This window comes from Heterocephalus glaber, unplaced genomic scaffold, assembly GCF_053883595.1.
Source record: "Heterocephalus glaber isolate CG9 unplaced genomic scaffold, H.glaber_assembly_v1.0 deba00001428, whole genome shotgun sequence".
Classification (NCBI taxonomy): domain Eukaryota; kingdom Metazoa; phylum Chordata; class Mammalia; order Rodentia; family Bathyergidae; genus Heterocephalus; species Heterocephalus glaber.
The window spans coordinates 25,676,693-25,736,632 of NW_028258293.1; the positions used below are offsets into that span (position 1 = coordinate 25,676,693).

A 59,940-nucleotide genomic window follows, 5' to 3' on the forward strand; every position below is an offset into this window, starting at 1 on the left:
GCCACTGCTGAATCTACTTGTAAAGTAGTGTGGTTGACTTGGGAATTAATTTCCACATAGTCTGGCTATCACTGTGAGTTTTGGGATGGTGGCAAAGTGAATTGATGAAGAAACAGAGAGCTTACCCCTAGATAACACATTTGGTTTGGGGACAATATTTCCTCTAAGGAAATGAATGAGGAGGGAGGAAGAAGTTGGAAGAGAGAAGCAAAAGGTCACTAACTTTCTATGGCATTCATTACACTGAGAGTTAATACGCCAAAGTTGATGAAACAATGGGTAAATAATATTAATCTGCAATCTGAGATAAAACCAAATTTCCAGTAACAGTTTCACCCAATCCACAATATAATGGAAACTTGTTTATCTCCTATAAAGCTAAACTTCCTAAAACAACTGTATTTATGATTTTGTTATTTGAAAATATACCAGTTCCTTGGTGAACATGATGATGACAATGTACCATATGCTTATTAATGTAAACTGGATAACCTTGGTTGTTTTTGTGGGGGTTTTTCCTAAAACAATTTAGTATTCTGGTTTGAGTCAAGGAATACCTCAGAAGTTTTTAGAAATGACAACAGCAAGATTTTCATTGAAATTCTTTTCCCCTTTCTAGATAATCACACCCTCAGAAATAACTGTGCTTGGAACCATAATGTACTGGAAGCAGTACACAATGCAGCACCAATAGATTGTCAACACTCTCAGTAAGCATAAATTATATGTATATACACACTGATATGTATACACAATGATATACCATCTCACATTATCAGATATATAGCTGTGCATGTGCCTTCACAAAGCAGTACCACACATTCACACAATAATATCACTAATTATGCATACTTAAAATTCATAATTATTCCTTAAGCTATACATAGGCTTATATACACACAGTCACATCCAAGTCCAATCATTTGCACATGTATTTATTGATGTACCACTCAAATAAACAGATTAAAACATTAAATATCAGTTGGGCATGGTGGTACATGCCTGTAATCCCAGCACTGGGGAGGCTGAGGTAGGAGGATCACTGTGAGTTCGAGGCCAGCCTGGGCTACATAGAGAGAACCTGTGTGAAATTAAAAAGACATGAAATATCATCATCAAAATGTCTTCAAACTGCTCAAAAAATCTTTTCATATATATATATATATAGAGAGAGAGAGAGAGAGAGAGAGGCAGACAGACAGACAGACAGACAGAGCACACATCTGACTAAAAAAAATACAAATGTACAGGCAAGCTCATATATAATCCCAACAGCACATTATCTCATACATGCATTCAAATCTCCTTCCTTGGCATTCAGGTATGCAGAGGAAAGAGGCACATTAGGGGTTAATGCTTCCAGCTATAGCCTCTACTCTCAGATAAAGCCAGTGTGAATACAAGGCAGTGGGAATAAGAGGGAAAGAGCCAATACTTGGAAGCACGGATAGGCCAGGTTTTTCCTTTAAATAGACTCTGCTCCAGGATCTTTACCAATGGCTGAAGTCCAGAGGTTTGTTAACACTGTTTGCAGTCATGCTTGGCTTGGTCAAATAGCAAAGCTTAAGGTGAGTAATTCCTATACTTCAGGCACCTCTGTCTTTTCCAGAAAGCAGTAGGACTCACAGAATCTCCAGGAAGCTGAAACCCAAGCAATGCGGTATGAAGAAAAGTGAGACCCCCTGGGAATCCCAGGTAGAGAGATTCATGTCAGCTCATCTCGGAGATGAGCTGAAGAATGATGGCTTTCACTCTGTCCTCCCGGAAGACACAGAAAGGTAGGCATATTGCCTCCACACACACTCTCCCTGGCAGGGGTTAAATAGGAACCCTACCTGCTCTAAACTTTAGTTTCAGATACCCCACTCTAAGAAAATGGTCAAAATTTCTCTAAAACTATTCTTTAACAAGATCTCAACCTATTTCACCTTTTTATTCCTTCGCTGCCTTCAGCAATCCAGAAGAATAATGGAAATAACCATTTTTGCATAAGAGGTGGGAAAAAAAAGGTCCAACAGAGCCCAGGGTACCATGGCTGGATTCAAACCCATACTCACAGATGAAAGCAGAGCTCTGCTCAGGATGAGAACATAATTCCTGTAACCAAGCGATCTCAATCAAAAGCTTCATGGAGGGAGATTTTACAAGTAAGACTTTATTTTGAGGAAAAGAAAAAATTGAAACAGAACAAATTTTGATTAATGTACTACCATAATTTGAAAAGCATATGAATTAATTTTAGCTTTCAATATACACCATGCTCATAAGAGTTCTGCTTTTGCAAAAGAGAAATGAATGTATTTAATAATAAGATGGAATACGTAGAGAAAGTAGGTATGTTGGGTTTTCTGTTTTGTGAAGGATATTTTTGAAGTCTGGCTACTCTGGATTTTAAGAATTAAACTTTTTCTTCCTTTTTTACCAGTTTGGGGGAAAAGCGAAATTATGTTGCTCTCCTTTCTTAATGTTTAGTGGGAAAGTGAATACACAGTTTCATCTCTCAACCCAAAAGCAAGCTTAAAAATGTGATTCTCATGTTGAAAATTCACACACCAGCCAGAAATAGCCAAAGGTTTGTTGAATCTTGGTGTACTAAGCGTTATATTTAGCCTTAAATCTGCCTGTGTTCAATTCCCAGTCAATGGACGGAAAAGACAAGGGAATTTCAGACAGTGACAACACAAGATTCCAGAGGGCAGCAGGGAAAGTTCAAGGGACCCTTGAATATTATGACATTATTCATCATGATTGTTTTCCCTGAACAGAATCTACTTTCAGGAAAGTTATTGATTCTTTAAGAAACAGGTACACAGGGCCAGGGGTTTAGCTCAGTGGTTCTGCCGCCTGCCTTGCAAGTGCAAGGTCCTGAGTTCAATCCCCGGTACAAAAAAAAAAACAAACAGGTACACTTGCAGGTACTATGTTTTAAAGCCAGTGCACATGTCATTGATATGAAAAAGAATGATGAATACCATTATTTTAATATAAAAAATAATTTATTATAGCTGTTGAAATTATTCTAGTTTCTGAGCAAGACTAACTGCCTTGTTATGCAGTTATGAAATCCAAAAGATCTATAAATGATAACTGTTCTTTGTTATAATCTACAGAAAGTAGATTACCTTGACAACAGAGAATATATTATCCATGCACTGCTTTTGGTTTCAGGGAACAATTCTTCTCATCCTGTGTCTTTCATCCTACTTGGAATCCCAGGCCTAGAGAATGCCCAGTTTTGGATTGCCTTTCTGTTCTGTGTCATGTATGTTGTGGCTGTGGTTGGCAATATCACCATCCTACATATAATCCGAATGGATCACACACTGCATCAGCCCATGTACCTCTTTCTGTCCATGCTAGCAATCACTGACCTGGTCCTGACCTCCTCTACCCAGCCTAAAATGCTGGCCATCCTCTGGTTTCATGCTCACGAGACTGGATATCATGCCTGTCTCATCCAGGTGTTTTTCATCCACGCCTTTGCTTCTGTGGAGTCTGGGGTGCTCATGGCTATGGCCTTGGACCGCTATGTGGCCATCTGCTTCCCACTGCGACACTCTAGTATCCTGACTTCATCTGTGGTGGTTAAACTCGGAGCTGTTGTGATGGTGAGGGGGCTGCTGTTGGTGAGTCCCTTCTGCTTCATGATCTCCAGGATGCCCTTCTGCCCCAACAGGATCATTCCCCAGTCATACTGTGAGCACATGGCGGTGCTGAAGTTGCTGTGTGCTGACACCAGAGTCAACCGTGGATATGGGCTCTTTGTGGCCTTCTCTGTGGTTGGCTTTGATATTCTCATCATCAGTATATCGTATGTGATGATTCTGAGAGCTGTGTTGCAGTTACCCTCAGGAGAAGCCCTCTTCAAGGCTTTTGGCACATGTGTTTCTCATATCTGTGTTATCTTGGCTTTCTATATCCCAGCCCTTTTTACCTTCCTCACCCATCGCTTTGGCCATCATGTGCCCCGAGTGGTACACATCATGTTTGCTAATGTCTATCTCCTGGTGCCTCCCATGCTCAACCCCATCATCTATGGGGTTAGAACCAACCAGATCAGGGACAGGGTTATCCGAGTGTGTTGTGGAAAAGACACATGAGCCTGGAGTCACAGCCTCAGTGCCTTTCCAATTGCCTTACGGATCCAGTGACATGATGAAGACCATTTGCCAGGATCTCACGTATCATCACAAGGTCATTTCTTTAACAAGTATCCCAGAGGCCAGCAACCTGCCAGAAAAAAAGAGGAAAAATTTTCCAGATACACCAAGCAAGTGGTCTGAGTGATTTGCTGGGTAATAAAAATTTAGATTAAAACTGGGATCTATGTCCACCATCATGAGTAAACAATATTTTCCCATGTACTGAACCAGTGAATATTTTAATCCTAATGTTGTCTTCTAAATTATTGTGAAAACATTATTTTCACACTATTGATCAAAGTATAAGTTAGTGCACTGCTTAAAAGACAAAAAGGTTTCCATCAAACAAATAAAATACATATTTTCCCATCTGGAATACCTTTTTAGAAACAGAATTTTACTAACAGAGCTATATATAAAAACATGTCTAAAAATAGAACACAAGGCATTCAAATATTTTCTTATAGGAAACCAAATGAGGAAATGTGCAATTTTATTTGCAACAAAGATATGAGACATTATCAAGATATGATATTAAAGTTTTAAAAAGAAGAAAATTCTGTTCTGAAGACAATATATCTTATAATTCAAGATAGTAGGAAAGTCTGTAGAAATTTTAATAGTATACCATAATATTAAGATCCCTATGAATTAATATTTTAAGCTGCTTTTAAAAACATGTTTTCTTTTGGAATTTTGTGATAGAATTATTAAATTTTTCACCATTTTTTCCTACCAAAGCCAATAGTGAAGAAGACCTTAGAACTCACAATCTTCCCTAAAGAAAATCAACATCAGGTGAAGGGGTTTTTTTGCTTTGTTTTGTTTTGGGTTTTTTTTTTTTTTTTTTTTTTTTTTGAGAGAACTCAGGAGCACATTTGCTTCTTTTCAGGAAAAATAGACTTTTAGAACTTGAAAATTCCCCAAGAAAAGGAGGAGCATTCTTAGACACCCCGATTTCAATGTGCAGAGGACCATGATCACCCTACCAGAAAATTAGTTAGTTTATGTGGAACCTTCCTCTTTTAAAACTAGCTTTCACCCAATACAACTCACAGCAGTAAAATGGAAAGGTATGGTACCCAAGTTTGGTGATTTTTTTTTTTTTTTTTTTTTTTTTTTTGGTACTGGGGATCAAACTTGGGACCTTGAGCTTGAGAGGCAGGCGGTAGAACCACTGAGCTAAATCCCCAGCCCTGGTGATTTTTAATACTATGTAGTCACCATCTCCTCAGTCAAGATCATCTTTCAGTTACTTCTTAAAGATTTCTCCTGCCCCTTTATAATCAGTCAGCACCTCTCCACGCCAACCAGGAAAACTCCAATGGGATTTTTTTTTACTATAGATTAATATCAATGACTCTAAAACGTCATACAAATAAAAGAATTAAAATATCTTATTTTGATTGTGAAATCTTTTACTCAATGTAATGTTTTACCCATGCTATTTTGTGTGTTAATAGTACATTTCCTATTTTTATTCCATTGTAAGTGTATTTCCATTGACATATTGAAATCTCTCCTCATTGCTGCAGCTCTTTTGCTTTCTTTTACCTCTGAACATGTCAGTCTCTTGTCTATCTTCTGCCTTTGCTTTTGCTCTACCCACTTCCAGAGTTGCTTTTTGATAAGGCATTCTGGCTCCTTCTTACCTTCCAGGTCTCATCTAAAGACACCTTTTCAGAGAGATGTTCCTTAACTCAGCGACTTAACCAGATAATTACTCAATTTCCCATTTATGAAATGGGCAGAGTCATTCCAATGCCTCTCTTCCCTCAAGTAACACAAATTTTGTAATTGTAGTGACAGAGAGACCAGCAGCCTTCATAAGTCAGCTTAACAACAGCAGCCCTAGTAAGTCAGCTCACTCAGAGTCAAGCTGTGATCTCAGGGCTCAGCTCTATGAATACTTTAAAAGTGGATGTTTATCAACACTGTCTACTCTCACAGAGCCAAACAATCTTATATTATCAAGCGTTTTGACCAATGAATATGTACCAGTACTATGCCTGGTGCCTGGGACTTAAAGATATGAAGTTCATAACTACCCCTTAAAACCACACCTCTGTGCTCCCATAGTAACTTCTACATTTTGCTTACATCAAACTAACTGCTTTATATTCCCTTTACCTGGTTTGTGTCATCCCCCACCCTCAACTTATCCCTCATGAGCAAAATTGTGCTTTAGTTACCTTAAATCTCAGCAAATGCTAGGAAAGAGCAAGCACCAGTAAGTATGTAGCAACCAGTATCTTTCTATTCAGTACACATAATTAGTAGGCTAATAAGTAACTAAGATATATATTTACAGTTATCAGTGTTTTGGGTATTATGATTATTTATGCTGTGTGGGCAAACCCACAATCCAGACCTCCTTGAGAAAATGATCAGGCTGAAGTTTACAGATGTGCCAGATTTGTTGTCCCTTTTCATCTTGTCAAATCAAATTTTAACGTTTAATTTTAGTCTGCTGATGCTGAAGTCATTGGCAAACCCTAGAGTGTCTGAGGCCAGAGAAGGAAGGAAACAAATGTATAAGCAGAGCAATGCTCTTCAGAGCATGGACCTTCCTTGCACCCCACCCCAAGCCAGATGAAGTTAGTCTCAACCTTTGGTTTCCAGTTTTTAATGTGTCTAGTATGAGTGCCCACTATCACAGAAGAGCTTTGGAACACTCTGGTTTCTGGAAGTCTTCTAGGTGCCACCCTTAATTTTTTCTGCAGGTCTTTTTTTTCTTAATTTTTTGTCTCATTGCATATAGGTATGTGAAAGGAAATGTCATCATCCAAGTACACTTTGAAGATGGGGAAAGAGCAACCACAGAATCTAAGAAATGCCCTTGGGTTTATATCTAGGATGGAAAGCAGAGTAGAGTTAGAAAGTGGGGAAAATATACAAAGAAAAGCAGAGCTCATTGACTATACGGAGTCAGCCAGAAGTCTTAGAGAAATTTACAAACAAATGTCTATAGATTGCATAACTCTAAGGAAAAATTCATATTAGTGATACTCCTGAAGTTCTCTAAAACCATGCATCAGGGAGAGATTTAAAATTATATTTTACTCATGTCAATATCTGCTGCCTGAATGTATCAGGACTATTTTGAACCTCATGCTTTTATAAAAGCATCAAAGTCTTTGAGAGAAGCATGGGGTCAAGATATCTCCTCAAAACATCTCCCATTTTAACTGTCTCCCTGAGTGAAGCAGAAAGGGCTCAGCAGGTGTTGTAAATCATAATTTCAGCAGCAATTCTCTTACTACCAGAAACATAATAACAACAGTGCATGGTCCCTGGAGTAGAAAGGCATGGGTGGGCAAAATGGTAGTGTCTGCTGAGGGAAGACTTTTCCTCTGGAAATAATATAGAAAAGTCTTACATAAGGTGATATACACTTTAGACCATTTGGGATGGTGGCTTAAATTGCCAACAGAACTTGCTTATTCAGGTGGTTTTACTAAATTTACATGAGAAGGCAACCATTCTTTCTTTCATTAAACAGTTCTTTCAGTTAACATTTCTATCTGTCTTTTGTCTAAGTATCAACAGTCATTATTTGTTTGTTTGTTTGTTTGTTTGTTTCTCAAATGACTGTGACCTTTTTTTGAGGGAAAACACCAAATCATTCTTATTGGTGCATGCTCAGTACTTTAGTAGTGCCCTAGAATAGGGTCAGTGTGTACATAGGTTAAATTCATATGATAAATAACAAATACTTGACTGATGAATACTGGGCTCTACAGAAGTCTTGTGTAGAAGTGTTTTAGAATGAATTAATCATGTTATAGGTTCTTTGGGAGATCTCACTTTCACAAGCCTACAAGTTCATAGACCTAAACTGCATTCTTGATTTATTGACTCACTAGCCATGGTGTGTTTCAGGCAGCAACTACTGAGGAAACTAAACCTCGGCAATCATCCTTTTATTCCAAGTGCCCAGAAAGTAGGCCCATATTGCCCTAGATGCAGCAAAAGAGCAAGTAGAGCACAACAGAATCAGGTGATCTGTAGTATGGCCCTAGCTCTGGCCTTTCCTCCTTGTGTGATTGCAGAAGCTTTTCCTCTTCCCTGCTCCAACAATTTTGTCATCATTTCCTTATCTCTTTAAGTAAAACAACAATCACTGATCAGACCTGTCTACTTCCCCCAAACAGAGAAAGTCTGCTTTGGTTTGAATCATGAATGTCTCCCAAAACGCACCTGTTAAAGGCTTTATCCTCATCCCAGGGTGCAACTGGGAGATGGTGGGACACTTACGAGCTAAGGATTAATGCAAGGAATCTAAATCACTGGGAATATGCCCTTGAAAGAGTTACTGGGACCTCCATCTATTCCTCAGTCTCTCTTTGATTCCTGGCTTCCATGAGGTGAGCTAGCCTCCTTTGCCACACATTCCCACCACAGTTACCACGATATACTGTGATGACAAAGGCCTAAAGCAAGAGAACTAAGTGATCATGGACTGAAGTCTCTGAATCCTTGAGCCAAAATAGACTTTTCACCCTTTTAAGTTTATTACCTTGTGTTATTTTTGTCAAAGCAGTAGAATGCTGACTAGAACAAAGTATTTATATGTACATAAGTCCATATACTCATGAGTTCCTCCATTACACAAGAACACATAAGAGCAGGGATTTATGGATAAGTGGCCTGAAATACCTAGAATTTTTTTTTTTTTTGAAATCAGGAACATTGTACTGACCAAGAAGAATGTATGGAGTACCCATGTAGGGCATTGGGTAGGATGAGAAGGCAGGGCCTACCATTAAATTTAGTCCTCACAAGCTAGAAAAAAAAAAAGCAATGCAAGACACATGGACCAAGTATCATGATGACTATGAAATTGGGTAAAAATGAGTAAAAATGACTATCTGAGAATCAGGAAAGATATGGCTGAAGAGGTGGTGATTATTCTCTGGGATTTTTTATTTTAATTTTTCTTGGTATGTATGCAGCACATAATGATTATATTCCTTGTGAGGAGAGTTGTTTTAATTCATCAGAAGGATAAAAAGGAGAAAGAAGTTTAAAGCAAAGGAATAAGCATTTGAAAATGCACAAACATGAAAGCTCTAGAAGAAGCAGCACAGTGGTTAGAGGCAAATGATGCTGCAGAAAAAAATACACACTCTCTCTCTCTGAAAAGCTTAGGTTTTACCTTATAAGACATAGAGATCTCCCGTTGTGTGTTTTGCACAACAAATCCTAGGAAAATTTAGACTGGGGATTTGTCCTGGTGTAACTCTTCGGAAATAATTGTAAAAGGATAAAGAAAATCCTGAAATCCCTGACCCCAAACCAAGGAGGCAAAATCACAGCAACTGTTTTTAGGATCGTATAACAAATGTTAAAAAAAGGAAAAGCTAAGAAGAATAGGCAAGATTCTGATTTCTCCTCCTCTTTTCCTCTTCCTCCTCCTGTTCCTCCTACCTTTCCTCATCTTCCTGATTTTTCCGATTTCTTTTAATTGCATATGTATAAAAGACAAGGATGTTAACACCTGCCCACATGCATGCCGAAAAAGCAATTTCTTCTGTAAATATAATTGAATTCTATGGGAAAGAAAAAGGAAGAAGATTAAAGCAGCATTTACTGTGACTCATTTCCATTTGGAGATTTAATATTAGGCTTACTCTTCACTTGTAAATCTGGGACTGTGGTTTATAAATACTGCCAGTAGATGATGCCAGGACATAGCCCAATTTTGTTAGATATATCTAGGAAAAACATGTGTTTGTTGACATATAAAAAGTAGTTTCCTGTTCAGACAATATTGTCCAAAGAATAACAAGGAAAAACATGTGCTATACATGTTTAAAACAAATTTAACTATTTTCCTAATATTTGCAATTGGTTGACTCCACTGATAGAACACATGGATAGGGAGGACCAATTCTGTATATATGATTTGCTTTTCTTTTTTTTTTTTTTCTTTTGCATTTTAAGTATCGCTGGGGACAATGGACACATGAGATAGTAGATAAAACCCTTTCGAGATTTTATAGCCTCAACCTATATTTGAAGATTGAGAGAGAAAGTTGTTTTGGTTTTTCTTTGTCTGCAACCTCAGAGAGATCCACATCTTCCTGATTAGCTCCCTGCTCAATTCCAATTTATTATAAAGTTCATGGCTCCAGAACTGTGGTCTGTACTCTCCCTGCTAGCAAAGACAGAGAAGACTCTTATCTCCACATGAAACTGGTAAGAAGATAGAGAGAGAGATGGTTTCATTGTGTTGACTTTGTGCTTTCATTGTTAGCTATTCACAGATATTCAAACAGGCCTAGAGAAAATCAGGTAACATTAGAGTCTATACTACACTTGAGAATCCATATACTATTATCTAAAAATTCATGGTTAAATATGTCAATAGTTTTTTCTCAGATAAAATTGAAATCCAGGGGGCCAGGGATTTGAAATAAACTACAGAAAACTAGCATTAGTAAGGTGTGTACTTATTACAGGGTATTCACTCCCAAAAAATAAACTTCACACCTAGTATTTTTTTTTTTTTTTTGGTTACGGGGATCAAACCCAGGTCCTTGCACTTAAGAGGCAGGCAGCAGAACCACTGAGCTAAATGCCCAGCCCCACACCTAATATTTTAAAAGCTTGATTGAAAAATACCAGGATTATAATGAGTACTATTGCTATTATTTAACTTTGTCTTCCTAGAATTTATTTTAACAATGAAAATTACTGCATACAAAGATTTTTAGAAATTAATTAAGATTCTATCATATTTTTGTATATCCAGTCACCTACTAATCTCATTTTTTGTGTAGTGAAAACCTCTACTATATCCTCAGGCCCATCCAATGTTTTATACTTCTTCAGTAGTAGTATATTACTTTTTAGTGACTCACAGACATTGGTTGACAATTCCCTCACAAAACTCTCTATCAAACTAACCATTTGCCACTAACTCTACCGTCAATGGAAACGTTGAACCTTGTCTATTTGAGGTTAATTACTACCATGATCTATGTTCAATAACTTACTATGTTTTCAAGGAATCTTATATAGCAATTAATCCCTCACATTCTGTATATTCAATCTCTCACCATCTATTTTATCTTTACTTCTGTTGATAAATTTAACTATTTCTCTGATATTTTTATATTTCAAAAATCTTTCCTATATCTCACAACCTCTGTAGTCATGCTTTATTTGTCACCTTGCCTTCATTACCAATTTCCTAGAAATAAAATACACCATACCTCCATTACTGCATTTCCATCCATTAGCCAAGCCACTACAGCAGGTTGCAACTTTCCTCCCTCAAATTCAACTGCTTTTCTCGGGGTCATTAATATACTCTAAATTAAATTTGAATTTTTTAATCCTTATTAGCCTCTCCTGCTCAAGAAATTTGATACTGTTGTTCAGGTTAAGCCTAGTCATGACATCACATTCTCTGATGTCTATGGTTTCCATAAAGTTGTCTAGTCTAATAAATTTTGGTGAATATAGCTTTTTCCAAAATCTCCTACAGAGTAAAGTCTTCATTGATTTCTCTTATAAGTCTACTCTTTGAGTTAGTTCACCATCCTCTTGGATTAAAATGAAACCCATGCAATGACAATTTTCAAATCTATATTACTAGAAAAATGGGAACATCTATGCCTGGAAATGTACACACAAAGGGCCATTGCTGTCTTATGTATGTTTCTGAATGAATTTCTCTTATTCATTTCTAAACACATGTATTCAAAATTGAATACACTGATTTTTAAAATTAATTTTATTGGTACACTTCCGACTTACATAGTGATCATATTCATCATAAGGAATTTGTACCTGCACATAATATATCTTGAATTTTCTTTTTTCCCTATTCCCTTCTCTTCAACCATTCTTATCCTCCTCCTTTACAAATCTTGGTTTCTATTTTTTCTTCTATTCTCTTTTATTGTAGTTTTCCCTTCTTTCCCTTCCCCCATCCACTCCCTTATTCCCCTTCGCATTTGACCATTTTCTTCCTATTCCCCAATATAAATTTTTATGCATACTGTCTGATGGAGATTAAAAGCTTATTAGTACAAAAATAATTATCATCAAAATACAAAAATAAAAACACAATGTTTTCCATAGCTTAAGGATAAAGCTTTTATATCTTCAGTAAATGTTCCTAACTATGAATGATAAATAGATACATAATTTAATTTACAGAGTTGTTTCAATGATAGGGATGTCACATATTACATTAGATAACTATCCTATCAAAACAACTAAATATTTCTGTATAGTATTATTGTTTTTCTACGGAATGTGAACATGGTGAGACAAATGCTACAGATCGAGAGCAATATGAAAATTCTAAGCAACTTGACAGCTAAATCTCCAAACTTCTTGTTGACTGGCATTCCTGGCTTGGAGTCTGCCCAGGCCTGGATCTCCATTCCCTTTTGTTGCCTTTATGCCATTGCCCTCTCTGGGAACAGCGTGATCCTCTTTGTCATCATCACCCAGCAGAGCCTCCACAAGCCCATGTACTATTTCCTCTCCATGCTGTCAGCCATGGTTCTGGGCTTGACTGTTTCTACAATGTCAACAACTTTGGGTATCCTGTGGTTTGATGCAAGAGAAATCAGTCTAGATGCTTGCATCATCCAGATGTTTTTTCCTCATGGATTCACTGCAATGGAATCTGAGGTGCTAGTGGCTATGGCTTTTGACCGCTATGTGGCAATCTGTAACCCTCTCAGGTACACTACAATTCTCATTAATTCCAGAATCATTCAGATGGGACTCCTAGTGATTTTATGTACTGCGGTTGTAATACTGCCACTGCTTTTGCTCCTTAAGCCTCTTTCTTTCTGCAGAATGGATGTCTTTTCACATTCCTACTGTCCTACTGTTATTATCCAGATGTGATTAAATTAGCATGTTCAGACACCTGGGAAAATAACATCTATTGATTAGTTGGTCTCATCCTAAACACAGGGATAGACACCCCATGCATCATCTTGTCTTATATCTTGATTATTCACTCTGTCCTCAATATCGCCTCCCCACAAGAAAGGAACATGTTGTTCAGCACATGTGTCTCCCACGTTGGAGCAGTTGCTGTATTCTGCACCCCCATGATAAGCCTGTCTTTGGTTCAATTCTATGTAGGTCAGTTCCCAAAGTGGTCCATTCTATGACTGCCAATATATACCTGCTTTTGCCCCCTGTGCTCAATCCCATCATCTATAGTGTAAAAACAAAACAGCTCTGCAAGACTGCACTTAGTCTCCTTCTTACAAAATAAACAGAGGTTAGAAAAATGAAGGAAATCTGATATAGGTTATTTTCACTGTAAAAAAGCAATCAAATAAGTTACTGGCAATTGAACTTTTTTAGGTATTTAATATTTAATAAACATTATTTTGTTTTCTGTTGTAAGAGTAGGATATGTTGCCCTAAGAATTTTAAAATCTAATAAAGGGAATTGGAATATTATAGTAACAAAATATTTAAAATAATATAGCAACTTAACATTTTCTGACTGCTCTTTAGTGAATTTTATATATTTAAGGCATATTCCACTTATAATTCAAAGTAGCATAATGAAATATATTTATTTTAGTAATGGTTGAAATATATAATGAAGAAATTGAGTTCTGGGGGCATGTAGCCCACATAATTTAGAAGAATCATGGTTGAGATTTTAATTTCAGTTTCCTTTATTTCAGATGGCATCCTTCTCACAACCATATTACACGCTGCCAAAAGCATCAAAAATAAGACCTGAATCTCCAGGAATCTGTGTCAGTTCCTAAAATGTGTGGTAGCCTTCATAGAGTATATTTTGCTTAATTTTTGGATAACCCGTACTACAAAAAGTAGAAATAGAGTTCATGCCATGTAAACATAAGTCACTACCCAGTGCCGCTCAGTCAATTTCCTTATGTAATATAAGGAATTGTAACTTTAGAAAATTATAAACTATAATGAAATAGAATGAAAGGAAATTTGGAAAAGAGGTTCTTACACTTTTTGAGCAAAAACTTCCTTAACGAATTTTTAAATAAATCTGTTTGTCAGAAAAATCATAATTCAAAGATAGACACACAGATGATTTTACATAAAGTTACAGGCTTCAAAAATGCCATGAAGGACTACCTGGTTCCCTTTCCCTTCCAAAAAACTAAAATAAAGAATTGATGCTTTTCAGCCTATAGGCAATAACACAGAATTAGATCCCAAATATGTGTTTCCTAAAAAGGGGCTCATGGTAACCATATTGGTTTCACAGAAAGGCAAATTCTTAAAGATCAGTTGCATAAAATAGTAGAAAAAGTTCAGAGGAAAATGGAGATGGAAACCTGATGGGAGTCACATGGGGAGTGATGATAAACAAAAGAGATGCTCCAGGAATCCCACAAGCACTGGAGGAAGCAGTGTGCTCAACTCAGTATGTACCAGCTTGCGAAGACCAGGTTGCATGCATCCACTTCCCATTATTGTGTTCAGTGAAGTCAAACAAGTGCTTTAAAACCACCATAAGGAGAATATTTACCACAAGAATTAGTAAGCATTGCAAGTGAGAATATTCTTCTCCAATAGATTCATTTTATCAGCACAGCTGTGAATATACTTGTATTTTAGGTTTGGCCTTGCAGGAAATACAAATTAAATGATCAAAAAAGTTACTTTGTAGCACTCCAAAAGTTTAAAATCCAACGTACGAAACATCAACATGGGAAAAAATTATAGAATAATTTATTTAGTGCTGTGATAGTTGATAATTCAGGAGTTATATTTTACTATGTTATGTTGCCATTTAAAGTGAAAAGATTTCCAAACGTGGAGTAAGGAAAGTACTTTGGAAGTGTTTTTGTGTCCAAATTCCCAGTTACATCAGGACTCCAGTCATGTTGAACATGGAATTCCCTGTACTCTAGTTTGACCTTATATTAACACATTTTGTCTCCCATGATCCTATGCCTAAATAAAGTCACAATATGATATACTGGGGTTAGGACTTCAACATATAAATTTTGGGAAGACACAAATCATCAAAACTGTTGTTCAGTATGCCACACAAATTTCTTGGCTTCTTTTTGCTGTGTCTACAGTCTTCCCAATGATGTTGCCACCAGTAAGATTCTCCCAGAAATTAAAAGAAAGCAGAGTATGGATTTAGATACTCCCCTATAACTACACTTGATTGTATTGTAATCTGGCTAAAAGCACTAGATGGTAGAGAAAATAATGAGGAAACCACCATGTTTAGATGTGTAAAAGGAAATGAAGCAGGCAAAGTCTGTTACATTTTTGCATGGCAAAAAAAGAGGAGGTTGCTCTTTAACATCAGGCCTAGAAGTCCTTTCTCAACAAAAGAAAAGACAAAACAATATTATCACAGATTAGGGGAAAAATGAACAATTATTTGGCTGGGGGATTCAGTGTGTTATTACTATCATTTTCTAACATCATGCCTTTGCACAATTAAACAGACAGAAGGTAATATATGTTGAGGTAATTATGTGTAAACTGCAGATAAGTCTGATCACCATTAATGTCTAAAAGCAATGAACTTATCATTTGTGTTGTTGTTTCTAGAAATTGCCCAGTCATGCTGGAGTAGCTGGAGATATTCATGTTTTAATGCTACCTGTGATGGGAATATAGTAGCACAGATTATTTATAAGAGAAAGGCTAAAATAAAAGACTATTACAAGTCAATTTTATACATTGATTTTCTTTAAAAGAAAAGATAATTCTGTGTATATATATTCATATATGTGTGTATATTCATGTGTAACATCATATGTATATCTAGATAATGACTTTTATGTTTATCCTGCATATGTGTGTATGTGTACTTTATACATATATGGAATGGATGGTGTGGAAAAATATCAATGTGTAAAAGAAATAGAAAAATAAGATTCTGTATTTAAGCAAGAGGATGCTCAAAAATTCTGAGTTGTAGTATTTCTGAGTTGTGACTAGATACAGGCCATACAGATATATCATGCCTGAGGCACTCTGTGTGTAAACATAAACAGCAGTCAGTACATATGATCTGTAAGATTATGGATGTGGCAAAGCTATCTACCTAGACATATCGAAGACCCTATGATGTTATGTCTCAATATTTTCTTCCAAAACACATCTTTTTTCAACACACTTGCATTACAGATCTGTATTGCTTCAAGTTCATTGTTACTCCTTATTTATGTAGGCTGCTAACATTATCCTAAAGTCTTTGTACATCAATTCTAGGATACAGTGCTGCTAATATCATATATATTAAACATGTATCTATATTATATATGTGTGTATAATATATGCAAATCATCTATAATATAGAATTATACATATAATGTATAATATAAGTATATATTATATATCAGATAAGAAATATGAGGCAATGATGTATTAAATTCCCCAAAATCTCATATCTAGTAAGTGAAATCCAGGATTCAAAGTCAAGGTATAAAAATCTACCACATTATGTTTTTCTAACAAGCCAAATGAAGTCTACACAATTAGAGGGGGTGATTGCAAAGAAAAGAGAAAGTACAGACAGAAGACTAAGTAGGGGAGGGTTACGGGAAGAGATTCCATATGAGGCTACAGAGGTCTGAGATAGCAAAAATCTGAATCCAGCACTAGAGAAATTTGGACATGGGATGGACCTCAATTTGATTTAAGGGGTTCAATTTATTATGTTTATTATTTTCATTTCAATTTATTATGTTTATTATTTTTGCTAATACCTTGCATTATTTTAAAACCATAGTCATAAGTAAGTGGAGAAAAATAACTTTTAAGAAAGCCAGGGGAGGGCCTGCCATTCCATTGGTAAGTGTCCACAGACCCCGGGAGCAGCTCTGTGGACCAGACCAGTGAGCTGCAGGCAAATACCAGCCAGGGCTCCTCCCAGACCACAGAGGCTTGGCACACCTGCCCAAGCCAAATGTAGCTCAGAAAAGAGCTGCACAGGTGCACAAGCTTCACCCAGAGGCCCTCCATACCATTGGCCACAGCCAAGGGCCTACCTAGAAAAGAGCTATACAGGCACACAAGCAACACCCAGAGGCTAACCCTGATACCATTGATAAGTGCATGGATACCCTAGCCAGAAAACTGCATAGACATCAGGAACTGGGGTATACAGGCCCCAGCCAAAGGCCCTCCCATACAACAGCTACATAGGGGCACCAGTGAGAGGCACACTGCATATCATCCCAAGTGTGCACAGGCCCCAGCCAGAAGCCCACCCAGACAACAGGTCAGTTAAGGGATCCAGAAGACCATCACTCTGAACCAAGGAATTAGTGTACTGGTAAGCAGCTGAGAAAAGGCAGCTCTGGGGCTTGCTGAGAATTAAAGACAACTGGGTGAGCAAAAAGTCACCTCACCAAAGGCACAGCAGGCTACATATGTTGAAATGAGAAGACACATAAAAAAGTCTCCAAACCAGACTTCCAGATCACCTAAGAAAACCCCAAAGGACAATGAAATGAAACAATCTGATACTCAACCACCTAGACTCCCTAAACTGGGAACAAAAGAGGATCTGGAAAAAATGAAAACAGAAATAATTTCTCAAATAACAGCAGAGATTGTGCCTACAGTGCAAGACATGATTAATAAATCTAGAGTGGACACAGATAAAAAAAAATAGAGGAGCTGAGGAACATGGTGGAATCCCAACATAGGAAACAAATGGATCCATAAAACAGATGTAAACAGATTTCCAGGAGATTAAAAACTCCATTGAAAGTTTATGCAGCAGAATGAGCCAATGTGAGGTTAGAATTTCAGATACAGAAGATAGGATTGCAATTAGAGACCAGGAAAAGAAAATTTCTCAAAAATAGTAAGGGACCATGAGAAATCAATCCAGCAGCTGCTAGACAATGCAAAGAAGAATAACATAAGATTGATCAGAGTCAATGAAGAAACAGGAGAGTTCAGATGACATAAAAAAAACTGTTCACAGAAGTAATGTCATAAAACTTCACAAATAGGGGGAAAGAACATGACATACAGATAAGTGAGGCATACAGGACTCCAACTAGCCTTGATCAAAAGAAAATCTACACATAGGCATATAATAGTTAAGATTCCAGAAACCCAACATAAGAACAAAATTCTACTAGCATGTAGAGAAAAGAAACAAATCACATACAAAGGAAAGCCCATCAGAATCACAGCGGACTTCTCAACACAACCCCTCAAGGCAAGAAGAGCTTCAAGTGATATATTTCAAGCCCTGAAGGAAAACAGCTTCCAACTCACACTGATGTACCCTGCAAAACAATCTTTCAAACTTGATGGAGAAATAAGATACTTTCATGACAAAGATGACACCTTAGGAACTTCATGAATACCAAACCAGCATTCAAAAAAATTTTAATCAATATCCTAGGAAAAGACAATGAAGATCACAACTCCAGGAAGCCCAGCAGAATGAATCCATCAAGCACAACAAGAAGTTAAATGCAAAGGGGGAGAATCCAAAAAAAAGAAAAAGTGATGACAAGGATATGTCATTACATATCAGTTATAACCATCAAAGTTAATGTTCTCAATTCAACAATCAAAAGAAATAGACTGGCTGAATGGGTCAAGAAGCAAGATCCAACAATATGTTGCATACAAGAAACACACTTAATTCAAAAAGAAACTCAGATTGAAAGTTAAAGGGTGGAAAAGAATACTCCATGTGACAGGAACCCCAAAAAAGGAGGAGTAGCTATCCTCTTTGCAGATCAAGTGGACTTCAAACTGACACTTTTTTTTTTTTTTTTTTGGTACCGGGGATCAAACTCGGGTCCTTGTGCTTGCAAGGCAAGTGGCAGAACCACTGAGCTAAATTCCCAGCCCAAAACCAACACTTATTAAGAGAGTCGAAGAAGGACACTACATCCTTGTAAAGGGAACAATCCAAGAGGAAGAGATGACAATCATTAATATCTATGCACCAAACACTAGTGCACTCAACTATATAAAACAAATACTGGCAGGCAGCAGGAGGCTTCTGGGTAGGCGAGCTGTGGCTCCTAGCATAGAAGAAGCTTCCAAGTAGGCATGCCACAGCTCTGAGCCCAGAGGAGACCTCCAGATCAGTTCACCATGGCTCCCAGGCAGCAGAAGGCTTCCGGGTAGGCCTGCCACAGCTCGGAGCCCTGAGGAGGTGAGCTGCGCGGGTGCCAGGAACACAGACCCACCCTACACCCCCCGCTGTGCTCGTTAAAATGAGAAGACAGGCAAACAAGCCACAGAACCAGACTTCCAGATCACCTACAGCAACCCCAAAGGGAAACAAGATGGAACACTCTGATACTCAACCACCTGGACGCCCTGAACTAGCAACAAAAGAGGATCTGGAAAAAATGAAATTAGAGATAATTTCTCACATAATGGCAAAGATCGTGCCCATAGTGCAAGACATGATTAATAAATCTAGACAGGATACAGATAAAAAAATAGAGGAGCTGAGGAACATGATGGAATCCCAACATAGGAAACAAATGGATCCATAAAACAGATGTAAACAGATTTCCAGGAGATTAAAAACTCCATTGAAAGTCTATGCAGCAAAATGAGCCAATGTGAAGACAGAATTTCAGATATAGAAGATAAGATTGCAATTAGTGACCAGGAAAAAAAATTCTTTAAAATTGTAAGGGACCAGGAGAAATCAATCCAGCAACTGCTAGACAATGCATAGAAAAATAACATAAGACTGATTGAAGTCAATGAAGAAACAGGAGAGAGTGCAGATGACATAAAAAAAATTGTTTACAAAAGTGATGGCAGAAAACTTCCCAAGGAGGGGAAAAGAATTTGACATACAGATAAGTGAGGCATATAGGACTCCAACTAGCCTTGATCAAAAAAAGTCCACACATAGGCATATAATCATTAAGATTCTAGAAACCCAACAGAAGAACAAAATTCTACAGGTACTTAGAGAAAAGAAACAAGTCACACACAAAGGAAAGCCCATCAGAATCACAACAGACTTCTCATTGCAAATCCTCAAGGCAAGAAGAGCTTGGAGTGATGCATTTCAAGCCCTAAAGGAAAACAACCTCCAACCCAGATTGATGTACTCTGCAAAACTATCTTTCAAAATTGATGATGAAATAAGATACTTTCATGACAAAGAGCACCTTAGGAACTTCATGAATACCAAACCAGCACTCCAAAAATTTTAGACAAAATCCTAAGAAAAGACAACGAGGATCACAACCCCAGGAAGCCCAGCAGAATGAATCCACTGGGCATGACAAAAAATTTAAAAGCAAACGGGGAGGATCCAACAAAAAGAAAAAGTCATGACAATGATAACTCAATGCATATTAGTTATAACCGTAAATGTTAATGGTCTCAACTCACCAAGCAAAAGAAATAGACTGGCAGAATGGGTCAAGAAGCAAAATCCAACAATATGCTGCATACAAGAAACACAATTCAAAAAGAAACTCATAGACTGAAAGTTAAAGGGTGGAAAACAATAATCCATGTGACAGGAACCCAAAAAAAAGCAGGAGTAGCTATCCCCTTTGCAGACCAAGTGGATTTCAAACCAACACTGATTAAGAGAGAAAAAGAAGGACACTATATCCTTGTAAAGGGTACAATCCAAGAGGAAGAGATGACAATCATAAATATCTATGCACCAAACACTACTGCACCCAACTATATAAAACAAATACTAATGGAAATGAAAAACCATATAAGCACTAATACAATAGTAGTGGGGGACCTCAATACCCCATTGTCACAAATAGATAGATCAACTAGACAAAAAACAAGCAATGAAATACTAGAACTCAATCAAACTATTGAAGATATGAACCTAACAGATGTTTACAGAGTGTTCCACCCCACAAAATCAGAATACAAATTCTTTTCAGCTGCACACGGGTCATTCTCAAAAATAGACCACATACTCACTCGTAGAACATATTTAGGTAAGTGCAAAGGAATTGAAGTTATCCCCTATATATTATCAGACCATAGTGGGATGAAATTGGTGATCAACACTAAAAGAAACTGCAAAAACTTCATAAACACATGGAAACTGAACAACACATTTCTGAATAACCAGTGAGTCACAGAAGAAATTAACAAAGAAATCAAACAGTTTCTACAATTAATTGACAATGTCAATAGAACATATCATAATCTGTATGAATGAAAGCAGTCATTCATAGCAGTGACTACTCACATTAGGAAAATAGAACAAGCTCAACTACACAACCTGATGCTGAGCCTCAAACTTCTAGAAAAAGAAGAGCAGAACAAACCCAAAGCTCATACAAGGGAGGAAATTATAAAGATCAAGGCAGAAATCAATGCAATGGAGACTAAGAGAATGATACAAAAGATAAAGAACCAAGATATATCATGTACAAGTAAAAGCACCCAATGATAAATGTAGATAATGTAAATTATATACCTAAAATGTACCGATAAAAGAACTTAAGCAAAAAAAAATCAATGAAGCCAAGAGTTGGTTCTTTGAAAGAATCAACAAAATTGACAAACCCTTAGTCAACCTTATCCAAAAAAAGGAAAGAAAAAAGACTCAAGTCCATGCAATTAGAAATGAAAAGGATGAAATTACAATGGACCCAGCAGAAATCCCAAGGATCATCAATACCTACTTCGAGAATCTATATGCCAATAAGATGCAAAATACAGAAGAACTGGACAGATTCCTAGATACGTATGAATTACCAAAGTTAAATGAAGATGACATAAAAATTCTAAACGACCCAATATCAATCAGTGAAATTGAAAACATAATTAAAACTTACAAACTAAGAAAAGCCTAGGTACTGATGGCTTCACTGCTGAATTCTACAAGACATTTAGAGAGGAACTGCTGCCATTACTGTTTAAACTCTTCAATGAAATTGAAAGGAAAGCAATACTCCTGAATTCAATCCTGGAACCAAGCATCATCTTGATCCCCAAAGCAGAGAAAGACTCAACCAAAAAAGAGAAATATAGGCCAATCTCACTAATGAATATAGATACCAAAATCCTTAATAAGATACTAGCAAATAGAATGCATAAGATCATCAAGAAGATCATGCACCCTGACCAAGTGGGATTCACCCCAGAGATGAAGGAATAGTTCAACATACACAAATCAATAAATGTAGTACACTATATTAATAGAGCCAAGGACAAAAACTTATGATCATCTCAATAGATGCAGCAAAAGCATTTGACAAAATCCAACATGCATTTATAATAAAAACTCTCCAAAAAATTGGAATAAATGGTCTCTACCTCAATCTGATGAAAGCCATCTATGAAAAACCAACAGCCAATATCATACTAAATGGTCAAAATCTGAAATCCTTCACACTAAAATCAGGAAAAGACAAGGATATCCACTATCACTCCTCCTGTTCAATATAGTTTTAGAAACATCACAAGAGCAATTAGGCAAGAGAAAGAAACAAAAGGAATAAAGATAGGAAATGAAGAAGTCAAATTGTCATTATTTCCAGAAGACATGATACTCTATATAGAAGATCCCAAGAACTCTACCAAAAGTCTTCTACACTTAATAATCAAATTCAGTAAAGTAGCTGGATACAAGGTCAATACAAAAAAATCAATAGCTTTCCTCTACACGAACAATGAACTCACTGAGACAGAAATAGGGCAAACAATTCCTTTACAATAGCATTCAAAAAACTGAAATACCTAGGAATCAACCTAACAAAAGAAATAAAAGACTTCTCTGAAAACTATAGCACTCTGAAAAGAGAGATTGAAGATGATATCAGAAAATGGAAAAACATCCCTTGCTCCTGGGTCAGAAGAATCAGCATAGTGAAAATGGCCATACTTCCAATACTGCTGTATAGATTCAATGCAATCCCAATCGAGATCCCAGAAGCATACTTCACAGACCTTGAAAAAACAATCCAAAAATTCATTTGGAGCAAGAAGAGACCTAGAATATCAAAAGAAATTCTGGGCAACAAAGAAAAGGTAGAGAGTATCACAACCCCCAACTTGAAACTATACTACAAAGCTACTGTGATAAAAACAGCATGGTACAGGCAAAGAAACAGATGTGAGGACCAGTGGAACAGATCAGAAGTTGCAGAAACAACTTCAGATACACTCAGCCACCTCATCTTCGACATAGGAGCCAAACACCCTCACTGGAGGAAAGATAGCCTCTTTAATAAATGGTGTCTGAAAAATTGGGTTTCAACTTGCCAAAGATTAAAACTAGAACTATCTCTCTCACCAAGCACTAAACTAAAATTGAAATGGATTAAAGGCCTAAATATTAAAACAGAAATGCTGAACCAGCTGGAACAGGGTTAAGGTAGAACTCTTGAAGACATTGGTGTAGGAAAAGATTTTATGAACAAAACCTCAGGTGTCCATGAACTAGCACAAACAATCAAAAAGTGTGATCTCTTCTTATTGAAAACTTCTGCACAGCAAGAGAAGCCACCAACAATGTGAAGAGACAACCCACAATGTGGGAAAATATTTTCACCTGCTGTTTCTCAGACAATGGTCTACTATTAGCAAATAAACATATGAAAACATGTTCAACATCACTGGTCATTCAAGAGATGCAAATGAAAACAGCACTGAGATTCCACCCCAGAAAGAATGGCTGCTATCAGAAAATCAACCATTAACAAATGCTGGTGGTGCTGTGGGGAAAGAGGAACCATACTCCACTGCGGAGTGTAGACTGGTGGAACCACTGTGGAAATCAGTATGAAGATATCTCAAAGAACTAGGACTGGAAGTTTCAATTGACCCAGATATTCCCCTCTGGGTATCTTCCCCAAGGAATTAAAAGAATTGGCAAGGTGAGGACCCAAACAGCATGGAGCTCCTGCTCCATCCCTGTGCTCTGCCCACCATGACCAGCTTAGCTCCCCCACCTCTGGCCTCCTGGCTGTGCTGCTGCCTGGTTCCACACTACAGAAGCACAGTGGATCATAAAGGCCATTGTCCTGAGCTCCAGAAGATAGAGCAGAAGTGACCAACAGAAAGAGGGCCTCTTTCAGGCTCTTCGATGAAAACTGAAGCCCACTGGAAAAGTGAAGAGAATCTCTGCAATAAAGGCACAGCATACCACCGTATCTGCTAAATTGGAGGGATCATCACCTCTCATTGCAACCTGGGCTATATTCAGGGGAAGGGCAGCTGGAACCTGAAATAGAACCTTGCAGAATTCAACCCTGCCACAGCACAGGGATCTCAACTTGGGACTAGAAGCCAGAAATCTGCCTGAATCTCACAGGTCTGCTACTGGCTTGCAAAGACTCATTGACTTCTATCTGCACATGGCTTCCCACGTTGTCTATTATGACAGCAGAGGCACACCCTGAAGGAGACCCTTCATTTTTACTTTTTGTTATTTGCAAAAAAATTTTTTTCTATTTTTAAATTTTTATTTTTCTGTTCTTTTCTCCCTCTCTCTCTCTCTCTCTCTCTCTCTCTCTCTCTCTCTCTCTCTCTCTCTCTCTCTCTCTCTCTCTCTCATTCTCTCACTGCCCCACATTGTTCTTCATCTCCCTTTTTGTTCCCAATCTGGACCTAATTTGGATTTCTTCTTTTATTTTTCTTTTCTTCACTTTTTCCTTCTCTCGATTATCATTGGTTTTAAAGGAAAGTAAATACAATATCTAGCCTCCCTATTGCTGTTAGGTTGTTCTGCTCACGTCTTTGTTCTTTCATTCTGCCTTTTCCTCTTGTCCTCAACAGTTTTTCTTAGAGTTTGTGTGATCTTCCTTTGTCCTCTGGCCTCACTGCTAACCTTTCCCTATCCTTCCACCTATCTATTCCTCCCTCCTCAACTCCTTTTAACTCCCCATCCCAAAGGGAAAAGTTGCTATATTGAAGATTTTATTCACTATAAATGTATTTTGGACTGGTACTCAATTTTGATAAAATTCACACAGTTAAAGGTGATAGATTAATAACTACCACAAACTGTTATTTTCTAAGCTGTGCTTGATGCTATGGTGTTGCTGATTGTATCATTTGGGCTAAGGTGTTGCGATTGCCTTCCTGGTATAATGAAAATGAGGTAGCCTCAGAGTCATTAGAAATTCAAAGTCTAAAGACCAGCTATATATGGAAGACACCTCTGAAAAGCAATCATTCCACAAGGGTTCTAAACAAAAGCAACAAAAATACTTACAATAGGCAATTTTGAGGTATCAACACAGAAATTAAACCAAAGACAGTACCAAAAACAAAAATGAAAAGACATTTATGCAAGGCACAAACTCAGACTTCCACCCCACCAAAGGCAAATTCTGGGGGAAATTAGGTGGAAAAATAAGATAATCAACCACCTGGACACTCTGAACTGATAGCACAGGAAGTAACAAAACAGATGAATGAGGCTCTAGAAAAATTCAAAACAGAAATAATTTCCCAGATAACTAAAGTGATGGTGAGCAGAGTGAAAGACATGATTAGAGGCTCTAGAACAGAAACAGATAAAAAAAAAAATAGATGAGCTCAGAACCATGCTGGAAGCCATGATCGCCCAACATAAGAAAGAAATGGAATCCATGAAACAGATTCAAACATATATCCAGGAGTTTAAAAACTCCATTGAAAGTATTCACAGTAGATTAAGGGAATGTGAAGATATAGTATCAGATATAGAAGACAGGATTGTGGTTAATGGCCATGAAAACAGAGATTTCTTCAAAATAGCAAGGGACCATGGGAATCCAATCCAGCAGCTGCTAGATAATGCAAAGAAGAATAACATAAGACTGATAGGAGTCCATGAAAAAAACAGGAGAAAGTACAATTGACATAAAAAAAAAAAAACTGTTCACAGAAGTAATAGTGGAAAACTTCCCAGATAGAGGTAGAGAATTGGACATACAGAGAAGTGAGGAATATAGAACTCCAACTAGCCACAATCAAAAAAAATCTACACCTAGACATATAATAGTCAAGATCCCAGACACCCAACAGAAGAACAAAATCCTACAAGCAGTTAGAGAAAAGAAACAAATCATCTACAAAGGAAAACCCATCAGAATCACAGCAGACTTCTCAACACAAACCCTCAAGTTAAGGAGAGCCTGGAGTGAAGTATTTCAAGTCCTAAAAGAAAATAACTTCCAACCTGGACTGTTGTATCCTGCAAAATTATCTTTCAAAATTGATGGGGAAATTAAATATTCCCATGACAAAGAACACCTGAGAAATTTCATGAAACCAAGCCAGCACACCAAACAATTCTAAACAATATCCTAGAAGAATTAAAAGAATCATACCACAGTAATATATGTGCACCCATGTTCATAGCAACACAATTCGTGATAGCTAAAACTTTGAAACAATCCAAGTGCCCATCAACTGGAGACTGGATAAAGAAAATATGGGGTTTTTATAGAATGGAGTATTACTCAGCCATAAAGAAGGAAAAACTAGAGAGATTTATAGCTAAATGGATGCACATTGAGGTGATACTCTTAAGTGAAATAAATAGGACACACATGTAAATATCAAATAGTTTCTCTAGTGTGAGAAACTGAAAATGTAAATAAGAACTAAAGGTATAATTGATAATGTAAAATAGGAAGAAAAGGTGCAAAGGGGAAGGGGAAGTGGGAGGGGTAGGGGAAAATGAAGGGAATTGAATTAATATGAGAAAAAGAAAAAATGGAAACAAAGTCTTTGTAGATAGGGAGGGATGGAGGGGTTGAAGGGAAGGCAGGGGAAAGGGGAAAAAATAAGAACCAAGATGGATTATGTAAAGGTGCACATTTCCAAAGACGAATGTCATTATTTTGTATACCTGAAATGCACCAAGAAAATTAATTTTAAAAAAAGAAAGCCAGGGGAAATAAGGTAAGTTGAAAAATAAGTGAAAAATCTGGTAAATGTAATAAGGCAGAAGCAATTAGTTTTAAGATCATTGAAAAGATTAAAATTGAAGAGGATAACCTAATTAAAGTTCAGCAAAATAAGTCAACTTGTTTATATTGGACTTGAGGTGCTCAAATCTCTTATATAAAATTGTGAAATTGCACATACTTGGGCATATCCCTGTTTAAAACCTATTTTATTCCAATGAAGTTTTAAAAATATTTTTATTGGTTTATAGGTATTTATTTATATTATTATTTTTATTAGTACATGTTCTCAATACATAACATATATATTCCTTGTGTAGAGTTGGTACTTGTAAATAACACATTAATTCTTTTGTAATCCCCTTTCTCTCTCTCCTGATCCCCTTCCCATTTGACAAAGTTCTATGTCCCTACTTTCTATATCTCTTTTATCTTGCTCTTTATTTGTAATTTGGGTTTCTCATATGAGTGAAACCATGCAATATTTAGGTTTGTGTGTCTGATGTATTTCACTTAACATAATTGTCTCAAGGTGTGTCCATTTTCCTACAAAGGACTCAACTGTATCTTTCATTATGGCACAGTAGGGCTCCATTGTGTCTAAATACCACAGTTTCTTTGTCCATTCTTTTGTTGAAGGACATATTGACTCCTGCCAAGATTTAGCAATTATAAATTATACTATTATAAATATTAACTTGAACATAATTTAGGAATCACATTTATTTTCTGTAGTGTTGATACTCTTCTCAGAACCCCATCTTTGTTCTCTTCAGATAAATATCTAGACACAGTGGCATACTTTACCTTTTGCATTAAAACTTGTAGTTTCACACAAGACCAAAAAAACCAAAAACATTGGCATGCATGTATCACTGTAATATGATAACTTTAACTCTTTTAGGAAAATACCTAAAAGGGGAATACCTGGGTCAAATGTAATTTCTAGCTTTAGTTTTTTGGGGAATCTCCACAATGATTTCTCTAAATTACCTACAATGTCCAATACAATGAAATACTTTGCAAATAGATGCTATACAATATTGTCCAGGAAACAATGACAAGGAAAAACATGTGCTATAAGGCAAAGATTCAAGTATTTTCCAAATATTTTCTATGTGCAATTGTTTGACTCTATTGATAAAGAACAAATGGATAGGGAGAGCCGATTCTGTACGTATGATTTGTCTTCTTTACTTTCTATTTTAAATGTCCCTGGGGACAATGGACGCAGGAGATAGTAGATAACTCTTTTGAGATTTTACAGCCTCATTCTATATTTAAAGATTGAAAGAGAGAGATTTGGATTTTTCTTTTTCCACAGCCCCAGGGAGATCCACATCTTACTGATTATCCCCCAGCTCAATTCCAGTTTATTATAAAGGCTCCAGAAGTGTGGATTATACTCTCCCTGCTAGCAAAGATAGCAAAGACTGTGTTTCCACATGAAACTGCTAAGAAGGTAGAGAGATGAGTTCATTGTGTTGACTTTGTGCTTTCACTGTTAGCTATTCACAAATATTCAAACAGGCCTAAGAGAAAATCAGGTAACATTAGAGTGCACACTAGACTTTGGAATCCATATAACATTATCTAAAAATTCATGGTTAAATATGTTACTAGTTTTTCTCAGATAGAATTGAAATCCAGAGGCCTAGAGATTTAAAAGATTCTGTCTTCTTTTCTAACAGGCCACAAACCAGGAGCCGGGAAACTACAGAAAACTAGCATAGCAAAGAATGATAACATGTCAACTTATTACAAGGTATTTACTCCCACAAAGTAAACTTCACACAGAATTTTGAAACTTGATTGAAACATACTAAGATTATATAAGTACTATTGCTATTATTTACTTTTGACTTCCTAAAATTTATTTTAGCAATGTAAGCTTATTACTTTTAAAAAGATTTTTAGAATTTAATTAAAGGCACTATGATATTTTTGTATATCCAAAGTCACCTGCCGCACTCATTTCTTGTGTAGACAACCTCTACCTTAGGAACAGGCCATCAACCAACATTTTATACTTCTTCAATAGTAGTACATCACCCTAGTGATTCACAGAGACATTGGTTGGTAATTTCATCTCACAACTCTTCATCAAACTACCCATTTACCACTAACTCTCTACTATCAATGGAGGTGAGGCCCCTTGTTTTTTTATGTAAATTATTACCATTACCCAAGCTCACTTACTACTTTCTTAAGACATTTCACATATCAATTAATCCCTCTCATTCCAAATCTTCAATCTCTCACCATCTATTGTATCTTTTACCTCAGGTGATAAATTTACCTATTATTCTAAGATTTTTCATATTTCAAAAATTTTCATACACTTCACAGAATTCATTAGTCATGGTTTATTTGTCACCTTACCTTCATTCCTAACTTTCTAGAAATACACCAAACCTTTTCTACTCACTTTTCCATTTATTATGCAAGCAAGCCACTGTAGCAAGTTGCAATTTTCATCTGTCCAGTTCAACTGCTTTTTCCAGGGTCACTAACATACTCTCAGCTGCTTTTGACTTTTTTAATCCTTACCAGCCTTGACTGCTCGAGAAATTTGATGCTGTTGTTCAGGTGAAACCCAGTCATAATATCACATTCTCTGATTCTTATGGTTCCCATATATGTGTCAAGTTTCATCATTTTTAGTGGATAGAGTTCTTTCTAATGACTCCCACAAAGCAATGTCCTTATTGATTTCGCTTATATATCTATTCTTTGAGTTTGTTCACCCATACTGTTGGATTAAAAGGATGTCCATAAAATAATAACTTTCAAGTCTGTATCACTGGCAAAATTGGGAAAACTGTACCTGGAAATATACACACACACCTCTGCTCCTGACTTACATATGTCTTTAAATGGATTTCTCTGACTCATTTCACAAAATAATATATTCAAAATTGAATGCAATGATATTTCTTAACTTAGTTTTGATTCACAGTGTCTGTTGGAGATTAAGAATCTCTATCTGTACAAAAATTATTATCATCAAAATGTAAAATTACATATACATGCCTTCCTTATTAAGGGCAAAACAGTTAAAATGTCCCTAATTAATTATGAATAGTAAATAAATATTATAATTTAATTTATATGTTTATTTCAAAGATAGACCTTAAATGTTACACTGGATAACTCTCCTATTAAAAATAACTAAATGCTGTAGTTTTGTATAATATTGTATTACTCTTGCAGGATGTGAACATCTTGAGGAAAAATGCTACAAATCCAGAGCAACATGAAAATTCTAAGCAACTTGTCAGCTAAATCTCCAAACTTCTTGTTGACTGGCATTCCTAGCTTGGAGTCTGCCCAGGCCTGGATCTCCATTCCCTTTTGTTGTCTTTATGCCATTGCCCTCTCTGGGAACAGTGCGATCCTCTTTGTCATCATCACCCAGCAGAGTCTCCACAAGCCGATGTACTATTTCCTCTCCATGCTGTCAGCCATAGATCTGGGCTTGACTGTTTCTACAATGTCAACAACTTTGGGTATCCTGTGGTTTGATGCAAGAGAAATCAGTCTAGATGCTTGCATCATCCAGATGTTTTTTCTTCATGCATTTACCATAATGGAATCTGGGGTGCTAGTGGCTATGGCTTTTGACCGCTATGTAGCAATCTGTAATCCTCTCAGGTACACTACAATTCTCACTATTTCCAGAATCATTCAGATGGGACTCCTAGTGATTTTACGTTTTGTGATCACAATAACACCACTGCTTTTGCTCCTTAAGCCTGTCTCTTTCTGAAGAATGAATGCCCTTTCCCATTCCTACTGTTATTATCCAGATGTGATTAAATTAGCTTGTTCAGACATCTGGGCAAATAACATCTGTGGATTAGTTAGTCTCATCCTGACCACAGGGATAGACACCCCATGCATCATTCTGTCTTATGTCTTGATTATTCACTCTGTCCACAATATTGCCTCCCCACAAGAAAGGAACACGCTGTTCAGCACATGTATCTCCCACATTGGAGCAGTTGCTGTATTCTACAACCCCGTGATAAGCCTGTCTTTGGTTCATCACTATCGTCGGTCAGCTCCCAAAGTGGTCCACTCAGTGATGGCCAATGTATACCTGCTTTTGCCCCCTGTGCTCAATCCCATCATCTACAGTGTAAAAGCAAAACAGATCCGCAAGGCTGTACTGAGTCTGTACCTTACAAAATAAATAAAGATTATTAAGATCGAAGCAGTTAGATGTAACTTATTTTCATTATAAAAAAGCAGTCTAGTAAGTAACTGTCAATTTGATATTTGCACATCTTTAACAATAGTCAATAAATATACATTTAGGTCACGAGAAACCAGCATAATATGCTATCCTAAGAATTTTACAATCTAGTAAGGGGTTTTGAATATTATAATAATGAAGTATTAAAATAATATTTATAGCAACTAACATTTTCTGATTGCTTTACAGTAGATATTATACTACCTTTAAGAAATAATCCACATATATTTCAAAACGACCACATAAATATATATCATTAAAAATAATTGAAATGTATACTGATGAAAAAGATGAGCTTTAGAGATATGTAGTTCACACAATTAACTTGGATCATGGTTGAGATTTTAACCTCAGTTGCCTCTATCTCAGATGTCATCCTCTTCAAAACTGTACTACACAATGCCAAAAGCAGCAAAGGTAAGACCTGGATCTCTAGGAATCCACATCATGCCCTTAAAAGTGTGGTAGCCTTCTTAGATTATAAGTCAGCTTGCTTACTTTATGAATAATCTGTAAGACAAAATGTGGAAATAAAGTTCATGCCACGTAAGTGTAAATCACTATCCAGTGCTAGAGGTGTAAAAGAAAAGTTTGAGGAATTGGACGTATTTGATTATTTATTATAAGAAATGTGAACTCTGGAGAACTAGAGATGATCATGCAGTAAAATGGAAGGAAATTTGGAACAGAGGTTCTTGTCCTTTTTCTGCACAAAAGTTGCTTAGAAATTTAATAAAATTTATGTTCCCTTTTCCATGGAAAAATTAGTGATCAACACACATGATTGTCCATAAATCTTCAGGCTTCAAAAATGCCATGAATGAGTACATAACTCCATTTTCCTAAGAAAGAACTAAGGTATATAATTGATGGTTCTCGGACTATAAGCGGTTATACAAAACAAGATCCCATATGTGCATTTCCTGGAAAGGTACTCAAGACAACTATATTGATATCAGAGAAATGCAAAAAATCTTTATGATGGGAGTCATGGGAAAGTGGTGATAGACAAAAGAAATGCTCCAGGAATCCAACAAAAAGTAGAGGCTGCAGTGTGCTGAACCCAGTACTGTATATACCACCTTGCGAAGGCCATTTTGTATACATTCCTTCTGACTTTTTGTTCAATGAGATCAAACCAGTAGCTTCAAATCACCATAATCAGAATATTTATACCACAGAAATCAGCAAACACTGCAAATGATAATTTTTTTTCTAATGGATTTATCAGCACACCTGTAAATACAGTTATACTTTATCTTTGGGCTCATGGGGAGTATTGTAAATATAAGTTCAAAGATCAATAAACATACTTCTTAGCACTAAACAACTTAAAATCTGATGTGTGAAACATCAAAAGGGGAAAAACATAAAACAATTTAGTGATGTGATAGTTAATAATTCAGGAGATATGGCTTACCATGTTTTGTTGTCATCTAAAGTGAAGATTTCCAAAGGTACAATAAGAAGTATTTTGAAGCAACTCTGTGGAAGAATATAATAAGTATACATTGTCACAATTTTACCATTCTTGGAGAATTCTTTCCTAAACATCAAATCCTTAATTCTTATCTAGACATAGGTATTAAGATAATGAAAAAACAAAACTTTTTTCTGGACAAAAGTATAGGGTGCAGTTTTTTTGAAATGCTTAATTCATTTTTTGTGTGTGTGTGCCTTGCACTATAGTGAAATTGTACCCATAGAGTAAACTCTACTTCTAAGAAACTCACAAAAGGTCTGGGGATTTAGCTCAGTGGTTCCAGCACCTGCCTCGCAAGCGCAAGGGTCTGAGCTCGATCCCCAGTACCCAAAAAAAAAAAAAAAGAAAAGAAACTCACAAAAGAAATAAGAGAAGACAAGTTGAAAAATCTAAGAACTGTAGCAAAGTGGCAATGATTTTTATGATAATATTTTAAAAGTAATGACAAGAGTGATCTAAACTTCAAAGGGATGAGGCTGCTCTGTGTGTGTCTGGGGCAAGGGTACTGCAGACTGAATCCAGGGCCTTCACACTGAGTATATGCCCATCTCCTTTTTTGTTTTGAGACAGTGTCTCACTAAGTTGTTTTGTACTGGACCTAGCAGATACAATGGCATAAATGTAAGAACTCAACTATTCCAACCACGGATCAAAGTTCAAGGACAACTAACCAGCAAAACTTTTTGTGTGTGCCATTTTATTCTTTTTTTTTCTTTGCTTAAATTCTTTTATTGGTATGTTTTAAGTATACAATACATTTACATTTATCATTGGGTGCTCGTACCTGTACATGATGTATTTTGGTTCTTATTTTTTCCCCGTTGCCTGTGTGCCCTTACCTCCTCCACCCTTCCCTATTTACATAGACTTTGATTCCATTTTTTTCTTTTCTCATAATTTTTCCTTTCCTTTCTTTACTTTCCCCTTCCCCTCCTACTTCCCCTACCCCTTTGGACCTTTTCTTCCTATTTCAAATTATTCATTTAATCCTTATTTACACTTTCAGTTTCTCACACTAGAGAAACTATTTAGTATTTACACGTGTGTTCTATTTATTAATTTTAAAAATTTATTATAGCAAAGGGCACATTACCATGAATCCCACTCACAACATTTCCCCTCACTTCGAACACATTCATCTGATCTTGCCACCTTTGGAAGAAGTTCTGGAAATCCTCTTTGGGGTCTCTAATCCTTGGTTTTTGAACAGAAGGCCAAAGAATGGTTATGAAGTTTTACAGAAATAAAACTAACAGAACCAAAACAAAACCAGTTTGTATAATAGCTCTGAACCAATGAATATAATCTTTTTACAATAATACCATATTTTATCAAAGATATTTAAACAAAAACCAATTTGTTTGAAAAATGTTAGTTTTACCAAAAAAGCTGTTAACAATATTTATAGAATACTTTTTATGAGCCCTGGTACAAATTCTTTAGAGAACAATCAAAACTGTGGATGACAAAAGACTCATAGCAGCTCTGGTTAAAGCTCTGAGGAATGTTTAGCTAGTAAAACAACCTACTTTGCAATATATACTTAGCATTTGGGGATAATATAGTAGTTATGATTTACAGCATTTCTTTATACAAGAAATATCAAACTTTTATTATGTTTTAAAATATATATTTGGCTATTCATCTTACGGCAAAATAGCAATTTTACAATGTAATTTATTAATAATCAGTTTTTATCTGATTACAAGGTATTAAATGACATAAATATCTGTCAAATTTTGTCATTGAAGATTTTTTGGGGGGTACTGGGGATCTAACTCAGTACCTTGAGCTTGAGAGGCAGGTGGCGGCACCACTGAGCCAAATCGCCGGCCCAAAAATAACTTTCTTGGTAGTTCTGTGTATTGAACTGAGGCACTTGTGTATGATCAGTAAGTGCTCCAGCACTGAGCTACAAATCCTGGCTAAGAATAATGGAATGTTTTGAAAATAAAATAGAATGTATTGCTTTTTATTTGACCAACGCCTAATCTTTTAACTATCAGACTGCCATTGCTTAGAATACAAATGGCATGCCCATGTTTAATTATTATCGGTCAAAGAAGATTATCCTAATGGCAATAGGAACACTGAAAAACAAACGTGTAAACATCTGTCATTACAAACATGACACGAGCATGACGAGGTGCTCTCCTAAGCTTTGGATTTTAGAAGATTTTAATACCTGGACAACACAGACATATTTAACATACAGAGAATCATCAATATTTATCATCACATCTACACAGAAGTCCTCCATATACAAAGTTAGCTTTTACCTTTGAAGTGAAGTTTAAAGGTTAACATTAATGTCTAAAGTCAAAAGGTATTCAAAATGGATCAAAGATCTAAACATTACAACAAATATTGAATCTACTGGAAAATAAAATAAGTAAATTTCTAGAAGTCATAGGTGTAGGAAAGGATTTTTCTAAACACAACTACAATTGGATGAGAAATAACAGCAAGAATCAACAAATGGGATTATATCAAATTAAAAAGCTGTACAGCAAAGGAATCAATTAGTAGACTGAAGAGACAACCTACACAATGGCAAAAAAAAAATTACCAGCTATTCCTCTAACAGAGGAAGAATATCTAGAATATATAAAGAACTCAAAAAATAGACCTCTTAAAATAATAGACCCAATCAGAAATGGGCAAGTAAAATGACTTCACAGAGAAAGAAGTACAAATGGTCAACAAATATATGACAAATGTTCAACATCTCTGGTGAATGGAGAAATGCAAATTAAACCACTGCTAAGACTCCATTTTATACTAGAAAGAACAACAATCATAAAGATACCCAAAAACAACAAATGCTTAAAAGGCTGCAGTGAGAAAGGAACCCTCCTACATTGTTGCTGTGAAGGTAAACTAGTACAGCCATTATGGAAATCAGTATAGTGATCTCTCAAAGAACTAAAATTAAAAATTCCAAATCACCCAGCTATCCCTTTTCTAGTTATCTTCCCCAAAGAGCTCAAAACATCATACTACAGTGATACATGCATACCAATACCTATAGCAGCATAATTCCTAATAGCTAAATCCTAGAAGCAGCTTGTATACCCCTCAACAGACGATTGGATAAAGAAAATGTAGTATCTCTACACAAGGGAATACTACTTCACCTATAAATAAAGACAAATTCAATACATGTGCAGGAAAATGTATGGATCTGGAAAATACAATGCGGAGTGAAATTAACCATACACACAAGCGTAAATATCATATAGTATCTCTCATTTGAGTAAGGCAAAGTACAAATGAAAAGCCTGACAAAGGATGGATAGAAGGAGACAAGGAAATGGATCCCTTGCAAATGGGAAGGGGTCTAGGAGAACAAGGGAGAGGGGAATGAAAATGGGAAATGTCAAATAAAGATATGCTATCTGCAGGAACCTAATAATTTCAATGAATGTAAACATTACACATGACAAATATGAGCTAACAATAATTCAAAAAGAATGAAAATGGAAAAAGAAGAGTTGGAGGACAAGAGAGAGAAGGTAATGGAGATTTAAAAACAAAAGATGCTCTATTATGCACATCTATCCACTTCCCAAATTGGTTGTATACTGTATGTACTGCAAACATGTACTACAAACTGTATGTACTAAGAAAAATTAAATTTAAAAAAATAAAAGCTCAAAGGATGGCTTTAAACCTCTTATATACTTAGGAAATAGTGCTAATGACCACAGGGTATCTTATTACCAGATATATAAATGCAGCTCATATATAGAACAAAATACATGGTTAGTCAAAGCCAACAAATGCAGACAAGGCTTTAAATGGCAACACTGGCCAAATCATGAGGCTTTTTTCATCTGAATGGTACTAAATACAAATGTCACAGATGTCAAAAGTTTTATTGATTACATGTTTAAAGTCCAGATAGTGCATGTCGTATAAAAAAGAGATTGGTTACTTTGCACCCACTCAATTAATGTAGCTTTAAATTTACAAAATTTTGCGTAACATTTAGACAAAGATTAGATATACAGCATATTTACTCCACAGATGAAAACACATCTCTAGTCATGTATACAGAGTGCCTCATTCACTATAACCTGGATTTATAGCTGTTTGTTTAACCTTTGTCACAAATTGATGATATAAAAGGCTTTACAGCAGATAGATACTTAAGCAAATTCTGGAATTCTGAGCTGTGAAGTTCTCTTTTAGGAGGAATTTTGGTCCCATACCTTCAATAAGGGCTGTATCCACAGGTAGCAATCAGCAGAGTTATGAGAATCTGAATTAATTCATTCTTATGATCCCAGTTGCATAGGTTGAGATATTATCAGTCCCTCTTTTGTACCTCCAATGTACCTCTTACTACACATAGTAGCACACTTACTGATGCACTTGCTTCTATGTTGCTTTCTGCAATAGATTCCAAGCTTCCAGAGGGCACAAGTTGTGCCTTATTCATTTAAGTATCCCCCAGATTTATGAGGGCTCACTCAAGAAGAAACTGTTGGACTGTGAGATGTTGAATAAGACTAATTTCTTTTTAAATCTAGTATTTATAAGTGCACCATAATGTTGTACTTGGGGCAGTGGAAATTCAATTGTAATTAGAAACAGATGAGAAATTTGTTTATGAAGTTCTGAATGTAGACCAGGCACATGTTCCATTGTTTTGAAACTTTAGCACATGTGGGTTTTTTCTTCGGTTTATTTTATTTTATTAGTACATGTTTGCAATTCATCCAGTTTACAATTATCTTGGGGAGTGATTACATGTACATATTACAGCTTGGGGGTTTTTTGTCCCCTTTCTCCTTCCTCCTCTGGTTCCCCAATCACCTTTTTCAGACTTGTTGATACTATTTGTCTTAGCATATGTCATGGCTTATAGCTTTTACACTAATTGAGATTACTAGATGCCTGTACATGGTATAGCTTTATTTTTCTCCTTCCCCTTCCCTTCCCCCTTCCATCTTTCCTTGTCCCCTTGGTCCATTTCTCGATTGGATGAGATCTATCCCTTTGTCCCTTTCTACCAATATTTTATCATTTTCTTTGTTTGTACTATGGTACACTCAAATGAGGCCTACAATACTGTATTCATGCTTGTGTGTCTGGTTTATTTCACTCAGGATTATGTTTTTCAGGTGCATACATTTTCCGACAAATGATTCAAATTTGTCTTTCTTCATAACCAAGTAATATTCCATTTTATATAAATACACATTTTGTTTATCCATTCCGCTGTTGATGGGTATACAGGCTGCTTCTAGGATTTAGCTATCACAAATTGTACTGCTATAAACATTAATATGCAAGTATCACTGTAGTATGATGATTTAAACTTTTGGGGGAAGACACCTAGCAGGGGGATAGCTAGGTCATAAGGAATTTCTAGTTTCAGTTCTTTGAGGAATCTTCATACAGATTTCCATAATGGTTGTTCTAGTATGCATTCCCACTAACAATGTAGGAGAGCTCCTTTTCATTTCAGCCATGCCAGGATTTGTTATTGTTTGATTTCCTAATGATTGACATCCTTTCCAGAGTAAGATGAAATCTTAGTGTTGTTTTACTTTGCATTTCTCTAATGGCCAGAAATGTTGAACATTTTTTCATATATTTGTTGTCTATTTTTATTTCTTCCTCTATGAAGTGTCTCCATTTCTTTAGCCTCTTTCTTGATTGGGTCTTTAACTGTAGGTGGTTTAATTTTTTTATTCTTTGAATATTCTAGATATTAGTCCTCTGTCTGAGGGGCAGATAGCCTTTTCCACAAGTAGTGCTAGGAAAATTGGTTATCTGTTTGTAAAAGAATGAAACTGGACCCTTATCTCTCACCAAATTCTGAATCAAAATCAAAATGGATCAAAGATCTGAGCATTGAAGCAGAAACATTAATCTTTCTGATAAACAAAATAGGTAAAACACTTGAAGACATAGGAGTAGGAAAGGATTTTCTAAGCATAACCTCAACCACACAGGAAATAATAGCAAGAATCAACAAATGGGAATATGTCAGACTAAAAAGTGTCTGTACAGCAAAAGTAGAATGAAGAAGCAACCTACCAAATGGGAAAAAAATTGCCAGCAGATGTGTTTTTAAATGTCAGGAAATATTAAGTTGTGGACATCTTAATAAAGATGGTGTGCAGTTAGAGAATTACTAGGAAACCTGCAAGGGCAAGCTAAACAGGTGAAATGAACCACCATTCCTGTAGTGGCATATGTCAGGGAGAGATATGTGTCCTGTTCATTTAACCTAGGAGTGGGGATGATGGGTAGAGGGAGATGAAATTAGGTACTAGCCTTTCCCCACTCATCTTGTCTCATACACAGCACCCACTTTAAGAAAAGAATCATGGCCCTACTTGGTATCATAAAATTATGCATATATAAATATATATTTCCCCAACTGCCAATGCAATCCTTCTGGAAAAAATAAGACAGAATGAGGACCCAATTCCAAGTTTGATCGATAGACAGAAAAATTTAATCTTATGATTAAGTGGGAAGAATGCCACCACTGTGCTCTTTAAAGTCATAAATGTTCTGAGATTTTCCTCAAAATCTGAAATAACTATTTAATAATTAATGTACACTTCAATTTTGAATACTTATCATTCATCTATTTAAATATCCAGTTATGTTATTTACATATTACAAGTTAATTATTATGATATGTATACAATATATTTCTCTACATTGTGTATAGTTATAAACCAGTACCTAGCACTTAATATATACCTAACAAATATTTTATTGAACCTAATAAATACATGAGGTGTGAATTTCTGTTCTTTAAAAGGTACATTGTTTTCCAGGTGCAATGACACGTGCCTATAATCCCAGCTACTCAGGAGGCTAAAGCAAGAGGATCACAAATTTGAGCCCAGCTAGGAAATCTAGAGAGACCATGTCTCAAAAAAATAAAATGAAAAGGAATGGGGCTGTAGCTCAATGAGAAAGGACTTATCTAGCATGTACATGGCCTTGGGTTCAGTCCCTGTTACCACAAAAAAAGTTATATTTTTACCTTCAGGAAAAAGCTGCTTTCTGTTAAAATGTCAATTTATGTATTGATAAACTCTACATTACTCTAGCATGGATAGTCCTCTTCTGGATCAAAGAACCTAAATGTAATAAGGAATATGTTTCTAGGAATCCTTATATGGAGAAAACAGTAGCAGAAAACACAGAAGCATTTCATTTTCCAAATAGAATAGAGAACAAGTTTTTTTTTTCTTGGAAAATTCATCCTAAGTTACATAGTAAGAGTTTTCATAAATATACCTACACACATTTACTGTACTTAAGGTTGAATGTGCACATAACACCATCTCTTTACTTCAGCAGCTAGAGCCCCAGATTCTTCCAAAGTCAGTGAGATATTATTCACAAAAGGAGCTCAAGGCTTGTATCATGTGTTCTTGGAAGCTACCACACTCAGAAAAGAATATCTCTCAGTATAGTTGTTCTGATAAAGCAGAGGGAATAAAGAAACTAGAAGAATAAGGACCCAGTGTCCTTCCTTCAGGAATTTTTCAGCACATAGTGTGCTTGTTAAGTATTCTAGGAGTAGAAGTGGATACCCACATGTCCTAGACAGTGACATTAACTTCAGCTTCTGCACATAGATACAGCATGAGAATCCAAGAAAGACATAAAATTTGGAGTCAACTAACTTGGACCAAAACCTGATATTTTGTATTTTAAGCAAGTCATGTAATAGCCTATTCCCATTATTTCTTTATAAGCTGAAATCATGAATATGAATTCTGAAGAATTATGCTTTAAGCTAAAAAAAATCATGAATTTAAAATATCTAAATGCAGAACTTGAATTAAGTGGATGCACAGAGAGCATTACCATAGCTACCGCTTTTTTGTTCTTGTTAGAAAAGAAATATGAGTTGATGTGGAGTGTGGAGAGGGGAGAAGCAGCAGAGAGTATAACTGAATCAAGTAGATACCAGTAAAACAATCTACTTTCAAAAAGAGGAAATACTCCACTGCTTGCTTCACAAGCACAAGGTCTCAAGTTCGATCCCAGATCTCCGGTACCAAAAAAAAAAAAAGAGGAAATAAAAGCTCATCTAGAAAAGTGAGACAAAATTCTGGAAAAGAAGCTCCCATCAAATCTCTCTGGAATTTCTTTGCAGAACTTGAAGATGGCCTTCAGGATTTGTTTAGCCTTCATACTGTGTGATAGGATTCAGCACAGGGGGTCCAAGGAAATAAAGGTTGGACAATAGTGGGTGGAGCCTTGTGGCAAAATCTGTGGACAACTGAAATAACAATGTAGAGAATGTAGAAAAGTGTGACTGCTCTAATGTGGGAGCCACAAGTGTTGAAGACCTTCTTCCATCCCTCTGAGGAGGTGATACTGAGTATGGAACATATGATTGGGATGTAGGAGAAGACAATACATGGTGTATCAAATGTCTGTAACTAGATTGAGAACAACCAAGCCCCCATAACTGTTCATCCTTAAATCAGAATATGTGACCTTAAGCACATCAGGGTGGAATCAATAAAAATGGGGAAGGACATTAACTCTGCAAAATGGCAGCATCTTAATGGAAAAGAGAGATGGACAAGGTTGAAGAACATTCTGAGGACTGGGGCTACACTAACCTTTAGAATCCTGGAACCTGTCAGGATGGTGGCATATCTGACAGGTCTGCAGATGGCAACAAAGTGGTCAAATGCCATGGCCATCAGGACAGAGGATTCTATAAAGCCAGAGCTGTGGAAGAAGAAGAGCTGGATGATACATGCCTCTAGGGTGATTCCATGGGCACTGAACCAGAGAGCAGCAGGAGTTGTGGGCATTGTGGACAAGGTTGGACCCAGATCAATGAGAGCCAACATCAAAAGAAAAGAGTCCTGGATTCGTAGAGGCTGGGTTCCAGAATCACCACTAAGAGGATCCTGCTGTTCCCTGAGAAAGCAACTGTGCTCAGAAGGAAGAAAGGTCTCAATGTGCATCACTGAGGCCATACTCTTAAGTGAAATAAATAGGACACACGTGTAAATACCAAATCATTTCTCTGATGTGAGAAACTGAAAGTGTAAAGGAGGATCAAAATGTACAATAGTTAATGTGAAATAGGACGATAAGGTCCAAAGGGGAAGGGAAAGGGGAAGGGGTAGGGAGAGGGGAAGGAATAAATATGATAAAAGGAAAAACTGAAAACAAAGTCTTTTTAAATAGGGAGGGATGGAGGGGTTGAATGGAGGGCAGGGGAATGGGGAAAAAATAAGAACCAAGATATATCATGTAAAGGTACAAATTCCCAGTGATGAATGTCATCATATTGTATATCTAAAATGTACTGATAAACTTATGAATTTTTTTAAATGACCTTGGTGGGGAAGTAAATAATATTTGTTATTAGCAAGTTGAAAAAAAAGAAAGGAAGAAAGGAATTGAGATCCAGGTGTGGAAGTCCTCCAGCCCAGGAAAGCCTGCTAGAGGGGAAGGTCAGATGTGGTGTTGCTGAGATGTGGCCTGGTGAACTGGTCAGGCACCATAGATATTCACTGATCACCCATCCTGCTCAGAAAAACCAAATACCAAATCCATCTGTGCCCGAAAGATTTTCAACCAACTTCCCCTCCAGATTAATGGAGTCGGCTTAAAGAAGAAAAACACAGTAAACCTCAATAATCAAGTCATGTTTTCTATTTCTCATACTTATACAACTCCTTCATCTTAAATCATAAAATACTAACCAAAACAAATCAGCAGATCTAAGTACTGTGCATTAGTGGGGGAAATGAGAGAGAAAATGGGTCTGAGATAATGGTGTCTTATCTAAGGCTACCATCCTACTCTCATCACCAACTCACTGCATTTTCAGCAGTTAAGGGAGTCAGAAGAAGGAATCTGGGCAAATTCTCTAAGAATTTGAAAGGAGCATTGCCATTAAATTCTGAGTTGTAAATCATTCCTGGTTGCCCAAACAACTAACCCTCCTACTAGAATCAGACCAAGAGGAAAGCAGAAAGAGTCTCTGTGTGCATCCTCTTTTCTGATCTAGGCTACCATCTTCCTTTCACCCTGGACCTGTACAATGGCCTTACATGCTCTGGGGTCTTACCATTTCATATGCTAAGAGAGGAGATGCAAGTAATTTTCAGGCCAGACTTTATATTGAATCTCAAATAGTCTCATTCTATTCTCATAGGTCCACAAAGGCTGGTATGTTTGTGTGTAGGGGGATCCTTTGAGAAAAGAAGTAAATAGTTTGGCAAATAAGCCTGGAATTGCTATTCTGAGCAAAGCTTTCCCAGGTGTAATCCTCATGTTTCTCCAATGTTCTGAAATTCCTGACTCAGGGACATATCTCTGCTCTGATCTGAGAAGGAAAAGGATACTCAAACATTATGAAAACAAATCTCAAGGGAACAAGGAATGATGTTATAATTATTTTTGTATTTTTATTTTGATTGATATATAATATTTGTACATATTTGTGAAGCACAATGTTTTGTGTTTAAATCTGGAGGTTCAATTTAGGGCCTCTAGTATGCTAACCTTATCCTATTTTGTGCATGGCTCTTAGTGATTTATAATAATAATTATTAAAAGTATAAAAAATGGTCTAATCTGTCTGACATGACTTAAAACAGCTGGAATTTTAAAAATCATACAGTTAAAGTCTATGTTATAATAAAGCATACTTGCTAACCAGAAACATAGACTAAATACAGAAAAAGGTACAAAACTCTGCTATCTACTAACTCTCCTTTCACTTAATGAGTCCAAAAATTTTTAAGAAATTTTTTGTTCTAGTTACTTTTTAATCCTCTATACTTCACCTTTACCTTACTTTCATTGTACATCTGAGGAAACTAGAGAAAATCAAATATTCCAAGAAGTTAGAATAAGGTTTTGGAAAAAACAATATGAGAACTCTCTAGAATTCTATTCTATTATCCTTTTATTTTAACAGTGACTCTTAACTCTTAAGTGAAATAAATAGGACACAGATGTGTAAATACTGAATAGTTTCTCTGGTGTGAGAAACTGAAAGTGTAAATAAGGACTAAATGTATAATAGGTAATGTGAAATAGGAAGAAAAGGGGCAAAGGGGAAGGAAGTGGGAGGGCTAGGGGGAAGGATAGAAGGGAATGGGATTAATATGAGAAAATGGAAAATTAGGAACAAAATTTTTGTAAATAGGGAGGGCTGGAGGGGTTGAAGGGAGGGCTGGGCAAGGGTGAAAAACAAGAACTAAGAGAGACTATGTAAAGGTGCAAATTTCCAATGATGAATGTCATTATATTGTATACCTAAAATGTACCAATGATTAGAATGAATAATCGATAACGTAAAATAGGAAGAAAAGGTCCAAAGGGGTAGGGGTAGTGGGAGGCACAGGGGAAAGGAAAGAAGGGGAAGGAAAAAATTATGAGAAATGGAAAAAATGGAAATAAAGTCTTTGTAAATAGGGAAGGGTGGAGGGCCTGAAGGGAGGCCTAGGAATGGGAAAAAAGTAAGAACCAAGATGCATTATATAAAGGTACAATTCCCAATGAGAAATGTAATTGTGTTGTATACCTACAATGTACCAATAAAAGAATTTAATACAAAAAAAAAAAAAAAAAAAAAAAACAGTGACTCTTGAGAGCATGCCGAATCAGCCCGCTGCAGACAGGCAGATCTGCCCATGCCCTACCTGGGTCCTGAGTCACACAGAACACTCCGAATCAGCCCACTGCAGACAGGCAGGTCTGTGCATGCCCTACCAAAGTCCTGAGTCACGCAGAAGACACTGAATCACCCCGCTGCAGACAGACAGCCACTTGATTCCACACTACAAAGATGCAGAGGACACCAGACCACCAGACCAAGGTACTGAGTCCCACTGTTCCCGGCCCAGAGGTGGGGGCTTCTGAGCCGTCATCCGACTGCTCCTGGTCCAGAGGAAGGGGCTTCCCAGTCACCATCCCTCCCGCTGCTCCCAGCCCAGAGGAAAGGGCTTTTGGCCCACCTGCTGTCACACTGCTCCTGGCCCAGAGGAAGGGGCTTCCAGGCCACCATCCCTCCGGCTGCTCCCAGCCCACAGGAAAGGGCTTTTGGGTCACCATCCCTACCGCTGCTCCCAGCCCCTGTCCCACCTCACCCAGCTCAGAGGAGGTAATCTGTGCAGGCGCTAACAGCCCCCTGCAACAGGCAAAATGAGAAAACACATAAATAAGTCTCAAAACCAGACTTCCAGATCACCTACAGCAACCCCAAAGGGAAATGAGATGGAACACTCTGATACTCAACCACCTGGACCCACTGAACTGGCAACAAAAGGGGATCTGGAAAAAATGAAATTAGAAATAATTTCTCAGATAACAGAAGAAATTGTGCCCCTAGTGCAAGACATGATTAATAAATCTAGAGAAGAGCTCAGGAACATGATGGAATCCCAACATAAGAAACAAATGGAATCCATAAAACAGATGCAAATAGATTTCCAGGACATGAAAAACTCCACTGAAAGTCTACACAGCAGAATGAGCCAATGTGAGGACGGAATTTCAGATATAGAAGATAAGATTGCAATTAGTGACCAGGAAAAGAAAAATTGCTTCAAAATTATACAGGAACAGGACAAATCAATCCAGCAGCTGCTAGATGATGCAAAAAAGAATAACATAAGACTGATTGGGCTCAATGAAGAAAGAGGAGAGAGTGCAGATGACATAAAAAAATCTCTTCACAGAAATAATGGCAGAAAACTTCCCAAGCAGGGGAAAAGAGCTTGACATACAGATTAGTGAGGCATGTAGGACTCCAAATAGCTTTGATCAAAATAAATCTACACATAGGCATATAACTGTTAAGATTCCAGAAACACAACAGAAGAACAAAGTTCTCCAAGCAGTCAGAGAAAACAAACAAATCACATACAAAGGAAAGCCCATCAGAATCACAGCAGACTTCTCAACACAAACCATCAAGGCAAGAAGACGTTGGAGTAACATACTCCAAGCCCTAAAAGAAAACAGCCTCCAACCCAGATTGATGTACCCTGCAAAACTATCTTTCAAAATGGATGGAGAAATAAGGTACTTTCATGACAAAGAGCACCTTAGGAACTTCATGAATACCAAACCAGCACTCCAAAGAATTTGACACAATAGCCTAGGAACAGACATTGAGGATCACAACCCCAGGAAGCAAAGCAGAATGAACCCATCTGGCATGACAAGAAATTAAATATAAAGGGGAAGAATCCAACAAAAAGAAAAAGTCATGGCAATGACAAGTCAATACGTTTCAGTTATAACCATCAATGTTAATGGTCTCAATTCACCAATCAAAAGAAATAGACTGGCAGAATGGGTCAAGAAGCAAAATCCAACAATATGCTGCATACAAGAAACACACTTCATTCAAAAGGAAACTCATAGACTGAAAGTTAAAGGGTGGAAAACAATACTCCATGCAACAGGAACCTGAAAAAAAGCAGGAGTAGCTATCCTCTTGGCAGATCAAGTAGATTTCAAACCAACACTGATTAAGAGAGATGAAGAAGGACACTACATCCTTGTAAAGGGAAGAATCCAAGAGGAAGGGATGACAATCATAATATCTATGCACCAAACACTAGTGCACCCAACTATATAAAACAAATACTAACAGACATGAAAAGTCATAAGTGCACTAATACAATTGTAGTGGGGGACCTCAACACCCCACTGTCACAAATAGATAGATTATCTAGACTAAAAATAAGTAATGAAATACTAGAACTCAATCGAACTCTTGAACAAATGAACTTAACAGATGTTTACAGAGTCTTCCACCCTACAAAATCAGAATACACATTCTTCTCAGCTGCACATGGGTCATTCTCCAAAATAGACCACATACTCACACATAGAACATGTTTAAGTAAGTGCAAAGGAATTGAAGTTATCCCCTGTATATTACCAGACCATAGTGCGATGAAATTGGAGATCCATAGCAAAAGAAACTCAAAAAATTTCATAAGCATGTGGAAATTGAACAACACACTTCTGAATAACCAGTGGATCACAGAGGAAATTAAAGAAATCAGAAAGTTCCTTCAATTAAATGACAATGACAGTACAACATATCGGAATCTATAGGACACAATGAAAGCAGTCTTACGAGGGAAATTCATAGAAGTAAATATGCATATTAGGAAAACAGAACGAGCCCAATTAAACAACCTGATGCTAAACCTCAAGCTTCTAGAAAAAAAAGAGCAGGACAACCCCAAAGCTCATACAAGGGAGGAAATTATAAAGATCAGAGGAAAAATCAATGCAATGGAGACTAAGAGAACAATACAAAAAATCAATGAAGCCAAGAGTTGGTTCTTTGAAAGAATCAACAAAATTGACAAGCCTTTAGCCAACCTTGTCAGAAAAAGGAAAGAAAAGGCCCAAATCCATGCAATTAGGAATGAAAAGGGTGAAATTACAACAGACCCAGCAGAAATCCAGAGGATCATCAACACCTACTTCCAGAACCTATACGCCAATAAGATGCACAACACAGAAGAAATGGACAGATTCCTAGATACATATGAATCACCAAAGGTGAATGAAGAAGACCTAAAAATTCTGAACAACCCAATATCAACCACTGAAATTGAAAATGTAGTTAAAAACTTATCAACTAAGAAAAGCCCGGGCCCTGATGGCTTCACTGCTGAATTCTACAAGACATTTAGAGAGGAACTGCTGCCACTACTGTTTAAACTCTTCAATGAAATTGAAAGGGAAGCAATACTCCCAAATTCATTCCTGGAAGCAAGCATCACCTTGATCCCCCAAGCAGAGAAACACACAACCGAAAAGGAGAACTATAGGACAATCTCACTAATGAACATAGATGTAAAAATCCTTAATAAGATACTGGCAAACAGAATGCAGAAGATCATCAAGAAGATCATACACCCTGATCAAGTGGGATTCATCCCAGGGATGCAGGGATGGTTCAATATACGAAAATCAATCAATGTAATACACTATATCAATAGAGCCAAGGACAAAAACCATATGATTATCTCCATAGATGCAGAAAAACCATTTGACAAAATCCAACATGCATTTATGATAAAAACCCTACAAAAAATTGGAATAGATGGTCTCTGCCTCAAACTGATAGAAGCCATCTATGAAAAACCAACAGCCAATATCATACTAAATGGTCAAAAATTGAAATCCTTCACACTAAAATCAGGAACAAGACAAGGATGTCCACTATCACCACTCTTGTTCAATATAGTTCTGGAAACATTAGCCACGGCAATTAGACAAGAGAAAGAAATAAAAGGAATAAAGATAGGTAATGAAGAAGTCAAATTGTCATTATTTGCAGATGATATGATACTCTATATAGAAGACCCCAAGAACTCCACCACAAGTCTTCTAGACTTAATAACCAAATTCAGTCAAGTAGCTGGTTACAAGGTCAACATACAAAAATCAATAGCTTTCCTGTACACAAACAACAGACTCACTGAAAAAGGAACTGGAGAAACAACTCCCTTCACAATTGCATCCCCAAAAATGAAATAACTAGGAATCAACCTAATGAAAGAAACCAAAGACCTCTACTCTGAAAACTATAGCACTCTGAAAAAAGAGATCAAAGAGGATATCAGAAAATGGAAAGACATCCTTTGCTCCTGGGTAGAAAAAACTAACATAGTGAAAATGGCCATACTTCCAAAACTACTATATAGATGAAATGCAATTCCAACTGAAATTCCAACAGCATACTTCACAGATCTGGAGAAAACAATCCAAAAATTCATTTGGAACAAGAAGAGACCTAGAATAGCAAAAGCAATTCTAGACAACTGAGACATGGCAGGAGGTATCACAATACCCAACTCGAAACTATACTACAAAGCTACTGTAATAAAAATAGCATGGTACTGGCAAAGAAACAGACTTGAGGACCAGTGGAACAGATTAGAAGAGCAGAAACAATGCCAGACACACTCAGCCATCTCATCTTTGACAAAGGAGCCAAACGCCCTCAGTGGAGGAAAGATAGCCTCTTTAATAAATGGTACTGGAAAAATTGGGCTTCAACTTGCCGAAGATTAAAACTAGACCTATATCTCTCACCATGCACTAAACTAAAATCAAAATGGATTAAAGATCTAAATATTAAAATAGAAACTCTGAACCAGTTGGAACAGAGGTTAGGTAGAACCCTTGAAGACATCAGTGTAGGAAAAGATTTTATGAACCAAACCTCAGTTGCCCGTGAACTAGCACAAACAATCAACAAATGGGATCTCTTCTTATTAAAAAGCTTCTGCACAGCAAGAGAAACCACCAGCAGTGTGAAGAGACAACCCACAATGTGGGAAAATATCTTCACCTGCTTTTCCTCAGACAAAGGTCTACTATCTTGAATCTATAAAGAACTTAAAAAGATCAGACCTCCCAAATTTAAAGACCCAATCCAAAAATGGGCATCTGAAATGAACAGACATTTCTCAGACAAAGAAGTAGAAATAGGAAATACATACATGAAAAAATGTTCAACATCACTGGTCATTCGAGAGATGCAAATGAAAACAACACTGAGATTCCACTTCACTCCAGAAAGAATGGCTGCTATCATGAAATCAACCAATAACAAATGCTGGCAGGGCTGTGGGGAGAGAGGAACCCTGCTCCATTGCTGGTGGGAGTGTAGACTGGTGCAAGCACTGTGGAAATCAGTATGGAGATATCTCAAAGAACTAGGACTGGAAGTCCCATTTGACCCTGCTATTCCACTGCTGGGGATCTTCCCCAAAGAATTAAAAGAATCATACCACAGTGATATATTTGCACCCATGTTCACAGCAGCGCAGTTTGTAATAGCTAAGACTTGGAAACAGCCCAAATGCCCATCAACTGGAGACTGGATAAAGAAAATGTGTTTTTTTATAAGATGGAGTACTACTCAGCCATAAAAAATGAGAAATTAGAGACATTTATAGCTAAGTGGATGCACATTGAGGGGATACTCTTAAGTGAAATAAATAGGACACACATGTGTAAATACCGAATAGTTTCTCTGGTGTGAGAAACTGAAAGTGTAAATAAGGACTAAATGTATATTAGGTAATGTGAAATAGGAAGAAAAGGGGCAAAGGGGAAGGAAGTGGGAGGGGTAGGGGAAAGGATAGAAGGGAATGGGATTAATATGAGAAAATGGAAAAATCGGAACAAAATCTTTGTAAATAGGAAGGACTGGAGGGTTTGAAGGGAGGGTTGGGCAAGGGTGAAAAATAAGAACCAAGAGAGACTACATAAAGGTGCAAATTTCCAATGATGAATGTCATTATATTGTATACCTAAAATGTACCAATGATTAGAATGAATAATCGATAATGTAAAATAGGAAGAAAAGGATGAATGGGGTAGGGGTAGTGGGAGGGGCAGGGGAAAGGAAAGAAGGGAAAGGAAAAATGCTGAGAAATGGAAAAAATGGAAATAAAGTCTTTGTAAATAGGGAAGGGTGGAGGGGGTGAAGGGAGGGCTAGGAATGGGGAAAAAATAAGAACCAAGTTGCATTATGTAAAGGTACAATTCCCAATGAGAAATGTAATTGTGTTGTATACCTACAATGTACCAATAAAAGAATTTAATACAAAAAAAAAAAAACAGTGACTCTCAATCCTTAGTCTACATGAAAATCAAATGAGACTAAAGTCCAAGGATAATTTAATTGGTTTGGGGTGAATGTAGTATATTTCCAAAAGCCTCACAGTTGACGCTAATGTTCAATAAGGATTAATAATGGCTGCATTATAATAAACATGTTCTTTATTTCCAGTACTAATGCAGTTATTATGAAATTCATATAAATTAGCAATTCTTCAAATGAAATCAAATAATAGTACCATACTATCTAATATACATCTATTTTTAAGGTATATGAATTAAGAATGTACTTCTCAACCAACATATACGATCACTGCAACATTTTTCATTTTTTTCTCATGACTGACTATGTCTTAAGTACTTATGCCAATATCCTATTCATCTTTCAAATCTACAAAAGCAAGTTGAAGTTTAGTGTGTCTATTTTTCTTACTAGTAGGTCCTAGTGCTATATCAGGGCAGCACATCATAAATGCCCATCATAATTATTATATTAAGTTTATTTATTTTAAAAGCCACTATCTGCTCAAAATTTATATTTTTATTTCAGAAAGTAGCAAGAAATTCTATTTATCAAAGATTCACTTGCATGCTTTTTGGTGTTCTTTTACTCCCTTTGTTTCTCACTTAACTGATTAAACAATATTATGTGCTACCTCTGTTCACTTTAATTAGCCTTGCTTTTAATGCAAGGAAAGAAATGGAACCCTACATTAATAATATTAGATAATATATGTAATAAAACTCTCCTGGTGTTAAGGGGTGTTAAATATTCAGTTATATTACTTTCTTCCCCTTTCCCTTCAATAGATTCAAATTTTCTCATGGTTGAAAATATTTGGTGAAAATCTGAGCAAGAATGTCCCTTTAAAAAGGTTTATTCAGGTGTATCTGGCTCTTGACAAAATAGATGAATTTTTTTTTTCTGTGTTGAGTTAAAGGATCCCATTGAGCCCACAGATTCTATTCTTGATTATTCAATCACCTGGGAAAAGTCATTTAAATGCTATCTTGGTCATGCTAGAAAGAGTTGATATTAGATTCTTTTTGTTTAATTCAAAATGAAGGTGATAGATAAGAGCTGATTCTAAAGTAGCCATAAGGGCTACATGATGTATAGTAAATAAAACAATGATTTAAATGCCTGGCAAAAGTATCTTTGACTTAGTGAAATGTATTATTACAGGAACTTACTGAAGGGGACAGCCATTTCATTCAGATCACCATGCTGTCTATTCTTAACTCAACTCCCACAACTTTCTTCTTGACTGGAGTTCCAGGGCTGGAAGCTTTTCACATCTGTTTTTCCATCCCTTTTTGCTGCCTCTGTGTGATGGCCCTCTTGGGGAATGGCACTATCCTCTATGTGGTGGTGACAGACTCCAGTCTCCATGAGCCCATGTACTATTTCCTCGCCATGCTTTCTGCTACTGACATGGGCATCACTCTTTCTTCTCTTCCCACAACACTGGGTGTCCTCTGGTTCAATGCCAGGATCATCAGCCTAGGTGGATGTATTGTGCAGATGTTCTTCCTGCATGGATTCACACTCATGGAGTCCTCTGTGCTTTTGATCATGGCTTTTGACCGCTTTGTTGCGATCTGCAATCCCCTGAGGTATGCTGTGATTTTAACTAACTCTAGAATCATCAAAGTCAGGGTGGTGATATCCATACGAATGCTGGTCAACCTGATGCCCTTGCTCCTGCTCCTTAAAAGACTGTCTTTCTGTGGTCCTAATGTGCTTTCCCACTCCTACTGCTACCACCCCGATGTGATTAAGTGTTCTTGCTCAAGTATCAAGGTCAACAGCATCTGTGGCTTAGTTGCTCTCATGCTAACATCAGGAATAGATATCCCCTGCATTTTCCTCTCCTATGTGCTGATCATCAGGTCCATCCTCACCATTGCCTCCCCAGAAGAGAGGCAAAAGGCCTTTGGCACCTGTGTCTGTCACCTTGGTGCTGTTGCAGTCTTCTACATCCCCTGGATCATCCTGGCTTTGGTACATCGCTTTGGTCATAATGCTCCTCCATATGTCCACACACTGATGTCAACTCTCCATTTCCTCTTTCCCCCAGTGCTGAACCCCATCATATACAGTGTGAAGACCAAACAAATCCGTAAGGCTTTCATCAAGATATTTCCAAACACAAAGTAGATTGTCTGACCAAGAAATGGTCTGGATAGAAAGGCTTGCTTTCTTCCTCTCTTTTCCCTTCCTTCAACATTTTAGGGATGATAGCACAAGAGCACATAGGAAACATCCCTGTCCTCTCAAATAGCTTACATAGTCTTGTGACAAGGACATAAAATTAAATGATAACTATAATAAATGAGAAGTATTACAGAGTTATATCCAAGAGACTACACAGACACTGATGTAAACACAAAAAAATTTAGAAGAGGTGATTACTTGGACCAAGAATAATGCACAACAAATCAAGATATAAAGGGCATCAGATCAAGAGCACAAAATTGTGAAGTTAATGAAGTATAATACATCCTTGGTATAGAGGTATTGTGTGAGACAGGGGTGGAGGAAGAGAACTTTATATGAGATTATAAAAGAATCTCAGTACTCAGCAAAGTCAGAGTTATGGAAGTTTCTTAAAAATGAGAATGGTCAATTGGAATTTGGAAGCATTACTAGATTCTCTTTTAAGTAAAATCAAGTGTAATTGTACATTGAAGCAAAACATTTTTCTTTTATTCTTCTGATTTTAATCAATATTTGAAGTATATATTGTCTATAATGTTCCTTTACTCCTTAATGTCATGCAAAATTTTTTTCATTTCTTTTGCTTTATACATAGGAATTCTATAGTTCTTGTATTGTGATGTACTGCTCCTGACATGAAACAGGATTTTAAAATCTCTAGAACAGGGGCCAGGGATTTAGCTCAGTGGTTTTGCCGCCTGCTGCACAAGCGCAAGGACCAGAGTTCCATCCCAGGTACCATAAATAAATAAATAAATAAATAAAATCTCTAGTACAAGCTCAGTTCCTTAACCCCTTCAGGAAATATAGTAATCCTCTAAGAACACAGTACTCTTAAGAACTCAAAAAAGAAGAAAGTTCTGGTAATAAAATTTACCAACTTCCTGTATCTCCTACAATATCCAGTGTCAAACATCGTACCTTCCTCTTTCTACTCTTGTCAGAAATCTTCTGACATAAGGAACAGTAAGGCCAAGAGAGGGAGGAACAAAATTGGAACAGTATGAAATACTTCCCTGAAGAAAAAATACCTTTGTGCTTTATATATTATAGAAAAATTTTCCCTTACAGCAATGTGTAGCTCATGGACTCTAGGAGCATAAGAGCATTTCTGAACTTACTGTACACAATATTAATTTTGCCTTTGTTAAGTTTTCCCCCCCAAAAAAATAAATTTGAAGAAACCATGATAGATAAATAAAGAATAAATTATTAAAATTTTAACAATTATGTGTGTACAAGTTTTATCTGATTACTCTCTAGGGTAGTGGTAGCAAACCTATGGCACACATGTTTTCGTGTTTTTCTTTTGAGAAAAGGAGAAAAAAACAGAAAGTTTTTATAAATAAGGAGGGGCAGAGGGGTTGAAGGGAGGGGAGGGAAATGGGAGAAAAAGAAGGATCAAGATATATCACGTACAGGTACAAATTCCCTACAGTGAATGTGATTGTTATGTATATCTAAAATATACCAAAAAACATAATTCATTTTAAAAAGATGTCAATATATGAGTTGTTTTTTTCTAAACTAAAACTCAGTATCAGATTTAATTGCAGTGTTGGCACTCTGTGATAAACAAGTGGGTTTAGGGCTACAGTTAGGGCACTCGGTCTCTAAAATGCTCGCCATCACTGCTCTGGGGATCCTACTATGCTTTTCCCACTTTCACTCTCTCCACAGAAGAAGGCTTACGATTTTCTCTTTCCTTTCCATCATAAAGACCTTATATATTTGGTCTCTTTTCCCTTTCTTCCCTGACATATTAAATATTTGTACATTATAGCTAAAAATGTAAGTGTAAGACAGCTCTACCATAAAAACTATAAAAACCAAAACTGAAGAAATACTAAATAAATGGAAGAATAAACCATGTTTCTGAGCTCAGTGATTCAGTATTTAAACTGTTGTGAAATATCTCCCAAAATTTGCAGATTCCATTCCAGTTCCACCAAGACTTCAAAATTTCTATGAGGATATGGGAGTGGATATGCATCCACATACATGCAGGTGTTAACAAGTTAATTATAAAATTCATGATGAAACTAAAAGAATAAAGTTTATGTTTTATGCTGAGTAATATCACATCATAACTTTTTACAAATCTATACAATTAAAATCATATGGTTTGCACAGAAAATTAGACAAACTGAGGAATGGGGCACAATAGAGTCTAAAACATACAGACCACAATATGGACACTGAGTTTATAATAAACATAGGACGGACAGCAGCAGAGAAAAGATGGCTTCAGCCACGAAATGTGTCCAATTCATTGTATACTTATATACAGAAGATAAAGTTGTCTTTAGCTAACACTACAAACAAAATTTGATTTCAAATGAATTACATTTAAAAGCTAACAAAAAAAAAATAGAACTTCTACAGATAACATACAACAATATATTCAAGTTTTTGCAGAAAGTGATTATTTCTTAAAAGGAAAGCTTTGAAGCTTGTAAAGCTTTAAATGTAAAGAAGCTTGTAAAGCATTAAATGTAAAAAAAAAAAAAAACAGAAGACTGGGAGGAAATTCTGTTAAATGAAATATTAACAAGACAGTAAATATTGAAAAGAGGATTTACGTCCTGTACATCAAAGAAGCTTCCTAAAATTAATAACAAAAACAAGCAAGCCAATTTCAAAGTAAGGAAAAGTTTAGAACAGGTACTTCATAAGAAACTATTTTCAAAGTTGCATTAATTATATCTATATGTGTACATAATTAATTAGGAAAATCAATAGTTTTTGGTGTAGCTGTTATGCTTTTAATGGAGGGAGGTTTAAAATACATCAGTGCAAAAGAATGTTTTACATACTCATTAGCATACTGATTAATGTAAATCACATTTTGATGGTGTAAAATGTGTGTTAGATCTCAAAAATGAAACGACAAAATTTGCTGCAACTAAGATATGGGAAAGGCTCTGTAAGTTGTTTTTACCACCACCTTTATTATAATTCTCAGTGGTATCTGTAAGGATCACAAAGAGAGGCTCTTTTCAGCTGTGGCTCAAAGGATTGTAGAGAAGCTGTATGACAGTGTCACTGTGAGACTGATATTTCCCTCAAAGTATTTCCAGTAGCACAGGCAGTTAAGAGGCTTGATAGTTTCGAAGCCTGAAGGCAGCTAAGATCTCACAATTGTAAAACCCACTTGTCTCCTACAGAGAAACATTTAAAGGACTTTAAGGATATGGAGAAAACAACCAGTGGTTTCATCCATAAAGCTTCAGTAAGCACCCCAAGGCACAAGTGTTGAAACTGCCCATCCACTAAAATGCCACTGCATTGTACTTTTGGAGGTACAGGAATGCTGTGTTTGCATTTATAGGACACTGACCACCCCTAGTCAAAAGCACCAGGCGTTAAACTCAGGTTTCAATTACACAGGATGCACCAGAAATCCCTAAGGTGGTGAATAGTTCAAGTACTATATTTCTAGCTAGGGCTCTTTAGAGCCTGTAAGTGTGTAGAATATTGGAAAAGAGGCTGGGTTTGTGCAAACCTTAAAATGTTTTTGAAAGAGCAGAGTCCTCTAAGGGCTCACTGGTTAATTCAGTAACAGAGAAAGTGATAAAGGCAAAATTTGCATTTGATGAATTTCTTTCCAGTGAAGAAAAAAATAATGTAAGGTTGCCATGTAGGCTAAAATGTTTGGCAGTTAATGTCACACATAGCCAAGATTACTAATACACTATTTGGTAAGGAAAAAACACCACTATATTGGTAGGGTTAATTTTTGTGTGCAACAGGCTGTATCAGAATAATCATCTCAGTCCACTAACTCAAGAAAATCCACAACAAAAGAAGCATATCAAGGGCCATCAAAAGGCTCAGGAGTACCAAAATCAGATAAACTATAAAGATAGGCCATAAATCTTTAGGAATGGAAACATTAAAAATATTGATAATAACAATTGTTGACAAAAATATGGATTAACAAGAACCCTCACACTATGCTAGAAGGAATGTAATTTTCTACACTTTCACAAAAATCTGGCAGTATCTGGATTGACACAGCAATTTCATTCCCAACATATAACAAATAGAAATGCACATATATGTGCTCCAAAAAATTTTTGTGAAATAATGTTCACAGCAAAGTAATGATTTATAGCCAAAACCTGAACACAACTGAAGTACCTAAAAAAATTGACAATTCTTGGTATGTTTAAACAACTACAAGAATCAAAACAAGTCTCATAATACATGAATAAATTTGACATACATAATATAAAAAGAGTCAGACACAAAAGCATACATTCTGTGTTATTTAATTTATAAACTTATGTTTTGTTATATTATAGAAGAAATTTATAGGTGAAGGTAACCTGGAATGTTACAAGACAGGATATTAGTTACTTGTGATGTGGAAGGGGAGGGTGGTCTCTGGGATGAGATACAAGAAGATATCTGGTAATAATTTATATCAAGATTGGTGAAATATTGCCCATCCCACAGTCCAAATCTTACCTGTTACCTGATTTTTAAATAAAATTTCATTAGAACACAGTCATTCATTCAGTATTATCTATCGCTGTTTTCACACTGCAACATAAAAGTTGAGTAGATAAAACAGAGAACTGTATGGCCTGAAAAAACCCTGAAATATTTACCATCTGGGTTCTTACAAAAAGGAAAAAGCTTACTAAACTATATTCTATATCATTGGCTGAGTTACCGTTACATGTGATAATCATTCAGGAATACACTTAAGAAATGCATAATTTATTCACTGTAAATGATTGCTTTGCTATTAAAATTTTATTTATAATTCAATAAACCATTATGTGTTTTCCATAATGTACCCAAATGTGTCCCGGATATTTCAGATGATGCACAAAGAGAAAAAGTACAGTTTTGTCCTCAACAGCTTCAAATCCCTGTAAATAATCATGACAGATCACTTGGGAAGAAATAAATGTCACTCCGTATGTTAGTCTTTCTATGCCCTTTATGAATCAGAAATGGTAAATTATTGAGGAACACTCAAAATATGTTTACCCTTTAAGTGGTACCCAAAAATAACACAAACATTTTGTCTCTCAGAGTCTATAAGTCAAAAGTCTGTTACTGTTTGACTGAGTCTTCACAAAAGGCTTTTAAACTTCAACTAGAAAAGGATATCCTTCAGTGCCCACGTAGTTGTTAGCAGGATTCAACCAACATAGCCTGTTGAATTAAAGGACTCAATTTCTTCCTGGATATTGACCCAAGAAGGCCATATGTAATTTCCGGCTGGTCGTTGGCTGGAGTCTGCCTTCATAGTTGAGGCAGCATGAAATTCTGCCCAACATGGCAGCCTGCTTCATTGAGGCTTAATCATGTAAATCATACCCTATCGCCTTTGCCACTTTCCATTGGTTACAAGAAAGTCACAGGTCCTATAGGTCCTACCCACATTCTGTGGAGAAGATTACACAAAACCTTGAGTACATGGAAGCATGAATAATTGGGAAATATTTTATTATTTTATAAACTGAACATAACAGAAGGATTTGGATAGAAAGTCTAATTAGATTATGAAATCATTGAAGGCAACAGTGGTGAAACTTTTTATTCTTTTACACTGACTCAAAAATTACAAACAGGTTTCCTCGTAATTCATTTTTGACTGAAGTATTACTCCAAATACTTGGAAGTCCTATGTAGTTTGAATTGAAACTCTCAAGCTTTCTGCCATTGAAATTTCTTGAACAATTCTTAAAAGTCTCAATAAGTTCAGTACACATTCAATTACTTTTCTAAATATATTTCATCTGGGTTTGATTGAATCCACAAATATGTAAGCATTGATGTGGATGGCTAACTGCATATGTATGATTTGGTTTCTTTTGTTTCGCACTTAATATCCCTGTGGAATACTGGTCACTTGAGTTAATACCTTAAAACCTTCTGAGATTGCACACCCTGCCCTGTATTTATACATAGAGATTTTGGTTTATCTTTGTCCAAGGCCTCAGCAGGGCCACATTTTACTGATGACTACATGACTCAATTTCAACTAAGTATAAAGCCCATAGCTCCAGAACTGTACACTGCTCCCTCTCTGCTGGTAAAGACATAAAAGATTCATCTTTCCACATGAAACTGGTAAGATGCTAGAGAAAGTGTTCACTGTATTGACTCTGTAACAGATTGTTACCTATTCAAAAATAGTCAAATAGGCTTACAAAAAAGTAAGATATCTCTAGCATCTGCTGTGTCCTCAGAGAACCATATAGCATTATCTAATCACTTAAGGTTAATATTTTAATGGTTTTTCTGAGATAGAATTAATAACCATAAAACTAAAGATTCATTACTGAAAACAAACATAAAAGTATAGCAATGTGTGCAATTATTAAGAGGTACTTACTCCCATAAAGTAAATTTCATATATCATCATTTAGTATTACATAAGCTTAATTGAAAAATGCTAAAATTTTAAATAATATTGCTATTATTTGGTCTTAAGCTTTGCTATAATTTATGGTAATAATGTAAGTTTACTACTTAAAACTGTTTTTAGAATTTTAATTGAACAAGGCTCTACATTTCTGTATATCCTGCCTTCCTCATTTCCTGTCTATTGAAAACCTCTGTATTTCTTCAAATCAGCATCCCTCACTTCCCATTTCTTCAATAGCAGTAAATGTCTTCCTAGTAATTCAAAGAGAGAAAGGTAGACATTCGGTGTTGATTCTGTGACATAATTCTCCACCAACCCATTCATTTGCCACTTGTTCTCTAGTGACAATGGGAAATGATGATCATCATCCTTTTGAAGGCTAATTATTATGATGATTTATATTTAATTACTCAGTACTTTCTTAAGGATCTTTCTATATCAACTAATCCCTCTCAATCTATATTTTCATCTCTACCTACTGTATCCCTGCTTTGGTGGATAAATGTACCCATTTCTTTAAGTCTTTGCATCTTTAAATATCCTCTATTAATTTTCAGCCTTCTTTAGTCATGGTTTATCTCTCTCCTTGACTTCACACTCAAGCTTCTGGGATTAAAATACACAGTACATCCACTAATTTTCCATTCATTCTCCAAGCCACTGTCTCAGGTTGTCAATTTTAATCCCTCAAATTCACTTGCATTTCTCCAGGTTCAGTAACAAATCTAAATTGCATTTGTAATTTTTAGTCTTTGCCATCTTGGCTCAAGCACTTGGACACTATCAATCATCTAACACTCAGTCATGACACTGTGTTTTTTGGTTTCTTTGGTTTCTGTAAAGCTACCTATTCTCATTTATTTACAGATATAGTCATTTCCAAAAATTTCTAAAGACTTCTGTTTTCATTGATTTCTCTTATAAATTTTTCTTCACCCATATTGTTGAATTAAAATGATACATATGC

At 36.4% G+C, this 59,940-nt stretch overlaps 2 protein-coding genes and 3 pseudogenes across 2 annotated transcripts; 4 read left to right on the plus strand and 1 right to left on the minus strand.

The window, feature by feature from the left end:
- Positions 1 to 1,496: 1,496 nt before the first annotated feature.
- Positions 1,497 to 4,100, plus strand: LOC101701595 (olfactory receptor 52R1-like). Its single transcript, XM_004863459.1, has 2 exons — positions 1,497 to 1,568; positions 3,111 to 4,100. Exons 1-2 carry the CDS (start codon positions 1,497 to 1,499, stop codon positions 4,098 to 4,100), a joined length of 1,062 nt encoding a protein of 353 aa, XP_004863516.1.
- An 8,331-nt stretch (positions 4,101 to 12,431) lies between these two features.
- On the plus strand, positions 12,432 to 13,398 carry LOC101701224 (olfactory receptor 51F1-like; annotated as a pseudogene).
- A 16,823-nt stretch (positions 13,399 to 30,221) lies between these two features.
- Positions 30,222 to 31,181, plus strand: LOC101711872 (olfactory receptor 51F1-like; annotated as a pseudogene).
- Positions 31,182 to 40,904: 9,723 nt separating this feature from the next.
- Positions 40,905 to 42,245, minus strand: LOC101700875 (olfactory receptor 51F1-like; annotated as a pseudogene).
- A 9,305-nt stretch (positions 42,246 to 51,550) lies between these two features.
- LOC101700510 (olfactory receptor 51F1) lies at positions 51,551 to 52,522 on the plus strand. Its single transcript, XM_004863458.2, has one exon. The coding sequence runs from the start codon at positions 51,587 to 51,589 to the stop codon at positions 52,520 to 52,522; it is 936 nt and encodes a 311-aa protein (XP_004863515.1). The 5' UTR covers positions 51,551 to 51,586.
- The last annotated feature ends 7,418 nt before the right edge of the window (positions 52,523 to 59,940 follow it).

What these genes read in the sequence shown, in the direction of transcription:
- LOC101700510 (XM_004863458.2), top strand. Translation starts at nt 51,587, where the DNA reads ATGCTGTCTATTCTTAACTCAACTCCCACAACTTTCTTCTTGACTGGA.
- LOC101701595 (XM_004863459.1), top strand. Translation starts at nt 1,497, where the DNA reads ATGGCTGAAGTCCAGAGGTTTGTTAACACTGTTTGCAGTCATGCTTGG. An exon ending in GTCAAATAGCAAAGCTTAAG is followed by an intron (nt 1,569 to 3,110) that starts GTGAGTAATTCC and finishes TATAATCTACAG; the next exon opens with AAAGTAGATTACCTTGACAA.